The following is a 69,075-nucleotide window of genomic DNA, read 5'->3' as shown; positions in this document are numbered from 1 at the left end:
ATGTACAGGTGCAGTAATCTGTGAGCTGCTCTGACAGCTGGTGCTTAAAGCTAGTGAGGGAGATAAGTGTTTCCAGCTTCAGAGACTTTTGCCGTTCGTTCCAGTCATTGGCAGCAGAGAACTGGAAGGAAAGACGACCAAAGGAGTAATTGACTTTGGGGGTGACCAGTGAGATATACCTGCTGGAGCGCGTGCTACGAGTGGGTGCTGCTATGGTGACCAGTGAGCTGAGATAAGGCGGGGCTGTACCTAGCAGAGACTTGTAGATAACCTGTAGCCAGTGGGTTTGGCGACGAGTATGAAGCGAGGGCCAACCAATGAGAGCGTACAGGTCGCAATGGTGGGTAGTGTATGGGGCTTTGGTGACAAAACGGATGGCACTGTGATAGACTGCATCCAGTTTGTTGAGTAGAGTGTTGGAGGCTATTTTATAGATGACATCACCGAAGTCGAAGAGCGGTAGGATGGTCAGTTTTACTAGGGTATGTTTGGCAGCATGAGTGAAGTATTCTTTGTTGCGATATAGGAAGCCGATTCTAGATTTCATTTTGGATTGGAGATGCTTAATGTGAGTCTGGAAGGAGAGTTTACAGAGTTTACGTTCTCATAATGATGTTCCTCTTATCCAGGTGGGAGAGGGCAGTGTGGAGTAAAATATAGATTGCGTCATCTGTAGATCTGTTAGGGCGATATGCAAATTGGAGAGGGTCCAGGGTGTCTGGGATGAGGGTGTTGATGTGAGCCATGACCAGCCTTTCAAAGCATTTCATGGCTACAGATGTGACTGCTACGGGGCGATAGTCATTTAGGCAGGTTACTTAGCGTTCTTGGGCACAGGGACGATTAGTGTCCCACTCCTTGAAAGCGGCAGCTATAGCCTTTAGCTCAGTATGGATGTTGCCTTTAATCCATGGCTTCTGGTTGGGATATGTATTTACGTCACAATGAGGAAGACATGATCGATGCACTTATCAAACCGCTTAAGGTTGATGTCCGCGCCTCCGCGGAAATCTATTTAGCATAACACAAAAATCCCCATAGAAATCTGTCAGTTTAAACTAGAGATATCTGATTTTGTTTTTGCATTGGATTCGTCTCAATCCACCGCATCCGTCTAAGTCACACTTTATCATCTGCGGTGAAAGGTGGCAGAACTACAGCGATGTTTGTCAGACCATGAGACATCCCGAAAATCGGTCTTCTCACAAAATTGTCTGTAGCGTCCAAATCGTTTTGGCTACACACTAATATAACCCCTCTGTACAAAGGTGAGACTCTCACGAACATGTACAAGACTTGAAGGTCCCCTGGTACCAGTTGAAAAAAATAGTGGAAGTATATATGGAGACTGTTGAATGGCAAAAATATGGGGTTAAATACAGAATTAATAACACGTTTCCTGATCTTTCTTAAATCTCTCAGATATACTGTAGCAGAGACACTTCAGAATCAACTTCTTTTTTATATTTTTGGTGACTATCTGCTGAGCTACAGAGAACAATACTAGACCCAAATCAAAGGGTTTTAAAATTCAAGATCAAATAGCTAAGTGATTCTTGGTATGATCTTCTTAAAACAATTCCCTATAGCTTAGTAGCAGGTTTCAGGAGGATACGCTCCTCTTTCAGCCCAGCTGCCAAACTAACCCTTATTCGGATGACCATCCTACCCATGCTAGATTACGAAGACATCATTTATAGATCAGCAGGTAGGGTGCTCTCGAGCAGCTAGATGTTCTTTACCATTCGGTCATCAGATTTGCCACACATCACTGCACTCTATACTCGTCTGTAAACTGGTCATCCCTGTTCACCCGTTGCAAAACCCACTGGCTGATGCTTATATATAAAACCCTCTTAGGCCTCACTCCCCCCTATCTGAGATATCTGCCGCAGCCCTTATCCTCCACATACAACACCCGTTCTGCCAGTCACATTCTGTTAAAGGTTACCAGAGCACACTCATCACTGGGTCGCTTGTCTTTTCAGTTTGCTGCAGCTAGCGACTAGAACGAGCTACAACAAACACTCAAACTGGACAGTTTTATCTCAATCTCTTCATTCAAAGACTCAATCATGGACACTCTTACTGACAGTTCTGGCTGCTTTGCGCAATGTATTGTTGTCTCTACCTTCTTTATCTTTGTGCTGTTGTCTGTGCCCAATAATGTTTGTACCATGTTTTGTGCTGCTACCATGTTGTGTTGCTACCATGTTGTGTTGCTACCATGTTGTGTTGCTACCATGTTGTGCTGCTACCATGCTGTGCTGCTACCATGTTGTTGTCATGTTGTGTTGCTACCATGCTGTTGTCATGTGCTGCTGCCATGCTATGATGTTGTCTTAGGTCTCTCTTTATGTAGTGTTGTGTTGTCTCTCTTGTCGTGATGTGTGTTTTGTCCTATATTTTAATGACCTTTTTAATTTTAATCCCAGCCCCCGTCCCCACAGGAGGCCTTTTGGTAGGCCGTCATTGTAAAAAAGAATTTGTTCTTAACTGACTTGTCTAGTTAAATAAAGGTTAAATAAAAAAATTAAACAGAGTTATGGTTTTCCTGCGTTAAAATCCCCTGCCACTAGGAGCATCGCCTCTGGATGTGCGTTTTCTTGTTTGCTTATGTCCCACAGTACAGTACACTCCACAGAATAACAGTAATCCTACTTACCATGACTTTACAACTTTCATTTAAATGTATTGCAGTTAGACTTTCACAGTCATTTAGTTATGTTACCTATGTCTATGTGAGGTTTTATTCCAAAACGCTATTTATCAATTTTCAGAATTGTTGGTAAATTTGCTTTTATTGTTGAAAGAAATGTAGAACGAGATAGTGAAGAAAACCACAATCTAATCATGGCATGGGGTTGTTCATTGATAGATTTTAAACAAATATATCTATCACTAAATGGTTTCATTTCAGCGAGACAAAACATCTGCCTCACTCAGAGAAATAAGTAATACTGCTTGGTTTTACACAGTCAAATGTAACAAAGAACTACATTTGACATTTTAGTCATTTAGCTGATGCTCCTATCCAGAGAGAATTAGTTAGTGCATTCATCTTAAGACAGCTAGGTGAGACAACCACATATCACAGTCAAATATACAGGAAACAAACATTCCATTCCAACTAAACAATGGATATTTAGCATTATATACTATTTAGACAACAGATATGATTTCATTCAGACTCTAAAGAGATAGTGCCGCCACATACTGTAAATCCTGCAATTCAATATCAGTGATTCCAAACAATTTAGGTGAGGCCGAAACCAAGGTCCGCTCTTGATTTAAGTTTTTCTTTGGTCCAGGGGGTTGCTGTACTCTGAGTAAAAAATACATGTGTATGGGCCATCAGAGAGCTGGGGAGGTGAATTGTTAACAGTAAAGCTGAGCTCCACTGTAGCTCAGTAAGTAGGATGAGAGAGAGAGAGAGCAGACAGAGAGAGAGACACACACACACACACACACACACACACACACACACACACACACACACACACACACACACACACACACACACAGAGAGACAGACAGACACAGATAGAGAGAACAGACACAGAGAGAAAGACAGACAGACACAAAGAGAGAGAGAGACACAAAGAGAGAGAGAGACATACACAAAGAGAGAGAGAGACACAAAGAGAGAGAGAACAGACACAGAGAGACAGACAGAGAGAGAAAGATCGGTAAACCACTTCTCCAATCTTAACAAAGAACAAAAACATATACAGGATCAAATACAAATCTTAGAATCAACTATTAAAGACTACCAGAACCCACTGGATTCTCCAATTACCTTGAATGAGCTACAGGACAAAATAAAAACCCTCCAACTCAAAAGGGCATGTGGTGTTGATGGTATCCTTAATGAAATGATCAAATATACAGACAACAAATTCCAATTGGCTATACTAAAACTCTTTAATATCATCCTTAGCTCTGGCATCTTCCCCAATATTTGGAACCAAGGACTGATCACCCCAATCCACAAAAGTGGAGACAAATTTGACCCCAATAACTACTGTGGGATATGCGTCAACAGCAACCTTGGGAAAATCCTCTGCAATATCATTAACAGCAGACTCGTACATTTCCTCAATGAAAACAATGTACTTAGCAAATGTCAAATTGGCTTATTACCAAATTACCGTACAACATACCATGTATTCACCCTGCACAGCCTAATTGACAACCAAACAAACCAAAACAAAGGCATAGTCTTCTCATGCTTTGTTGATTTCAAAAAAGCCTTCGACTCAATTTGGCATGAGGGTCTGCTATACAAATTGATGGAAAGTGGTGTTGGGGGTAAAACATACAACATTATAAAATCCATGTACACAAAAAACACACATTTCTTCCCACAGGGCCGTGGGGTGAGACAGGGATGCAGCTTAAGCCCCACCCTCTTCAACATATATATCAACGAATTGGCGCGGGCACTAGAAAAGTCTGCAGCACCCAGCCTCACCCTACTAGAATCTGAAGTCAAATGTCTACTGTTTGCTGATGATCTGGTGCTTCTGTCACCAACCAAGGAGGGCCTACAGCAGCACCTAGATATTCTGCACAGATTCTGCCAGACCTGGGCCCTGACAGTAAATCTCAGTAAGACCAAAATAAGGGTGTTCCAAAAAAGGTCCCATCGCCAGGACCACAAATACAAATTCCATCTAGACACCATTGCCCTAGAGCACAAAAAAAAACGATACATACTTTGGCCTAAACATCAGCACACCAGGTAACTTCCACAAAGATGTGAACGATCTGAGAGGCAAGAAGGGCATTCTATGCCATCAAAAGGAACATAAAATTCAACATACCAATTAGGATCTGGCTAAAAATACTTGAATCAGTCATAGAACCCATTTCCCTTTATGGTTGTGAGGTCTGGGGTCCGCTCAACAACCAAGATTTCACAAAATGGGACAAACACCAAATTGAGACTCTGCATGCAGAATTCTGCAAAAATATTCTCCGTGTACAACGTAGAACACCAAATAATGCATGCAGAGCAGAATTAGGCCGATAAACACAAATTATCAAAATCCGGAAAAGAGCCGTTAAATTCTACAACCACCTAAAAGGAAGCGATTCCCAACCCTTCCATAACAAAGCCATCACCTACAGAAAGATGACCTGGAGAAGAGTCCCCTAAGCAAGCTGGTCCTGGGGCTCTGTTCATAAACACAAACACACCCCACAGAGCCCCAGGACAGCAGCACAATTAGACCCAAGCAAATCATGAGAAAAAGATAACTACTTGACAAATTGGAAAGAATTAACAAAAAAACAGAGCAAACTAGAATGCTATTTGGCCCTAAACAGAGAGTACATACACAGTGGCAGAATACCTGACCACTGTGACTGACCCAAACTTAAGGAAAGCTTTGACTATGTACAGACTCAGTGAGCATAGCCTTGCTATTGAGAAAAGCCACCTATGTGCACACTGCCCACAAAATGAGGTGGAAACTGAGCTGCACTTCCTAACCTCCTCCCCAATGTATGACCATATTAGAGACACATATTTCCCTCAGATTACACAGATCCACAAAGAATTCGAAAACAAACCCAATTTTGATAAACTCCCATATCTACTGGGTGAAATTCCACAGTGTGCCATCACAGCAGCAAGATTTGTGACCTGTTGCCAAAAGAAAAGGGCAACCAGTGAAGAACAAACACCATTGTAAATACAACCCATATTTATGCTTATTTATTTTCCCTTCTGTACTTTAGCCATTTGTACATTGTTACAACACTGTATATATACATAATGACATTTGTAATGTCTTTATTGTTTTGAAACTTCTGTATGTGTAATGTTTACTGTTCATTTTTATTGTTTATTTCACTTTTGTATATTATCTACCTCACTTGCTTTGGCAATGTTAACACATGTTTCCCATGCCAATAAAGCCCGTTGAATTGAATTGAAAGAGACAGAGAGAGAGAGAGACAGAGAGAGACATACATACACAAAGAGAGAGAGACAGACATAGAGAGAGAGAAACAGACACACACACACAGAGAGAGGAGATCAGACGCACAGAGAGAGAGAACAGACAGAGAGCAGACACAGAGAGAGAGAGCAGACACAGAGAGAGAGAGAGAGAGCAGACACAGAGAGAGAGAGCAGACACAGAGAGAGAGAGAGAGAGAGCAGACACAGAGAGAGAGAGAACAGACACAGAGAGAGAGAGAGAGAGCAGACACAGAGAGAGAGAGAACAGACACAGAGAGATAGAGAACAGAGAGAGAGAGAACAGAGAGAGAGAGAGAGAGAGAGAACAGACACAGAGAGATAGAGAACAGACAGAGAGAGAGAGTCCATAAACACAAACAAATTCTAGGAAAATTGAAAAAAAATAATAATCTAAACAAGAGGAATTAGCGATACAAAATGGTGACATATGGACAACACATTTTAAAACACTCTACAACACCGTTCAAATTGACACAAACGCAAAACAACGCCAAATTCATGAGAAGTTGAAATGATTAGAAAAAGCTATAGGACAATCAAAATCCATTGGACTCCCCAATTACATTTACATCATTTAGCAGACGCTCTTATCCAGAGCGACTTACAAATTGGAAAGTTCATACATATTCATCCTGGTCCCCCCGTGGGAATTGAACCCTGGTCCCCCCGTGGGAATTGAACCCACAACCCTGGCGTTGCAAGCGCCATGCTCTACCAACTGAGCCACACGGGACCATATTACTGACCAGGAGCTCTATAAGAAACTTCAGGCCCTCAAATTTAAAAAAGCATGCAGACCTGATGGCATCCTAAATGAGATGCTCAAACTCACTAGTGCAAAATTTCAATTGGCTATATTAAAACTGTTTAATTTGATCCTGAGTGTAGGTTATTTCCCTGACATCTGGAATCAAGGACTCATAACCCCAATCTTTAAGAATGGAGACAAATTTTACCCTAACAATTACAGAGGCATTTGTGTGAACAGTAACCTGGGGAAGGTTTTCTGTAGTATTATAAATGTAAGAGTTCTAAACTTCCTTAATTAATAAGCACAATGTCTTGAGTAAAAGCCAAATTGGATTTATACCAAAACATCACACAACTGATCATATTTACACCCTACACACCCTGATGGATAAACATGTCCACCAAAATAATACCAAAATATACGCTTGCTTAATCGATTTCCAAAAAGAATTTGATTCTATTTGGCATACAGGACTGTTCTACGAAGTTATTGAAATTGGTGTAGGAGGTAAAACATATGACATAATTAAATCAATGCATACTGGAAATACGTGCAGCATTAAAATTTGCAAGAAAATAAAAGAATTCTTTAACCAGGGGCGGGGCCTTCGTCAGGGTTGCAATCTGAGCCCTGCACTCTTCAATATTTACATCAACGAATTGGCTACTATTCTAGAAAAATCACCAGCCCTTGGTGTTAGTCTCCACAATTCAGAAGTTAAATGCCTACTCTTCGCAGATGACCTATGCCTGCTGTCACCCACAGCACTTGGCCTACAGCAGAGCCTGGACCTGCTAGAGCAGTACTGCCAGACCTGGGCCCTGGCAGTAAACCCCAAAAAGGCAAAAATAATGATTTTCCAGAGAAGATCCAGATCTCAGGGAATTAGACCAAAGTTCTCAATTGGTACAAAATATATAGAGTATTGCACACACTACAATTACTTAAGTTTAAAAATAAGCTCAACTGGACACTTTAATGAGGCAGTGAATGAACTGAGAGAGAAAGCACACAGGGCATTCTACACCATTAAAAAGCAAATTCAGATTGAAATACCTATTGAAATTTGTCTAAAACTAATTGAATATGTCATTGAACCAATTGCACTTAATGGTAGCGAGGTGTGGGGTCCACTTAAAAAACAAGATTTCATCAAATGGGACAAACAACCCATTGAAACCCTGCATGCAGAGTTCTGTAAGATTCTCCTACATGTCCAGAGGAAAGCTACAAACAATGCATGCAGGGCAGAATTAGGCCAATATCCACTAATAATAAAAACTCAAAAAAGAGCAATTAAGTTTTGGAAACATCTAAAATACAGTGACCCCCTCTCATATCATTACCAAGCCCTGCAATGCCAAGAGTTGAGCAAAGAAAAGAGTCCCCTCATCCAGCTGGTCCTGGGGCTGAGTTCACAAACTTGTTCTACTAACTCACTGAAGCCTCAGGACCAGAACATCCAATCAATCAGAATAAACCAAATTACAACACAGTCAAAACAAAGCTACATTGCTTATTGGGAAACACAAGCACAAAGCAAAATGCAGTGCTATCTGGCCCTAAATCGACAGTACACTGTGGCTAAATATTTGACCATGGTTACTGATCAAAACCTTGGAAAAACCTTGACAATGTACAGGCTCAGTGAGCACAGCCTTGCCATTGAGAAGGGTAGACACAGGAAAACCTGGCTCCCTGTAGAGGAAAGGCTGTTCAACCACTGCACAACAGCAAAACCTGAGACGGAGCTGCATTTCCTGACAAAATGTAAAAAATATAAAACAATTAGAGTGTCATTTCCCCAAATTTGAAACCCTTTTTCTGTTTCAAAGACCTCTCTGATGAGAGTAGGCTACCAGTCCTGTTGGGGGAGGACGCAGAGAGCTGTGGGTTTCAAAGACCTCTCTGATGAGAGTAGGCTACCCGTCCTGTTGGGGGAGGACGCAGAGAGCTGTGGGTTTCAAAGACCTCTCTGATGAGAGTAGGCTACCAGTCCTGTTGGGGGAGGACGCAGAGAGCTGTGGGTTTCAAAGACCTCTCTGATGAGAGTAGGCTACCCGTCCTGTTGGGGGAGGACGCAGAGAGCTGTGGGTTGGCAGCGCACTACATTGCTGCTTGCCATAAGTTGAAGGACAGTGTCTGACAGACCAATCAACCTGCACATGTACTCTACTGTATGCTTATTGTTATTGTTGGATGTATGGTTATTTTGACCCTTGGTTATTGTTTTTACAATTGTCCCGTTGACAATTTTGATTCTCATTTTTTTAAACAAATTAAAAAATATACATATATACACTGCTCAAAAAAATAAAGGGAACACTTAAACAACACAATGTAACTCCAAGTCAATCACACTTCTGTGAAATCAAACTGTCCACTTAGGAAGCAACACTGATTGACAATAAATTTCACATGCTGTTGTGCAAATGGAATAGACAAAAGGTGGAAATTATAGGCAATTAGCAAGACACCCCCCAAAACAGGAGTGATTCTGCAGGTGGTGACCACAGACCACTTCTCAGTTCCTATGCTTCCTGGCTGATGTTTTGGTCAGTTTTGAATGCTGGCGGTGCTCTCACTCTAGTGGTAGCATGAGACGGAGTCTACAACCCACACAAGTGGCTCAGGTAGTGCAGTTCATCCAGGATGGCACATCAATGCGAACTGTGTCAAAAAGGTTTGCTGTGTCTGTCAGCGTAGTGTCCAGAGCATGCAGGCGCTACCAGGAGACAGGCCAATACATCAGGAGACGTGGAGGAGGCCGTACGAGGGCAACAACCCAGCAGCAGGACCGCTACCTCCGCCTTTGTGCAAGGAGGTGCACTGCCAGAGCCCTGCAAAATGACCTCCAGCAGGCCACAAATGTGCATGTGTCTGCTCAAACGGTCAGAAACAGACTCCATGAGGGTGGTATGAGGGCCCAACGTCCACAGGTGGGGGTTGTGCTTACAGCCCAACACCGTGCAGGACGTTTGGCATTTGCCAGAGAACACCAAGATTGGCAAATTCGCCACTGGCGCCCTGTGCTCTTCACAGATGAAAGCAGGTTCACACTGAGCACATGAGCACATGTGACAGACGTGACAGAGTCTGGAGACGCCGTGGAGAACGTTCTGCTGCCTGCAACATCCTCCAGCATGACCGGTTTGGCGATGGGTCAGTCATGGTGTGGGGTGGCATTTCTTTGTGGGGCCGCACAGCCCTCCATGTGCTCGCCAGAGGTAGCCTGACTGCCATTAGGTACCGAGATGAGATCCTCAGACCCCTTGTGAGACTATATGCTGACACATGCACATTTGTGGCCTGCTGGAGGTCATTTTGCAGGGCGCTGGCAGTGCACCTCCTTGCACAAAGGCGGAGGTAGCGGTCCTGCTGCTGGGTTGTTGCCCTCCTACGGCCTCCTCCACGTCTCCTGATGTACTGGCCTGTCTCCTGGTAGCGCCTGCATGCTCTGGACACTACGCTGACAGACACAGCAAACCTTTTTGCCACAGTTCGCATTGATGTGCCATCCTGGATGAACTGCACGACCTGAGCCACTTGTGTGGGTTGTAGACTGTGTCTCATGCTACCACTAGAGTGAGAGCACCGCCAGCATTCAAAAGTGACCAAAACATCAGCCAGGAAGCATAGGAACTGAGAAGTGGTCTGTGGACACCACCTGCAGAATCACTCCTGTTTTGGGGGGTGTCTTGCTAATTGCCTATAATTTCCACCTTTTGTCTATTCCATTTGCACAACAGCATGTGAAATTTATTGTCAATCAGTGTTGCTTCCTAAGTGGACAGTTTGATTTCACAGAAGTGTGATTGACTTGGAGTTACATTGTGTTCCCTTTATTTTTTTGAGCAGTGTATATATTTTTACATTTAAATATCCAAAATAAGCGTTGGCAATATGTACATTGTTACGTCATGCCAATAAAGCAAATTGAATTGAAAATTGAGAGAGAGAACAGACACCCAGAGAGAGAGAGAGCAGACACAGAGAGAGAGAACAGACACAGAGAGAGAGAGAGAGAGAGAGAGAGAGAGAGAGAGAGAGAGAGAGAGAGAGAGAGAGAACAGACACAGAGAGAGCGAGAGAGAGAGAGAACAGACACAGAGAGCGAGAGAGAGAGAGAGCAGACACCCAGAGAGAGAGAGAGAGCAGACACCCAGAGAGAGAGAGAGAACAGACACAGAGACACAGAGAGAGAGAGAGAGAACAGACACAGAGAGAGAGAGAGAGAGAACAGACAGAGAGAGAGAGAGAGAGAGAGAGAGAGAGAGAGAGAGAGAGAGAGAGAGAGAGAGAGAGAGAAAGCGAGAGAACAGACACAGAGAGAGAAAGCGAGAGAACAGACACAGAGAGAGAAAGCGAGAGAACAGACACAGAGAGAGAAAGCGAGAGAACAGACACAGAGAGAGAACAGACACACAGAGCGCAAACAGACACACAGAGAGCGAACAGACACACAGAGAGAGTGGACAGACACAAAAAGAAAGCAGCCAGACACACAAAGAGAGCGGCCAGACACACAGAGAGAGCGGTGCCCTGAGGTTTTGTCTGAACTTGGAGCTCATGCCCAGCTAGATGAAGGGGTTGTAGAAGCTGGCTGACTTAGCAAACAGTCTGGCCAGGATGTTGTGGAGAGGAGGCCACATTGAGATGAACTTGTAGGGAGACCAGACCATCAGGAAGGCTGAACACAGGATCAGACACCTAGGGGAGGAGTTGGTATAATACACACTACACATGAATAGCCACAAACACTGACCTAACCAATACCTTCTGAAGATGAGAAGATATAACTCTGCATTGGACTAAAAATGTAAATGAAATCAAAGCAGTGTATAGCTAAAAGAGCAGGCCATCAGTAGACCCAAATTGGCTTAGTACTTTGAATCCAACAGCATTTACCAGTGTGTAGTATGTACCCAATCCTGCAACTATCCTGATTTCACAAAAAACAATGACTACAACTGAGATCATAATCTGATTCTCTCTAATAAAATAGTCCCATTTGATCTGTGCCACCAAGCCAACCTGCCCACCGGCAGTCCGGGATCACTGAACAGCTTAAGGCTTTGACCTGGAGCAGCAGATAATGGGGTTTAGAGTGGCTGACATTGCCCCAAGGTGCACTGCCATGAGAACCTGGACCACACCCCCTTGGCCTGCAACCCTGGCAGGGTCACAGCATAGACCACATACCATGGCTAGGCTGGCATCCCTTGTTGTAACGAATGACACTGATAGCTGTCAGTGTGTTGATGCTTATGAGCCCAAAGAGCAGGATTGGGAAGCCGTCCACCTGGCAGACACGCAGACTGGCACGCACACACCTACACCTACATCCACACACTTTTACATTAGGATGAAGTGCCTGCAACTCTGCCAGCCTGTGGAGGGAGGAATCCTTCCAAGCCGTGTTTTGTCATCACCCACTAACCAGACTCTCACGGTACAAGCCAGGTAGACGGATTACTGCAGGATAAAAACACACTCTTCTCTGCTGGAATGTCATGTTTTTCTGTCGTTTATTCCAGTCGTCTGTCAAGTGGAATGCTGGGAGTCCTGGATAGACACGGTAACAGTAGTCTACTGAGGGATTGATTTAATAATATGTGGAGCTAGAACATAGTTTTGTTTTCATATTCACAGATGAACTCCTTGATAAGATCTGGGTTCCTCGTCAATCTATGAAGTGATCTTGAACCTCATTTAAGATCTCATTCAAGATCAACTACTCAGAGTTTGGTTCAATTACAATTACATTTAGTTTGGTCTGTTTGAACTGGAACTAAATTGGAATTGAACATTTCACAGTTGATGGAATTAATCCACTTCTAAAAAATTGACTACAGGATTTGTTTTAAATCATTTCTACCTGTATTCTACATTTCCAGTATAGCTAGTTTGTCTGAACAGTGACATCAGCCTGAAGGAATTTCATTTTAATTTATGGAATTGTTGGGTTGGGATAATATTGAATTGGGAATTTAATTATTGGTTGAGGGCGGTGCAGTTGCCGTACCAGGCGGTGACACAGCCCCATAAGATGCTCTCAATTGTGCATCTGTAAAAGTTTGTGAGTGTTATAGGTGACAAGCCAAATTTCTTCAGCCTCCTGAAGTTGAAGAGGCGCTGTTGCGCCTTCTTCACCCCACTGTCTGTGTGGGCGGACCATTTCAGTTTGTCTGTAATGTGTACGCCGAGAAACTTAAAACTTTGCGCCTTCTCCACTACTGTCCCGTCGATGTGGATAGGGGGGGGGGGGGTGCTCCCTCTGCTGTTTCCTGAAATCCACGATCATCTCCTTTGTTTTGTTGACGTTGAGTGAGAGGTTATTTTCCTGACGCCACACTCTGAGGGCCCTCACCTCCTCTCTGTAGGCCTGGGGGCGGCCCGTCAGAAAGTCCAGGATCCAGTTGCACAGGGCGGGATCGAGACTCAGGTTCTCAAGCTTAATGACGAGTTTGGAGGGAACTACGGTGTTGAATGCTGAGCTGTAGTCAATGAACAGCATTCTTACATTGGTATTCCTCTTGTCCAGATGGGTTAGGGCAGTGTGATGGGGATTGCATTGTCAGTGGACCGGTAAGCAAATTGGAGTGGGTCTAGGGTCTCAGGTAGGGTGGAGGTGATATGCTCCTTGACTAGTGTTTCAAAGCACTTCATGATGACAGAAGTGCTAGGGGGCGATAGTCATTTAGTTCAGTTACCTTAGCTTTCTTGGGAACAGGAACAATGGTGGCCATCTTGAAGCATGTGGGGACAGCAGACTGGGATAGGGAGAGATTGAATATGTCCATAAACACACCAGCTAGCTGGTCTGCGCATGCTCTGAGGACGCGGCTTGGGATGCCATCTTGGCTGGCAGCCCTGCGAGTGTTAACACGTTTAAATGTTTTACTCACGTTGGCCACAGAGGAGAGGCCACATGCTTTGGTAGCGGGCCGTTTCAGTGGCACTGTATTGTCCTCAAAGCGAGACACTTTAATAACAAATCACCACTCCATTACCTAGCCAGGAGAGCCACCCTGGAAATGTAAATAAAATACATCCCAATTAAACCATATCCATGAAGACAACTCATAACAATGCCATCAGAATACAAGTACACTCAAGATTTACCATGTATTTATTTTGTGAAAGTTGTCTATTCTATAATTATCAACAGTGTAGCTTTATAGCAGTTTAACAAGGTAAACATTAGAATAATTACCTAGTATCAACAAGTAAACACCAATGGCAGTCTCCTCCTTGGCTGATACCCTGTAGTTACATTAGGACGGGATATAATGGTGTCCTCCATCAGCACCCTTGTCTTCTGAGTGCCACTAAGCCAAGATCCAAACTTTCACAACAGTCTCATTTCAACCACACACACGTCTGAAGAGCCCAGTGTCGTTCTGATTTATAGACAGGTGAAGTGAGTGGTGTCCCAGAGACCGCTCTGGTGGATGGTCGCATTCTCTTGTCTTTATTCCAAGTGAGAGCGTGACAGAGTTGAGAATCACCCTCTCAGTCTCTCCACAGGATCACCATGTCCATGTGGCCAGCCAGCCAGCAGCAGGCAGGTGTACAGCAATAGACTGAGGCTGAGAGAACAGACATGGCTATGTCTTTCATACATTATTAGCCTAATCCCTTGATCCTGTTAATGAGAGTGTCTGATGCAATGCTAGCCACTGAAGTCAGGTCAGCTAATAATACACTTATCTAAATGCTCCGATTGGTGACACACTAAACGATGGTTAAGGAAGTGGGTTACGGTGTGTTAGTGGGTTACGGTGTGTTAGTGGGTTACAGTGGGTTACGGTGTGTTAGTGGGTTACGGTGTGTTAGTGGGTTACGGTGTGTTAGTGGGTTACGGTGTGTTAGTGGGTTACGGTGTGTTAGTGGGTTACGGTGTGTTAGTGGGTTACGGTGTGTTAGTGGGTTACGGTGTGTTAGTGGGTTACGGTGTGTTAGTGGGTTACGGTGTGTTAGTGGGTTACGGTGTGTTAGTGGGTTACGGTGGGTTACGGTGTGTTAGTGGGTTACAGTGGGTTACGGTGTGTTAGTGGGTTACGGTGTGTTAGTGGGTTACGGTGTGTTAGTGGGTTACGGTGTGTTAGTGGGTTACGGTGTGTTAGTGGGTTACGGTGTGTTAGTGGGTTACGGTGTGTTAGTGGGTTACGGTGTGTTAGTGGGTTACAGTGGGTTACGGTGTGTTAGTGGGTTACGGTGTGTTAGTGGGTTACGGTGTGTTAGTGGGTTACGGTGTGTTAGTGGGTTACGGTGTGTTAGTGGGTTACGGTGTGTTAGTGGGTTACGGTGTGTTAGTGGGTTACGGTGTGTTAGTGGGTTACGGTGTGTTAGTGGGTTACGGTGTGTTAGTGGGTTACGGTGTGTTAGTGGGTTACGGTGTGTTAGTGGGTTACGGTGTGTTAGTGGGTTACGGTGTGTTAGTGGGTTACGGTGTGTTAGTGGGTTACGGTGTGTTAGTGGGTTACGGTGTGTTAGTGGGTTACGGTGTGTTAGTGGGTTATGGTGTGAAGCAATAGAGAGATGAAGCAGCAGCACCTTCTATAGTAAATTGTGAGTTCTCCATGCTAGAACTCTGGGTCAACAAAACTGACAACTGCCTGCTTGGTTGATGAGTTCAGCTCCAAAATGGCCTAAGGGGAACGGAAACAGACAAACAGGGCTATATGTAGACTTTAAAAATAAAAAAATGAATCCTGAAGTCTCTGCTAAAACACCCTGTTCTGATCTAGAATAAGATGAAACAAAGGACAAGTTGGAAAACCCTGGTACAAACACTTGACATCACGGCAGTGCTGAGTAAGACTTAATCTTTATTTGTTGAGAGTGTAAAGATAATTAGGTAAACAAACAACGTAAGTACAGTACACATTATAAAATACATGGAATATCAGAGAGAGAACCTAGAGGTATGATTCTACAGTTTGATTCAGGAGGTCTTGAGTATTTAGGAGAAATGGAATCGAAGAAAATAAAATGTTCATATATTTTCTTGTTTTTACTTTTGGTCGAGAGAGGACAGCTGTGGAGATAAGCATGGAGAAATAACCAAAACAAGAAATCTAAGATCAATTAAGCAGAGTAGGTCATTTAACACAAACACACAATATGTGTCATAATTTCATATTATGTTTAGGGCTGGTTAATGATTACTGTTGGTAAATATCATGATATTATCAAATGATAATGATCAATTATATATAATTAGCAATATTAATATTGAATTTTATTAAAGGCTGTTGGTCCTCCTACCTGCTTGATGAACTGTCCTGCATTGAAGAGCTCACTGCATCCGTACAGTACCCTCTTCCCTGGCTTTGCCTTAAAAAGGGTACCACAAAATACACATGGTTCAATAAAACTCAACTGGATATATAAAGAGGTTCTCGAAAAACAAACCGATTTAGAGTAATAAGAAGCTACCTTTGTGTAGTCCACCAGGTTTTGATATTCTACGTAGTTCCCTCCTCCCACCATGAAGACGATAGCCTAAAATAGAAGGAGAGAAAGTCTAATTTTAAAACCGTAATGCTACATCAGGCTGCTAGATTCAGGTCCAGTACACACAGATTACATTAGTGCTCTCCCCGTCACACAGTCAGGCCAGGCTAAGCGCCAGGACCGTCCGGGTACTCAGGGCTACAGCAGTTACTGGACTTGATGGAGGTCCTATTTGTGTGTCTCTTTCTGCCGACCATGGCAGGACTCACCTCTTGAAACGGATTCTTGTTCCTTGGGATGGAGCTGGTTGGAAGGCAGGAGTGTTAGAAACATCTTGCAGACATAGAAAATGCACACAACTATTTATAGGCCTTAAGTAACTGCTATCTTTAAACCTCTTTATGGAGTCTTACCTCTCACTGCCACGCAGCATCTTGGGGTCAAAGTATCTGTAGTTATCTGTCTCCTGCAGATCAGAAATCATCAGTACACCACACTCAATTCTAGAAACCCTCAAATCCTTACATTGCTTAGAGGTCACCCAATTTCTCTTAGTAACCACAGCTCCAGTACAAGCAGGATGGATCCTGTAAGACACATTTAACTCATTCAGATCAGACAATACCCCTCTCTCCCTCCCCCATTTTGCAAAGTAGCTTATCTAAAAAAGTAATTCTTCACAAATAGTGATGAATAGTTTTTCCACATATTCAGTCAGAAGTGATCTGAACAGAATAGAGGCATGATTGGAGAGATCTCAGACTGCATACATGAGACTCCAATCAGGTTGTCCATCTTTTTGCTACTGTATCATGAGCATGCTTCCCTCCTGAATGTGACGGTGCAACACAAATACATAGAGGAATGTCCACAATAGAGAGGGAACAGAGGAGGAGGGAAAAAAAGAGGAGGAGACTCACCGGGTTGGACTTCATCTCCATCAGGTTGTCCAGGATACGTGTGACGGGCAAGTTCTGAAAGAGAATCTCGTTCAAACTCTGTTCTGCTCACCGGATGATATCATTCATTACAGACCGACTCTAAAATAGCAGCTAAGTGAGAATTAGCATACATGTCTCCAGGAAAAACATTCCCATCAAAGCCAATTGACATCTGGACACTTTAAAAACACACACATACAGACAGTATCATAATGAGACTGCTCCTCAGCCAGCCGGCCAGCCTCTCCCCCAGCCAGCTAGGCCGACAGCCACTCAGCCTGAGCGGCCGACAGCCACTCAGCCTGAGCGGCCGACAGCCACTCAGCCTGAGCGGCCGACAGCCACTCAGCCTGAGCGGCCGACAGCCACTCAGCCTGAGCGGCCGACAGCCACTCAGCCTGAGCGGCCGACAGCCACTCAGCCTGAGCGGCCGACAGCCACTCAGCCTGAGCGGCCGACAGCCACTCAGCCTGAGCGGCCGACAGCCACTCAGCCTGAGCGGCCGACAGCCACTCAGCCTGAGCGGCCGACAGCCACTCAGCCTGAGCGGCCGACAGCCACTCAGCCTGAGCGGCCGACAGCCACTCAGCCTGAGCGGCCGACAGCCACTCAGCCTGAGCGGCCGACAGCCACTCAGCCTGAGCGGCCGACAGCCAGCCTCACAGCCAGCCACTCAGCCAGCCAGCCAGGCTGACAGCCAGACAGCCAGCCAGGCTGACAGCCAGCCAGCCTCTCAGCCAGCCAGCCAGCCAGCCTCTCAGCCAGCCAGCCGGTCTCTCAGCCAGCCAGCCGGTCTTTTAGCCAGCCGGTCTTTTAGCCAGCCAGTCTCTCAGCCTGTCTCACAGGCAGCCAGCCAGCCAGTCTCTCAGCCAGTCTCACAACAAGCCAGTCTCACAACAAGCCAGCCTCACAACAAGCCAGCCTCACAGCCAGCCAGCCTCACAGCCAGCCAGCCTCACAGCCAGCCAGCCTCACAGCCAGCCAGCCTCACAGCCAGCCAGCCTCACAGCCAGCCAGCCTCACAGCCAGCCAGCCTCACAGCCAGCCAGCCTCACAGCCAGCCAGCCTCACAGCCAGCCAGCCTCACAGCCAGCCAGCCTCACAGCCAGCCAGCCTCACAGCCAGCCAGCCTCACAGCCAGCCAGCCTCACAGCCAGCCAGCCTCACAGCCAGCCAGCCTCACAGCCAGCCAGCCTCACAGCCAGCCAGCCTCACAGCCAGCCAGCCTCACAGCCAGCCAGCCTCACAGCCAGCCAGCCTCACAGCCAGCCAGCCTCACAGCCAGCCAGCCTCACAGCCAGCCTCAGGAGATTAGGAGACATTCAGTATCTTCCTACTCATCCTGTGTGTTTCTGTGCATGTGTATATTTCTGTGTGTGTGTGTCTCTCTCTCTGTGTAGAGCTACTTACATGCTGTTTGAGCACCAGGTGCTTCACCCCCTCCATGACAAACTGGGAGCCAGAGTTCATCACCCTAGAGAAGAGGCTGTGAGACAGAGACAGGAAGACAGTGTCAACACGGGGGTTAGGAGAGTGTCAACACGGGGGTTAGGAATATGGGACTAGCATGGATTATGTTATTGTAAAAGAAAAATGTGTTCTCAATAACTTACCTGGTTAAATAATGATTAAAACTGTGGTCTATGGAAAGGGACACGCTCTCTCTTACCCCATAGGTTTTACACCGCTGTTCCCATAGTTAGATGGTGTGGCAGAAATCTTAGTAAAAGCCCTGAAAAAAAGACAATATATAAGTAGCTTGTTGTCTAAAACAAAATGTGGTTAACTGTTATGTTTTGTTCTGTATGTATGATACATCATTTGATGGAACAACTTACTTCCACTGCTTGATGTAGTTGACAGGGGACAGGTCACAGCCTGTGTCTAGCAGAGCCTTCTTGTATTGGTCCAGGTCAGTCTACATCACAGAACATAAAGAATGGCTGTTTTCACCAAGGTAAAAACATACAAGTGATCGAGCAGGCATTCAAGGTCTAGTACCCCGAAGGGATCGACACCCAATCTTCATAAACAGAGTGAGGCCAAGTGTGATGTGTGTGGTGGCATCATCTTTATAGTATGGAATGACGGTAGAGACTGTTTAATATACCATGTTACACCGCATCGGCCAGGGAAAACAAATAACCTAAAGAGCAGGAGTGGACGGATGGACCGGAGAGGGTAATCCCATGGTGATAATCTGCCCAGGGAGGGTTCAGGTTCATGGGGACAGAGACGAAAGGAGAAATACCATAGACATTAGTGGTAGAAAACGATTTCCTGCTTGACTTCAGCTGTCAGGCCAGGGAACAGCATGGTGTCTCAGAGGAGAAGGACTGTTAGGAAGACCATTGATCAACATGATGCTCCAGGACAGCCTGATCCTAACACTGATACCAGCCTGCAGCCGCAGCCAGAAACCTGGGCCCGTATTAACAAAGCGCCTCAGAGTAGAAGTGCTGTTCTGGAATCAGTTGTGTCTTTTAGATGATAATGAATAAGGTTATACGGACAAGAGTGGGCAACTGATCCTAGGTCAGCCCTAATCTCACTGAAGAGAACAGGCGGGACGTAGAACCCCCCAGTCATTGTGGAGAGCCGGAAGGTCTCCTATACAGAGGGCCTTGAGATGCTCAGAACAGAACAGGCTAGCATTATTGGATTTCTGGAGTAATGATGTTTGGCCGCGGCTTCAAAGGGTTTCAATGTTCCTAGAATCGGCCTCTACATGCGTCATATCGAACAATAAAGATTTTGAACGTTGTCAGAAGAAAAGCATATGAAAAATGAAAATGTTGGGAATTGGTGTTTTGCTTAATGGTGTTCTACATAATTAAATCCAAGCCCAAGGTTTTTCAAATTGTGTTTTGTGTTTTTGTTAAGACTTCTACAGTGAAACCACAAAGTGTCGCCATTCAGGTTGCTATTGTGTTGTTTTTGGTCTATTGGACATTATGCTGATCCACTGCAGTCATATCAGTATCGAGTTCCCTAACAGAGGGGCCTGCATCCTGTGCGTCCTCCCCTGACCTGTGATAGAGTCTAGTTTGGCATGCATTTGATGGGGAGAGAACGTGTGATGGGAGTCTAGTATGTTAGGAGGGATAAGGTTAAGGGTAGGGATAGAAGGGGCCCAGGCCTCACCTCTGAAGTGGGCTGCAGGGCTGTGATGTAGAAAATCAGAAAGAGTCTCATCTTGTCCTCTGGTGTTCCCGCTGTTACAAAGAGAAAAACTGTTGTTTGACAAACCTTCAAAACAGGTATCTCAGGTACTTCCAACCCTTGACAAAGTAGCACACATGCATGATTTATGTCATTTCTGGCCAAGATAAGCACAGTGGCACATCTACCGTCTGGGTCACCGATGATGTCCAGTAAAGACTTATCCAGGGTGGATTTGCTCATCAGCTTCTCCTCGTACTCAAAGTACACGTCTAGTTTACGGCTCTGTGGATACATCCCATAAGGTGTAGATTAGTTCAAGATGATTTTTAGGCAGTCCTTTGACAGATTTAGTAACTTTATATGAGATGGTAGAACTGTAATTGCACAGCACAACAGTCTTCCATATGTGTTCAATATCTGAGAACAGTGTTAATGGGATGATGTGCACTGTGGACAGAGAGAACCCTCTCTCTCTAGACAGAGAACACCCTGTCTGGCCAAGACAGTGCTAAACACTGACCTTAATGTGATCCAGAACGGCAGTGGCTACATTAGTGTGGAGGTCAATCAGCCTCTTCTTCTCCAGAAGTTCTGGCAGAGAGCTGTTAGAGGAAACACAGTTTGGTACGGACTGAGAGAACTGTCAATAATGGCGCCGTAATGAATAAATAACAATAAGGATAAATACTGTATATTCTACATTGATGCTCACCTGACAGCTGAGGTAAGTTTTGCTGTGTTGTCTGACATACTAATACTACTAATGGCTCCCTCATCCTCACCCTCCAAACCCTGGAGAAGAAAATAAAAAAGTTATTTTAGTGGGGAATATGCAAGTGTGAGTGTCGTCTTATTGTTTTCAGTGAGACTACTTCATTGAACAGCTCTATAAAACCACCTGTGTGCCACGCTTACCATGACGCTCTTGAGGCGTTTCACCTCGTCCTCTTGGGCTCGGTATGTGTCTAACTCCTCCTGTACAGACTCAGCCACCTCTGGGAACGGGCTGGAAGAGTCAAAACGACCTCTCAGGCAAGAAGAACTTCACTATGGCAAAGCTCCAAATAGATTGATTCTACCGAGTTATAAAGCATCCCCTGCAGACTACCTTATAAATCAGTAGTTTAATCCAATTTAGCCAACAGAACTGCGTTTATTTAACCAGCAAAATTTGGAATATACTGTTGCTACCGATTTATAAAGCAACGGCCAAGAGCTACCTTCTAAATCAGTAATTGATCACAAGTGAGTTCCTAAGAAAGCTTCAAACTGAAACTAGTGCCTGCAACCTGGTTCAGGTTATCAATCAACCTACCAGGGTAGTTAAACAGCACAAGATTGAAATCATCAACATGTATTGATCACATCTTTACTAAAGCTGCAGAAATTTGTTTGAAAGCAGTATCTAAATCAATCGGATGTAGTGATCACAATATTGTAGCCATATCTAGAAAGCTGGGCTTAATATAGTGTATAAGAGGTCATACAATAAGTTTTGTACTGATTACTATGTTGTTGATGTAAAGAATATTTGTTGGTCCGTGGTGTGTAATGAGGAGCAACCAGACGCTGAACTTGGCACATTCATGAAATTGCTTTCCCAGTTACTAATAAGCATGTACCCATTAAGAAAATGACTGTAATAACTTAAATCCCCATAGATTGATGAGGAATTGAAAAATGTTATGGTTGAGAAGGATTAGGCAAAATAAGTCTGGCTGTACAAGTAATTGGCAAATGTACTGTAAATTGAGAAATCATGTGACTAAACTGAATAAAACAAACTACACTATGAAACAAAGAATGATACTAAAAAAGCATTGGAGCATCTTAAATTAAATTTTGGGCAAAAAGGCAAACTTCGCTCCATCATTCATTGAATCAGATAGCTCATTCATCACTAAACCCACTGATATTGCCAACTACTTTAATGATTTTTTCATTACCAAGATTAACAAATTTAGGCATGACATCCCCGCAACAAACGCTGACACGACACATCCAAGTATATCTGACGAAATTATGAAAGACAAGCATTGTAATTTTGAATTCCGTAAAGTAAGTGTGGAAGAGGTGAAAAAATTGTCTATCAACAATAACAAACCATCTGGGTCTGACAACTTGGATGGAAAATTACTGACGATAATAGCGGATGATATTGCCACTCCTATTTGCCATATCTTCAATTTAAACCTACTAGAAAGTGTGAGCACTCAGGCCGGGAAGGAAGCAAAAGTTATTCCCTTACCTAAGCATAGTAAAGCCCCCTTCACTGGCTCAAATAGCCAACCAATCAGCCTTTTACCAACGCTTAGTAAACTTTTGGGAGAAAAGAAATTGTGTTTGACCAGATACAATACAAATTGAAAACAAACTTTCAGCATGCTTTTATAGAAGGAAAAAAGTAAGGTGCCTAGACAGCTGCTCTGGGGAATTCCTGATTCTACCTGGATTATGTTGGAGAGGCGTCTATTAGAAAACACCCTCTGTGTTCTGTTAGACAGTTAACTCTTTATCCACAATATAGCAGGGGGTGTAAAGCCATACAAGTTTCCCCAGCAACAGACTATGATTGATAATGCCAAAAGCTGCTCTGAAGTCAAGCACAGCACTTACACAAATGACTGATGATTGGCTGAGAGAAATTGATGATAAAAAGGTTGTGGGGGCTGTTAGGTTAGACTTCAGAGCAGCTTTTGGCATTATCAATCATAGTCTGTTGCTGGGGAAACTTGTATGGCTTTACACCCCCTGCTATATTGTGGATAAAGAGTTAACTGTCTAACAGAACACAGAGGGTGTTTTCTAATAGACGCCTCTCCAACATAATCCAGGTAGAATCAGGAATTCCCCAGAGCAGCTGTCTAGGCACCTTACTTTTTTCCATCTTTACTAACGACATGCCACTGGCTTTGAGTAAAGTGTGTCTATCTATGTGGATGACTCAACACTATACACATCAGAAACTGTAATGACTGCAACACTTAGCAAAGAGCTGCAGTTAGTTCCAGAATGGAATGGCAATGAGAGCCTCAAGGGCTATGCCGCGATGAGTAGGAGGGCCGCCGCGGTGAGCACGGAAGCCTAGGGCGCGGGCCCGGGTGGAGCCGCCGCGGGTGCAGATCTTGGTGGTAGTAGCAAATATTAAATTAAATCTTGGTGGTAGTGGCAAGGAATAAATTAGTCCTAAATATTTCAAAAAGCATAGTATTTGGGACAAACTAAATCTTATAATGAATGTGGAAATTGAGCAAGTTGAGGACACTAAACTGCTTGGAGTAACCCTGGATTGTAAACTGTCATGGTCAAAACATATTGACAACAGTAGCTAGGATGGGGAGAAGTCTGTCCATAATAAAGGGCTACTCTGCATTCTTAACAGCACTTTCAACAAGGAAGGTCCTACAGGCCTTAGTTTTGTCGCACCTGGACTTCTGTTCAGTCGTGTGGTCAGGTACCACAAAGAGGGAAAATTGCAATTGGCTCAGAACAGGGCAGCACAGAGAGCTAATATTAATATGTCAATCTCTCCTGGCTCAAAGTGGAGGAGAGATTGACTTCATCACTACTTGTATTTGTGAGAGGTATTGACATGTTGAATGTATCGAGCTGTCGGTTTGAACTACTGGCACACAGCTCGGACACCCATGCATACCCCACAAGACCAGAGGTCTCTTCAGTCCCCAAATCCAGAACAGACTAGGGGTAGGCGCACAGTACTGCATAGAGCCATGACTACACGGAACTCTATTCCACATCAAGAAACTCATGCAAGCAGTAAAAATCTAGAAAAAAATATTAACTGATAACACACCTTATGGAACAGCGGGGACTGTGATGCAACACAAACATAGGCACAGACATGCATACAAACACACAATAACATACACACATGAACACATGGATTTTGTGTTGTAGATATGTGGTAGTAGAGAAAGGGCCTGAGGGCACACACTTAATATGTTGTGACATCTGTTGTGAATGCATTGTAATGTTTTCAAAAATGTGTAACTGCTTTAATTTTGCTGGAAAAATGTTGCATAGCAAATACAAACCTGCCCTTGTGTTTCTGCCAGAACATGTCAGCTGATGTGAGGTCATAACTCTTCTTGTTCTTCTTCTTGGGTCTGGCTCCGGCAGGAGAGGATTCTGACTCCACAGACTCATCCATACTAACCCTGTTCAGGTGGAAGTCCTGGGGGACACACAAATAAACAGACACCGGTACAGACACTAGTTACTCTGTTTGTTGGCTGGCAGAGATCCTATTGGATGTCAAGTCTGGTCATATTTCTACTGAAAACATTAGAAAACATACTGATCCATAGAACCCTCTGGGAATAAACATTGATATCTACTAACATCATCATAGCCTACCTTCAAAATAACAACCGTTGTCATACATATATCGAGGCTAAAACAAAGGACCTGGAATGCTGAAAACCAATGGTAGGATAGGAGACTGGTTGGTCCACTCTACACCACAAATCATTTTAAGGCACGGATGGTGGAAAATGGTTCCTCACTAAAATGTATGACCTCTGACACATGTCAACGCACTGAGAACATACCATAAGATTTACCCTCCTCTTCATCTTACACACAAAGTAATTACAGTATCTCAGAAATAACATTCCAAGTTAAATCTGTTTGCTACCTTGAAAAACCACACACACACCTTGGTTTACTGTATATACCCTATTCACACTACTGAGCAGACCAGTTCAGACTCAGTGTAAAATACCATACACCCAACACAATTCACCAGGAATGAGTTCAGACTGTAGAGTGGACGTTTTTCATTAGTAAGCCCTTAGTTTTTGTCAAAGTGTATGATGTGTCTGTTAAGTCCATCATAACACTGTGGCGGGAGAACGACAGACAGGTCTGCTCCACTCTTTCTCTCTCCCTGTATCCTGTCAGTCTTACCAGCACGTCGTGGATGAGGGCCTGGTAGGTCCATGTGTGGTGGAGGGGGGTGGCAAGATCCAGGTTGCGGTCAGCAAGTACTAATAAGGGTCTCTGGAAGCTGAGAGAGAGAGACAGACAGAGATGAAACGAGAGGATGACATATGTACCCAGAGTTCCCCACTGACTAGGCTCCACCACAAAAGACTTGAAATGGATCCAGCTTAGATTTTCCCAGAGGAGGCATGACTGTTTTATCTTCATCCACCACTTAGTGAAGGCCTAGCTAACTGTTCAGTGGGTCTGGAGGAGAAAAGCAGGAGAGCACATTTCCACCTCAGAGTTAAACAAAGACAAGGTGAAACAGTGTGTGTGGGAAGCCATTGTATGCGTTTGTCATATGGAATGGAGTAGGCTTTCCATGGTAAAGTACACAATGGGATGAATGTCTTCATCTAGTCTGCTGTCTTTATGGTTCATACCCAGTTTACTAGTCTACAGCACCCTGAACCACCTGAACTGGCTGACCCCCATGTTGTCTCCAGTGAACAGGCTGTTTCTGGCGTCTCGCAGGTTCTCCCGAAGCTTCTTGTCAAGTTTCTGCAACAGAGAAACTGGGTTAAGATGTTTTAGTCTCTTAACTAGCGAGGCAAGAGGCCTTATATCTTCTGAACCAAATAAAGACTAAGCACACAGTCCTGCATTGAGACCACCACCACCACACAGCAGTACATGGAACAAAGAGCAGTGGTGTGACTAGAGGAGAATCACTCTACCCATCCATTAAGGCCCCTGGAGGATCAGCTTCTACACAGACTGCATCAACATTCCACCTGCAAATACAGTCTGCAAATGCTGAGATTCTGGGGGTGGTTGGATTTGGGGTGGTCCTCAAATGACTAATTTCCCCTTTCACTGTGCCCACGGGGGATGGGTACTACTCTCCCAGGCCTCTCTGCACTGCCAAGACATAATACAAAGAGTGTTCAGACAGACTGGGCCCCTGACAGCGGCTGAGGCGAGGAAACTTCAGATGGTTTTAAATGAGGGAGGATAATACTTACCACCGCGACCATCTCCGCAGCATTCCCTCTTGGACAGCGGATTATGGGGACAGTACCTAAGAAAACAAAACATCTGTTAACTGCCAATAGAGAGCATTGAAGAGTTTAGCAGAGCTTCTCTATAGAGATGTGCTGGAGTCTAGTGGCGGCTGAATCACATTAGGATAAAACTGAGAATCTTTTAGACTGCAAGGTGGGTTTGTTTTGTCAAAGTGTCATCTATATGGTCACACTTTCAGACAAAACCCTTTACTTTCAAACAGTTTTCCTCTCCCAGAATAACTATCATCTTGGTACTGCTTCGATTCATGTGAGTAATAAATGGTAGTAATGCTGCCATCTAGCAGGTAGAAATGGTATAACCACCTGAGTAAATGCATCTCACAGTATATTTTGAAATACCAAAGCAATGTTCTCTCAGGAGTCTCAATAGTATTGAGACACTGATAACGTTGTGTTGAAGGACCCACCCAGAGTGACCAAAAAGCAGAAGAGACTGTCTACTATCGTATCCATGATGGCCTCCATCTCTGTGTCCATGATGTCCGGTTTGTTAATTGCTAATCAAAAGGGAATAGGAAAACAGGAAGTCAAATACAATCATGCCAGCTAATCAAGAAGACGATCTGAAGGTAATATGTGAATAAAAACAGTTATCTTTAGTTTCCTTTTGACAATATCAAATCTTGCCCCGTTTCTGAATCCAATGAACTTATTACCATGGTAGGAGATGAACTCTTTATTTTGATTGCTGAGGATGAACATATCATCTTCAAGTGTGATGAAGTTCAAATACTGATCGAACACCTACAAAAGCAAAAAAAAACCTTACTCTTACAAGACTGTCAAATACCCTGTGATGTGATTTATAGAAAATGACTGGGCCTGAGTCTCAAATTGCACACTATCCCCCTTTATAGTACACTGCTTTTCACCAGAGCCCTACAGGCACAAAGTAGTGCAGCGTATAGGGAATAGGGTACCATTTGAGATGCAGACTGGCAGAGTGGTAAACTAGTGTGTTGTAGACTCACCTTGGTAACCTGTGTGATAGCGTTGGCTGAGAGAGCTGCACTGGCAATATCCTCTAGTTTACTTCTGGATATGGCTGAGATGAAGTTAAAATAGTAAGACTCATACAGCTGGCTACGAAGGTCCTGAGAAAGAGAGACAAAACAATGGCGTGGAACAATATACCGACTAGTAGGATGTTAGATGTCTGGGATGTTACGTTTGGACAACAAATCATTTTATCTGGGCAAAGCCACCAAATTCATAGACTCGGTGGCCAAAGACATTTATCCTTATCATCTGGCCTATCCAGCTTTTAAAAATATCTGACGAAGTCATGTTGAAGTTCTGAGTGAGGGATGTTTACTTGGCATATCCGGTCAATGTTCTCCTCTGTCGGCATTACAAAATAGATGGCTGGCACATCCGGGATGGGATCTCTGTCTGAATGAAGCAACCTATAGAGAAAGATAAAATACATTGAAGAGCTTTCTAGATGACTGTATCCTCTATTGATTGACACCAAGTCAACACTGTGCGTGTGTGGACTTATTTGCAATTGCTCAATTCCGTATTGACTCAAATTCCTTTTCTCAAAACTGTTGTTGTCCTTTGAAATATACTACACAGGTAGCTCCTTCATTATCAAAAGACTCATCAGTTGATGGGTTGTTACACAAAAAGGTTCAATGTCTTTACAGCCTTACCAATTATTTGTCTGACGCATCATGATTTTAGCTTTTTCTAAATGTACTTTTTGTGAAGGAGACTAATAGATTATTAACTGATGTCAAATTGTGAGTTAGGCCTACTCACAAGTGCAACGTGATCCCAATGTCCCGTAGCTCCTTGACTGCCAGTAGAGGGGAGATGATGTCCTGGCCACACCTGTCGTAGATCAGCACCTTCCATACCGGCTCAGCAGCAGTGTTTTTCAACAGAGGAGTGTTGAAATTCAGCATGCGCTTCAAGGCAGCTGGGGACACGGAAGAACCCATGGGACGTTTACATTTTATTTAACCTTTATTTAACTAGGCAAGTCAGTTAAGAACAAATTCTTATTTACAATGACAGCCTAGGAACAGTGAGTTAACTGCCTTGTTCAGGGGCAGAACGACAGATTTTTACCTTGTCAGCTCGGGGATTCGACCAAGAAACCTTTCAGTCACTGGCCTAACACTAACCACTAGACTACCTGCCGCCCCAGCCACCACTTTTGCCCCAACACTTTTTACTACAGCCACCACTTTTGCCCCACTAAACATTGCACAGGACTGGGGCTGGGACTGGGACTTTACTATACCATTTCTGCCACTCAATGTTGAGTGAAATTATGAAATCGTTAGATGAGTGAAATAGTTAACTAGCTACTGTTAGATACCCATTCACATGTTAATGAGGGGAAATGGAACATATAAGTTAAGTCTGTCTAGTTCAGTGTGTCCGGCGACAACACATTCACTGCGTTGCATTCATGTTTCTTGACATGACAACCACATCAGTGTCTAGTGAATTCAAGAGTAGAGGTACGTTTAGGCTAGCCATCCAACTTCTTGCTGTTTTATAATACTATTGTAAAGTTAATTAGCCAGATAGTAAGTTAGCTTAGCATTGCTTTTCTCGTGAACTGGTTGGTCGTCGTGGCAGATCGTTTTTTTCAATAGGTAGCTAGCTAGGGTAAAATAGTCGATTTTGTTCGACAGCCTATGCTGATTAAGAATGAATAAAGTAAACCATTGACAGACCTGCCTGCTTTTCCCGGACGGAGGCGGCCATCTTTTCTGTTTATGCAGTCACACGGGGCATAGGATGACGGGTCAGGCAAGTCTCGTTCGATGTCTGCTATATCGCTCATTACCGCGATCTCACGTGGTGCTTTCAATGCCATGTTCAAAACAACTGAGAACTCGAGAATCTCCTACTTCCGAGCGTTCAACATAAATGTGAACTCGGGAAAAAACGAGCTCCGACTGGGAAAACACCTAACTCGGAATTCCAACTCGGTAACTCGGGCCTTGACCTAGTATTTTTCCGTGTTCCCAGTTGTTTTGAACGCGGCAGAAGACATCTGGGAACTCGGTAAAATACGAGGGCAAATCATAACGTCAGTGATCTTCAGTTCGGAAAGTCGGAGCTCTAGCTTGCAACAATTTCAAAGATTTTGCTGAGTTACAGTTCATATAAGGAAATCAGTCAATTAAAATTAATTAATTAGGCCCCAATCTATGGATTTCACATGACTGGTTAGGGGCGCAGCCATGGATGGCCCAGCCAATCAGATTAGTTTTTCCCCACAAAATGGCTTTATTAGACAGAAATCCTCCTCAACTCACTAACAGGTTTTGAAACACATTTGTGCACAACATTTAATCCAGAAATAAGCTTTTTGTGCATATTGAACCTTTTTTTTTCAGCTCATGAAACATGGGACCAGCACTTTACATGTTGCATTTATAGTTTTGTTCAGTGTATATTTCCCAATCGGAGCTTTGTTTCTTTTCCCCCAGTTCCCAGTTGTCTTGGGAAGTCAGAGATTTCCGAGCTCAGAGTTGTTTTGAATGGCATCATGTACATGAGGGTGTACCTGGACTTTACTATCACACATTTTGATGGAGTAGCCCCTACTTTACTCTTAGATCCTTGTAAATAGGAAATCAAATCTACATCAATGGTCTGCTTGATTCAATTAGGATTCCCAGATCCTCACTAGGATAGATGATGGCAAAGTGATAGGTTCTACTGAAATGCACTCATCTCATGCATTTTGAATACTGATGGTGGTGGTGGTGGTGGGGAAATCGACCAACGCAAGAATATTTCAGAGAGTAAATGCAAATGTTTAATTTGGCATGAGTAAAATGCTTGAGAATGAAGTTAGTAAACATAGAAAATACATACAAAGCCAAAACAAATAAGACATGCAACCTGAACAGTACATAACAAACAACAGAACAATCACAAAAGTAGAAAATGTAGCATATAATTGACAGAACTTTACAGAAAACATTGATACACACACTTCAGTATGTACAACATAAAATATAACAAAGAGAATCCCAAAAGAGAAAGAAACATATTACTATTCAAACAAAGAAATGACCATTCAAACAATTGTAGCACCTAAAGTAATGCTCCTTCTAACAATTTAATTAGTGTAAAATAGTTTATAAAAGTCAACAGATAAAGCCTATAATACAAAAAGCATTATCTCTGTCGTGGTAGAAATACCCTACCCAAACCTGAAACTCTATGAGGTGAGTAAATATCAACTGAAGTACAGAATCCAAATGAAATGTGTCCTACAAGTTCATTGACAGTCTATTAAAGTTGTGCTTATATAGATCAATACTGTCTGTGTGTCTGTGATCAAATGCTCTGCAAGACTGTGAGTTGGCACACTGCATACTCCATGTGCTTCTTGAAGGCCTGGTAGGAAGGTACCACCGGCAGCAGGAGGCGGTTGGAGCTGGGCTGGCTCACAGGGAAGGCCCCGGCCGGGTCCAGTGGATGGAGGAAGGATAAGGTAGGGCTGGGGCTGAACCCTACAGCTGGTACCACATCAGCTGAGGTGGCAAAGATGAGCACGTCCTCTAGCGATGTTGCACATCTGCCAACTGAAACCAGAGAACAGAGAGACTGGTGATGAGGGGTAATATATGGAGACAGACGGGGACATTCATGTGATTGTGTTAGTTTTACTGAATATCATTGTAATAGTAGTGTACACTGTCTGAACGGCCTTCAAGTGTCTGTACTGCTTGTTCTTCTTGGCTTGATATGTACACTACCGTTCAAAAAATGTGGGGTCACTTAGAAATGTCTTTGTTGTTGAAATAAAATAAAAAAATGTTGTACATTAAAATGACATCAAATTGATCAGAAATACAGTGTAGACATTGTTAATGTTGTAAATGACGATAATAGCTGGAAACGGCAGATTTTTTTATGGAATATCTACATCGGCATACAGAGGCCCATTATCAGCAACCATCACTCCTGTGTTCCAATGGCACGTTGTGTTAGCTAATCCAAGTTTATCATTTTAAAAGGCTAATTGATCATTAGAAAAACATTTTGCAATTATGTTACCAACAGCTGAAAACTGTTGTTCTGCTTACAGAAACAATACAACTGTCCTTATTTAGACTAGTTGAGTATCTGGAGCATCAGCATTTATTTGTGGGTTCGATTACAGGCTCAAAATGGCCAGAAACAAAGTCCTTTCTTCTGAAACTTGTCAGTCTATTATTGTTCTGAGAAATGAAGGCTATTCCATGCGAGAAATTGGCAAGAAACTGAAGATCTCATACAACGCTGTGTACTACTCCCTTCACAGAACAGCGCCAACGGGCTCTAACCAGAATAGAAAGAGGAGTGGGAGGCCCCGGTGCACAACTGAGCAAGAGCACAAGTACATTAGTGTCTAGTTTGAGAAACAGACGCCTCACAAGTCCTCAACTGGCAGTTTCATTAAATAGTACACTTAAAACACCAGTCTCAACGTCAACAGTGAAGAGGCGACTCCGTGATGCTGGCCTTCTAGGCAGAGTTCCTCTGTCCAATGTCTGTGTTCTTTTCCCCGTCTTAATCTTTTCTTTTAATTGGCCAGTCTGAGATATGGCTTTTTCTTTGCAACTCTGCCTAGAAGGCCAGCATCATTGAGACTGGTGTTTTGCGGGTACTATTTAATGAAGCTGCTAGTTGAGGACTTGTGAGGCGTCTGTTTCTCAAACAGACACTCTAATGTACTTGTCCTCTTGCTCAGTTGTGCACCAGGGCCTCCCACTCCTCTTTCTATTCTGGTTAGAGCCAGTTGGCGCTGTTCTGTGAAGGGAGTAGTACACAGCGTTGTATGAGATCTTCAGTTTCTTGCCAATTTCTCGCATGGAATAGCCTTCATTTCTCAGAACAAGAATAGACTGACGAGTTTCAGAAGAAAGCACTTTGTTTCTGGCCATTTTGAGCCTGTAATCGAACCCACAAATGCTGATGCTCCAGATACTCAAGTAGTCTAAAGTAGGCCAGTTGTATTGCTTCTTTAATCAGCACAACAGTTTTCAGCTGTGCTAACATAATTACACAAGGGTTTTCTAATGATCAATTAACCTTTTAAATGATAAACTTGGATTAGCTAACAAAACGTGCCATTGGAACACAGGAGTGATGGTTGCTGATAATGGGCGGCTGTACGCCTATGTAGATATTCAATAAAAAATCAGCCGTTTCCAGCTACAATAGTAATTTCCAACATTAACAATGTCTACACTGTATTTCTGATAAATTTGATGTTATTTTAATGGACACAATTTTTTGCTTTTCTTTATAAAACAAGGACATTTCTAAGTAACCCCAAACTTTTGAACGGTAGTGTATATCTTCAATTATCAAATAAATATTTCAATCATTGAGTCATTAGAGGTCAAATACCCTCACACTCCAATAGGTAGTGTCTCCAGAAGGTGACCACAGCGGTCTCCTTCCCTGCGGTCTCTTCCTGGTCTGAGAACTGAACAGTGAAGAGAGCTGCCATGGTGTCAGCGGTCAGCTTGTCATGAGAGGAACAGAACAGACCAACAAAGGCTCCTGGAAACATCTGGACCTGGTCAAACACACCAAGGGTTTTCAGACCCTCACAGAACCTACAAACACAAAGTTAAACAACATATATTTAACAGAAACCAGGCTTACAATGTCTCAAACATAGTTACAGTAGAATACTAGTGCCAGTTTAAAATATGTTTGAGCAATGATAGAAAATGTTGAATGTGAAACAGAGTCCAAAAGGTACTCGTTTTCTAAAGGAAATACCCATAGACATACAAACCTTTGGACGGGTAACTGCATTCTTGTTATTAGGTGGAAGCTTACAATGTCTTTAACGAGTGTATCTTTGTCTGAAAGGCTCTCAACTGGTCTAGTGCACCCAGCCACTTCCAGGTATTCTGAAGCTGACTCCATTGCCTCTCTCAATTCCTCCAAGGACTTGGATTCCTGAATCTGAACCAAGAGATGGCGAATTAGTTAAAGGATTGGTTAACAATTTTTGAACCAAATCTTTCGTTTTTTATGTAAATGGCATGCTATAGGGTCCAGACACTTTTTTAGCAATTTCACTTGGTTTTGAGAAACTATCCACACTTGTAAAAAACTTCCTCATTGCCCCTTCTGCATTATGGGGTTACGGAAAAACATGAACAAGCCTCCAAAAACACCCAAATATGTTCTTTAGTAACGACAAAGCTCTCACTATAGTGATACGGGTCTTTAGATGTTGTACACATGAAATTGGGTAATTCAGAATTTATTAGCAACGTTATGTTCCATTTTGTTTGACTCGAGCATTCTCCCCTTACTAGCTGTTCTGCGCGGGCTACACAGAGAACAACCTTTCCAAAAGGAAGTATTTGGGTGTTTTTGGAACCCTTGTTCATTTTTTCCCATAGACCCCATATTGCAGAACGAGCAATGAGGAAGTATATTGCACGTGGGGGCAGTTTCTCAAAAACAAGTGAAATCGCAAAAAAGTGTCAGGACTCTTCAACAACACGCCATTTCCATAAAAAATAGAGATTTGGTTCATAAATTGTGAACCAATCATTTAAAGCCTTTGTAACATTAGAAGGTCCAACTAAATCAATCTATTCAGCATCTAAGAGAGTAAAGAGACATGTTAAAATGTGTACCTTCTTGACTTTGTCTGTGAACCCAGTGCTGCCCATGTCTTCCACAGTGAGAGGTGTATCCCTGGGGAAGTTGAACAGACACAGGTAGAGAGCCCTGGAGAAGAAGCCCAGAGGAGGTCCCCCGTGGACCAGACTCAGGGACAGAAGACACCCCACGTCAAAGTAGACATCCTCCCTCAGAGCTAGGGAAACATGACATAGAAATGAGACAACATAGAGAAGCCAGCGCTTGACTTGGGCAAGAGCTCCCCAGAGCTGAGTACCGGCACCTCAAATGTTCTACTGCTTGAGCTCCTGTTTCTCTTAAAGAATATTAGCTTAAAGTATTGTGGAGCTCCTGCACCTAAATATATACAGCACCCAAAATGAGTACCGGCACCTATTTCAGTCCAAGTCAAGCACTGAGAGAAGCTGAGAACAGATCAAAACCACATCCCCAGTATTTGATAACAATATACAGTTGAAGTCGTAAGTTTACATACACTTAGGTTGGAGTCATTAAAACTCGTTTTTCAACCACTCCACAAATTTCTTGATAACAAACTATATTTTTGGCAAGTCGGTTAGGACATCTACTTTGTGCATGACACAAGTCATTTTCCCAACAATTGTTTACAGACAGATTATTTCACTTATAATTCACTGTATCACAATTCCAGTGGGTCAGAAGTTTACATACACTAAGTTGACTGTGCCTTTAAACAGCTTGGAAAATTCCAGAAAATGATGTCATGGCTTTAGAAGCTTCTGATAGGCTAATTGACATCATTTGAGACAATTGGAGGTGTACCTGTGGATATATTTCAAGGCCTACCTTCAAACTCAGTGCCTCTTTGCTTGACATCATGGGAAAATCAAAACAAATCAGCCATCATGTTGTGGGGGTGCTTTGCTGCAGGAGGGACTGGTGCACTTCACAAAATAGATGGAATCATGAGGGAGGGAAATGATGTGGATATATTGAAGCAACATCTCAAGACATCAGTCAGGACGTTAAAGCTTGGTCGCAAATGAGTCTTCCAAATGGACATTGACCCCCAAGCATACTTCCAAAGTTGTGGCAAAATGGCTTAAGGACAACAAAGTCAAGGTATTGGAGTGGCCATCACAAAGCCCTGACCTCAATCCTATAGAAAATTTCTTCGCAGAACTGAAAAAGCGCAAGCGAGCAAGGAGGCTTACAAACCTGACTCAGTTACACCAGCTCTGTCAGAAGGAATGGGCCAAAATTCACCCAACTTATTGTGGGAAGCTTGTGGAAGGCTACCCGAAACGTTTGACCCAAGTTAAACAATTTATAGGCAATGCTACCAAATACTAATTGAGTGTATGTAAACTTCTGACCCACTGGGAATGTGATGAAATAAATAAAAGCTGAAATAAATCATTCTCTCTACTACTATTCTGACATTTCACATTCTTAAAATAAAGTGGTGATCCTAACTGACATAAGACAGGGAATTTTTACTAGGATTAAATGTCAGGAATTGTAAAAAAAAAACGGAATTAAATGTATTTGGCTAAGGTGTATGTAAACTTCCGACTTCAACTGTAACTCCCAAATGTAACTATGAATGTGAGTTTATGACCCAACAATTCTAGCAACAAGCAAGTGATTTGCGCTAGAGTGAGTTTATGATCCAGAGCTGGAGAGCGTTTTGTACGGAGGGGGGGGGGTGGTATTGACCTACCTCGTGCATCGAGGGTCAGGGTCTTGGCACCATCCGGACCTTCAAAGACAGTGTTCTGGAGCTGCTGCACCAGGAGCCTGAGGAAGTGCCGGGTGTTGCCAGGGCAGGTGTCTGGGCTGGAACTGTGCTTGCTGCTTGTGAACCTCACCGCAAGGGCATGGGACGGGTTGAAGTCACTCCTCTTCACTAGCTCCATGGCAGCCTCCAGGACCTTGTTTCCATTCACCAACACTGGCATGGATAGTTGGTGCTGTGATGTCTGACTGGCAAGCTCCTGTAGGATCTCTCTAGCAGAGCCTCCCAACAAAAATGGCCTGCCAATCATTAAATAATCTATGTTTATCTCCAATGTGTTCTTAGCACAACATAAAAGGTAAGACCAAAAAACAATTCCCCTAGAAAACATTTGGACTTGGTCTATGACGGCAAGTACAAAAAATAAGAAGTATTTTTTATTTTTTTTATTTTAAATGTATTTGATAGTTTTTATTGATCGATACAGTGGATAAGTTATTGAGATGGAGATGGGGAGAGAGGGGACTTGGAATGGAAAGCGGCGCAGTCAGGGTTTGAAGCCGTGCCAGTCAGGGCTTGAAGCCGTGCCAGTCAGGGCGTGAAGCCGTGCCAGTCAGGTTTTGAAGCCGTGCCAGTCAGGGTTTGAAGCCGTGCCAGTCAGGGTTTGAAGCCGTGCCAGTCAGGGCTTGAAGCCGTGCCAGTCAGGGCTTGAAGCCGTGCCAGTCAGGGTTTGAAGCCGTGCCAGTCAGGGCTTGAAGCCGTGCCAGTCAGGTTTTGAAGCCGTGCCAGTCAGGGTTTGAAGCCGTGCCAGTCAGGGCTTGAAGCCGTGCCAGTCAGGGTTTGAAGCCGTGCCAGTCAGGGCTTGAAGCCGTGCCAGTCAGAGCTTGAAGCCGTGCCAGTCAGGTTTTGAAGCCGTGCCAGTCAGGGCTTGAAGCCGTGCCAGTCAGGTTTTGAAGCCGTGCCAGTCAGGTTTTGAAGCCGTGCCAGTCAGGGCTTGAAGCCGTGCCAGTCAGGGCTTGAAGCCGTGCCAGTCAGGTTTTGAAGCCGTGCCAGTCAGGTTTTGAAGCCGTGCCAGTCAGGGTTTGAAGCCGTGCCAGTCAGGGCTTGAAGCCGTGCCAGTCAGGGTTTGAAGCCGTGCCAGTCAGGTTTTGAAGCCGTGCCAGTCAGGGTTCGAAGCCGTGCCTCCAGGTGCAATGTGTGGTCACTATAAATAGACCGGCTGAAAGGCGCCAATGATTTTTGTGTGAAAAAAATGCTAAACAATAATGTATTGTACCTTTTACAGACTATAGGTGATTGGCGAGGGGTCAGTGTGAGAGTCCTTTTAGAAGACCTGCTTCTTCTCGGCCCACCGGGCTGTGGAGAGTCAGTGTGTCTGGGGAGGGAAGCTAAACAAGAAATAACAATGATTATCAGAGAGCGAATAGACTTCATAAAGACAATAAAAGCAGTTCTTCATTCCAATCATAACTGGTCTGGTCATAACTTCACTGCCCAGTTAGACCAAAACAGACACAGTACGGCAAATAGCCTACCTGTCCCATCCACAGCTCCTGCACAGTCCTCACAAGCCCAGTTAGTCTCGTCAAGTTTGAGGGAACCACATTTTCGATGGGTGCCACTAGAGCCACAGAGGGCACAGCGCAGTATTTGAAACCATCTGAAAACCAAAAAGACATATGAGTGAAACTCAAATTCATTTTAGCGATAAACACATTTTGGTTTGTCAACCATTTCAGCCACACACACACACACACACACACACACACACACACACACACACACACACACACACACACACACACACACACACACACACACACACACACACACACACACACACACACACACACACACACACACACACACACACACACACACACACTACATTAGAGCTTACCCAGTGCGTGAAGAATACGTCCGACCATTGTGGGAGAGACATTTGTTGGCATCACAGTGCTGGTACACCTGCAGTAACTCTCCAAAGGCATTTTCTTCCAGCTCCCAGGCTGCATCTCTATGGCACACACATACAGAATACATTAGATAAAACTCATAACGCCACAACACAAATGCAACAGTACTTTATTTGTCCAACTGTTACATAAGAAATGTGTCTTCTGGTGTGCTGTGACTGCTGTCAACCACGTCCCACAGAACACACAGAGACACTGGACCATACATACAGTAGACCATACATACAGTAGAGCCTGGACCATACATACAGTACAAAGAGCCTGGACCATACATACCGTACAGTAGAGCCTGGACCATACATACAGTACAAAGAGCCTGGACCACACAGTATAGTAGAACCTGAACCATACATACATACAGTACAGCCTGGACCCTACATATAGTACAGTAGAGTCTGGACCATACATATAGTACAGTAGAACCTGGACCATACATATAGTACAGTAGAACCTGGACCAAACATACAGTAGAGAATGGACCATATAGTACAGTAGAGCCTGGATCATACATACAGTAGAGCCTGGATCATACATACAGTAGAGCCTGGACCATACAGTAGAGCCTGGACCATACAGTACAGTAGAACCTGGACCATACATACAGTAGAGCCTGGACCATACACACAGTAGAGCCTGGACCATACATACAGTAGAGCCTGGACCATACACAGAGTACAGTAGAGCCTGGATCATACATACAGTAGAGCCTGGACCATACAGTACAGTAGAGCCTGGATCATACACACAGTAGAGCCTGGACCATACACACAGTAGAGCCTGTACCATACATACAGTACAGTAGAGCCTGGACCATACATACAGTCGAGCCTGGACCATAAATACAATACATTAGAGCCTGGACCATACATACAGTAGAGCCTGGACCATAAATACAGTACAGTAGTGCCTGGACCATACATACAGTAGAGCCTGGACCATACACAGAGTACAGTAGAGCCTGGATCATACATACAGTAGAGCCTGGACCATACACAGAGTACAGTAGATCCTGGATCATACACACAGTAGAGCCTGGACCATACACACAGTAGAGCCTGTACCATACATACAGTACAGTAGAGCCTGGACCATCAATACAGTCAAACCTGGACAATAAATACAATACATTAGAGCCTGGACCATACATACAGTAGAGCCTGGACCATAAATACAGTACAGTGCAGCCTGGACCACACAGTACAATAGATCATGGACCATAAAGTACAGTAGAACCTGGACCATACAGTACAGTAGAACCTGGACCATACATACATACAGTAGAGCCTGGATCATACATACAGTACAGTAGAGCCTAGACCATACATACAGTAGAGCCTGGACCAAACATACAGTAGAGCCTGGACCATACATACAGTAGAGCCTGGACCATACAGTAGAGCCTGGACCATACATATAGTACAGTAGAGCCTGGACCATACATACAGTAGAGCCTGGACCATACATACAGTAGAGCCTGGACCATACATACAGTAGAGCCTGGACCATACAGTAGAGCCTGGACCATACATATAGTACAGTAGAGCCTGGACCATACATACAGTAGAGCCTGGACCATACATACAGTAGAGCCTGGACCATACATACAGTAGAGCCTGGACCATACAGTAGAGCCTGGACCATACATATAGTACAGTAGAACCTGGACCATACATACAGTAGAGCCTGGACCAAACATACAGTAGAACCTGGACCATACATACAGTAGAGCCTGGACCAAACATACAGTAGAGCCTGGACCATACATACAGTAGAGCCTGGACCAAACATACAGTAGAGCCTGGACCAAACATACAGTAGAGCCTGGACCATACATACAGTAAAGCCTGGACCATACATACAGTAGAGAATGGACCATACAGTAGAGCCTGGACCATACATACAGTAGAGCCTGGACCATACATACAGTAGAGCCTGGACCATACATACAGTAGAGCCTGGACCATACATACAGTAGAGAATGGACCATACATACAGTAGACAATGAAAATAATAATACCTCTCAGGTATGTGGACTCCCATCCGGAACATCTCCTGCTGGAACATGTCCTTGTTGTTGCACAGAGTGCATCTGAAGAAGAACATGCCAGCACTATGAGCCTGGTTCTGGAGGAATACATAGGAAATAAATAAGAGAATGCATGTAGTCACTTACAAGCCTTCATAAACTCTTTATACAACCATCATAGATGCTTCACAAAGCCCATATATGCAAATGTAATGCCATATAGAGGGTGAAATAAGGGTTATGCACATTGCAGCACATTGCAAGGAACTGTTACAACAACTTTTATATAGGATGAAAAATAATTTATTCCCACATTCACCCAAGAGGGCCATTGCTAGTCTGGGATGTAGCTACCTGCACACAGTCTCTGTGAAACCAGCTGCCATGGCAGGCAGGACACTTGAGAACGGAGTAGGAGAGGACAGGTTCTATGGGGTCCAGACACACTGAGCAGGACATAGGCTCACTGACACAAGCCGACACTGGCCAGGACTGGGTGGGACTGTGATCCTTACAGTAGGACCTGGGGGAATACAATCAGAGACGCACCACGGTATAAAGCATGGCTTGTTGTTAATGTTTCTGAGAGATAAGAGTACTTCAACCAACTAAAAGTAGAGGCGTAGCCAAAGACTCAATCGTGGACACTCTTAATGACAGATGTGGCTGCTTCGCATGATGTATTGTTGTCTCTATCTTCTTGCCCTTTGTGCTGTTGTCTGTGCCCAATAATGTGTGTACCATGTTTTGTGCTGCTACCATGTTGTGCTGCTGCCATGCTGTGTTGCTACCATGTTGTTGTCAAGTTGTGTTGCTACCATGCTTTGTTGTCATGTGTTGCTGCCATGCTATGTTGTTGTCTTAGGTCTCTCTTTATGCAGTGTCGTGGTGTATCTCTTGTCATGTGTTTTGTCCTATATTTTTATTAAATTCCCAGCACCCGTTGCCGCAGGAGGCCTTTTGTTAGACCGTCAATGTAAATAATATTTTTTTCTTAACTGACTTACCTAGTTAAAGATTAGATTAAAAACAAAATTAAAGTTCACAAGGAGAAAATAGGCACAGCTGTCATTTCATTCTGATGAAGGCCAATATGACTTTACTGTTTTTGAATGAATTATATATTTCTAATCTCTAAAACAAGAGCTGAGCCTAATTATCTCCTGTTACTACGTTTGCCATGGCTGCTGTCTATTATGTTTAGAATCTCTAGACACAACACATACTAGAGCTGGGCAATATGGATAAAAAGTAATATCGTAATAAATGTAACTATTTTACTAGATAACAATAACTTTCCATTAGTGGCAGGGCTCTAGATGTTTTTTTTTCAGTGCCAAGTTAGACACCTGAGATGGGAGCCTACTATTCAAACAGAACGCTATTTCATCTAACATACCCAGGGAATGCATGATTGATATTTTGATATGCAGCCTGTCAAAATAGGATCCAGAATTATCACATTTATGTTAGGCTCTTTAGAGAATTTGCCGATATCTTTGTGTATATTGGCCTATAGACTATATTATTCACCAACTGAGAAAATGGCAACTCAAGACAGCTAGATTGCTAACTCTAAATATGATATTGTTGCTAGATAGCCATGTAGGCTAATTGATTAATCTATCAGTAAATCAGTACTTTCCAGCACTATTCCTAGGCTATTGATGTAGGCCTATTCACTGCAAATGGCTCGCTCAGCTTTGCGGTCGCATCAAAACCATACTACGGCCTACTCTGGTTGTAAAGTGGTGTCGTCATGAACTCAATATTAAGAGCTGAGAATAGAGTATATAGTCACAGAAAGTTATGACTCTCCTCTCTGTTACTAGAACAACAGTAGTTGCTTTGAAAACGGCATTTCTCCCGCAATTCAATTTTAAGCAGGAGCGCACAGTGCGGAAAGGGAGTGAGAGTCAGCAGTCGACAGCGAAACCGGGATAGGTACACACTTTCATAGCAGGAATCAACATAATGCATAGGCTATTATTGTTGACCAAATAATGGTTTTAGAACAATCTACAATAATGTTGTGTAGCAAAATTACCGACATATGCAGAATTCTTCGGTAAGAGGAAGGCAATGTCGGTGTTGATCATTTTCGGATTAAGTCCTAGCTCTAATACATACTGGTGATATATAATCATCGTCACTTACGGAAATAAATCTGTGAATTGAAAGATGAATTGGTGTTGTTTGCCACATGGAAAATGGACCTTTTTCTGGCAGCTTTTGACGTAGCACCCAACTGAAGCACCATTCTTCTTGCAGACTGCACATTTCTAAACACAGGGTACACAGAAAGCAAAAAAGTACATTTAGGACATGATGTTTTTGAACAAGAATCCAAGCAACCAGAAACGTTTGAAGGCAACATCTAAAATATGTACTCTATACGTTTTGTGATAAAAGTGCTGCTTAGGCTTGGAGTGGACAAAGACTCTAGGATTAGGGTAATCCTAATACAACCATCATACATCATACTAAATAACTTGTATGGACGGCACTACTGTTGGTGCTGAGTGAGCCTATCAGCCTTAGTCTCTCAGCAGGTGAGAAAAGTTTCTGCTCGGTGAGTGATCAAGCTCCTGACCTCTACCTGGTGTGTCAAGCCACTCTGCATAAACTCTCCTCTGCCGAAACAGTTTAGGCCATGTTGGCCATGGCAAGCACAGAATTAAATAGAACATATTGTGCATGTTTTATACTATATCTCCACGGTGACAAGCATCAATCAAAGTGCCTGCTGAGCTGAAGAGGTTGAATGGTACCTAGACCAAGATGTACTCTTAAAGGAGCCTAACGTTACCGTACTACATATTACAAGGGCAACGCCGTAGATGGCAGGGGCTACAGTTCATTAAGGATTACAAAGACTTGGCCGTGGTCTGCCCAACGATGCCTCTCTACCACATGAACTCAATACATTTTATGCACACTTCGACAATAACAACATCGTGCTGGTTGTGAGGGCTGCAACCAACCCAGAGGATTGGGTGATCTCGCTCTCCGAGGCTGACGTGAGTAAGGTCTTTAACCAGGTCAACACCTGCTAGGCTGCGGGGCCCGACAGTATTCCAGGGCATGCGCAGAACAGCTGGCTTAATGCCACAATGACTACCGCCCTGTAGCGCTCACATCTGTAATCATGAAGTGCTTTGAGAGGCTGGTTATGGCACACATCAACTCCATCATCCCAGACACCTTAGACCCACTCCAATTTGTATACCGCCCCAACAGATCCACAGACGACACAATCTCAATTGCTCCCCCACTGCCCTCACCCACCTACATAAGAGGAATACCTATGTGAGAATGCTGTTAATGGACTACACCATAGCGTTCAACACCATTGTCCCCTCCAAACTCATCACCCACAGGGGTGTATGCTTAGTTCCCTCTTGTACTCCCTGTTCACCAACAACTGCGTGTCCACACATGACTCCAACACCATCATTAAGTTTGCTGACAACACGACAGTGGTAGACCAGTGACCTGTCAGTGTGGCACCAGAACAACAGCCTCTCCCTTAATGTCAGTAAGACCAGGGAGCTTATCGTGGACTACATTGATGGGGCTGCAGTGGAGCAGGTCAAGAGCTTCAAGTTCCTCGTTGACCAAATTACTAAGGACTTAAAATGGTCCACACACAGTCATGAAGAAGGCATGACAACGCCTCTTCCCCCTCAGGTTTGGCATGGGCCCTCAAATCCTCAAAAAGTCGTACAGCTGACACCAACAGGCTCCTGAACAGCTTATATCACTGTCTCTACGCACTCAAAGGGCCATACACACTCAAGCACACTGACACTCCAAAACACACAAAGATTCACTCCATAATTTGCTCACAAACATAATATGCACATACATTTATACTACCTCTACCCTCACATACAATAATTATATACGCTGCTGCAACTTTGTTTATCATATACAGTGCCTTGTAAAAGTATTCACCCCCCTTGGCGTTTTTCCTATTTTGTTGTATTACAACCTGTAATTTAAATCGATTTTTATTTGGATTTCATGTAATGGACATACACAAACTAGTCCAAATTGGCAAAGTGAAATGAAAAAAATAACTTATTTAAAGAAATGTAAAACTGAAAAGTGCTACGTGCATATGTATTCCCCCCTTTGCTATGAAGTCCCTAAATAAGATCTGGTGCAACCAATTACCTTCAGAAGTCACATAATTAGTTAAATAAAGTCCACCTGTGTGCAATCTAAGTGTCACATGATCTGTCACATGATCTCAGAATATATACACCTGTTCTGAAAGGCCCCAGAGTCTGCAACACCACTAAGCAGGGGGCACCACCACCTTTTCATCGGCAGGGACTGGGAAACTGGTCAGAATTGACGGAATGATGGATGGCGCTAAATACAGGGAAATTCTTGAGGGAAACCCGTTTCAGTCTTCCAGAGATTTGAGACTGGGACGGAGGTTCACCTTCCAGCAGGACAATGACCCAAGCATACTGCTAAAGCAACACTCGAATGGTTTAAGGGGAAACATTCAAATGTCTTTGAATGGCTTAGTCAAAGCCCAGACCTCAATCCAATTGAGAATATGTGGTGTGACTTAAAGATTGCTGTACACCAGCAAAACCCATCTAAATCGAAGGAGCTGGAGCAGTTTTGCCTTGAAGAATGGGCAAAAATCCCAGTGGCTAAATGTACCAAGCTTATAGAGACATACCACAAGAGACTTGCAGCTGTAATTGCTGCAAAAGGTGGCTCTACAAAGTATTGACTATGGGAGGGAGTTATGCATGCTCAAGTTTTCAGTTTTTTTGTCTTATTTCTTGTTTGTTTCACAATAAAAACATTTTTGCATCTTCAAAGTGGTAGGCATGTTGTGTAAATCAAATGATACAAACCCCCCAAAAATCTATTTTACTTCCAGGTTGTAAGGCAACAAAATAGGAAAAATACCAAGGGGGTGAATACTTTCGCAAGCCACTGTATCCTGATGCCTAGTCACCTTACCCCTATGCATACATCATACAGTGCCTTCAGAAAGTATTCATACCCCTTGACTTTTTCCACAGAAATACCTTATTTACATAAGTATTCAGACCCTTTGCTATGCGACGCTAAATTGAGCTCAGGTGCATCATTGATCATCCTTGATGTTTATACAACTTGATATGAGTACACATGTGGTAAATTGAATTGATTTGACATCATTTGTAAAGGCACACACCTGTCTATATAAGGTCCCACAGTTGACAGTGCATGTCAGATCAAAAACCAAGCCATGAGGTCGAAGGAATAGTCCTTAGAGCTCAGAGACAGGATTGTGTCGAGACACAGATCTGGGGAAGGGTACAAAAAAATGTCTGCAGCAAGAAGTTTGGAGCCACCAAGACTCTTCCTAGAACTGGCCGCCCTGCCAAACAGATGGCCTTGGTCAGGAAGGTGACCAAGAACCCGATGGTCACTCTGACAGAGCTCCAGAGTTCCTCTGTGGAGATGGGAGAACCTTCCAGAAGGACAAATATCTCTGCAGCATTTCACCAAACAGGCCTTTATGGTAGAGTGGTTGGACGGAAGCCACTCTTCAGTAAAAGGCACATGACAGCCCGCTTGGAGTTTTCCAGAAGGCACCTAAAGACTCTCAGACCATGAGAAATAAGATTCTCTGGTCTGATGAAACCAAGATTGAAGTCTTTGGCCTCAATGCCAAACATCACGTCTGGAGGAAACCTTGCGCCATCCCTACGGTGAAGCATGGTGGTGGCAGCATCATACTGTGGGGATGTGTTCCAGCGGCAGGGACTGGGAGACTAGTCAGGATCAAGGCAAAGATGAACAGAGAAATGAACAGAGAAAAGTACAGAGAGATCCTTAATGAAACCCTGCTCCAGAGCGCTCACGACCTCAGACTGGGGCGAAGGTTCACCTTCCAACAGGACAACGACTCTAAGCACACAGCCAAGACAACAAAGGAGTGGCTTCGGGACAAGTCTCTGAATGTTCTTGATTGGCCCAGCCAGAGCCAGGACTGCAACCCAATGGAGCATCTCTGGAGAGACCTGGAAATAGCTGTGCAACAATGCTCCCCATCCAACCTGATAGAGCTTGAGAAGATCTGCAGAGAAAAATGGGAGAAACTCCCCAAATGCAGGTCTACCAAGCTCGTAGCATCATACCCAAGAAGACTCGAGGCTGTAATCGCTGCCAAAGGTGCTTCAACAAAGTACTGAATAAAGGGTCTGAACACTTATGCAAATGTGATATTTCAGTAAAAAAAAAAATGCTACAATTTCTAAAAACCTGTTTTTGCTTTGTCATTATCAGGTATTGTGTGTAGATTGATGAGTAAAACAACTATTTAATCAATTTTAGAAAAAGGCTGTAAGGTAACAAAATGTGGAAAAAGTCAAGGGGTATGAATACTTTCCGAAGGCACACCTTCAAATTAGTGGATTCGGTTATTTCAACCACACCCGTTGCTGGCAGGTGTATAAAACCGAGCACACAGTCATGCAATCTCTATAGACGAACATTGACAGTAGAAGGACCTTACTGAAGATTTCAGTGACTTTCAATGTGCCACCGTCATAGGATGCCACCTTTCCAAAAGGTCAGTTCGTCAAATTTCTGCCCTGCTAGAGCTGCCCCAGTCAACTGTAAGTGCTGTTATTGTGAAGTTGAAACATCTAAGACAAAAAACAACTTAACCGCAAAGTCATAGGCCACACAAGCACACAGAACGGGACTCGTGAGTGCTGAAGCGCGTAAAAATTGTCTGTCCTCGGTTGCAACACTCACTACCGAGTTCCAAACTGCCTCTGGAAGCAAAGTCAGCACATAAACTGTTAGTCGGGAGCTTTATGAAATGGGTTTCCATGGCCAAGCAGCCGCACATGCCAAGATAACGCTACCTGCCCGAATGCATAGTGCTAACTGTAAAGTTTGGTGGAGACGGAAAAATGGTCTGGGGCCGTTTTTCATGGTTCGGGCTAGGCCCCTTAGTTCAGTGAAGGGAAATCTTAACACTACAGCATACAGTCCAATGACATTCTAGACGATTCTGTGCTTCCAACTTTGTGGCAACAGTTTGGGGAAGGCCCTTTCCTGTTTCAGCATGACAATGCCCCAGTGCACAAATCGAGGTCCATAAAGGAATGGATTTGGTCAAGATCGGTGTGGAAGAACTTGACTGGGCTGCACAGAGCCCTGACCTCAACTCCATCAAACAGCTTTTGGATGAACTAGAACGCCGACTGTGAGCCAGGCCTAATCGCCCAACATCAGTGCCATACCTCACAAACGTCACCCCGCTCCTCCGCTCTCTCCACTGGCTTCCAGTTGAAGCTCGCATCCGCTACAAGACCATGGTGCTTGCCTACGGAGCTGTGAGGGGAACGGCACCTCCGTACCTTCAGGCTATGATCAGGCCCTAAACCCAAACAAGGGCACTGCGTTCATCCACCTCTGGCCTGCTCGCCTCCCTACCTCTGCGGAAGTACAGTTCCCGCTCAGCCCAGTCAAAACTGTTCGCTTCTCTGGCACCCCAATGGTGGAACAAACTCCCTCACGACGCCAGGTCAGCGGAGTCAATCACCACCTTCCGGAGACACCTGAAACCCCACCTCTTTAAGGAATACCTAGGATAGGATAAAGTAATCCTTCTAACCCCCCCCCCCCCCCCCCTAAAAGATTTAGATGCACTATTGTAAAGTGGTTGTTCCACTGGATATCATAAGGTGAATGCACCAATTTGTAAGTCGCTCTAAATGACTTAAATGTAATGTAAATGTAAATGCTCTTGTGGCTAAATGGAAGCAAGTCCCCGCAGCAATGTTCCAACATCTAGTGGAAAGCCTTCACAGAAGAGTGTAGGCTGTTACAGCAGAAAATGGGGGACCATCTCCAAATCAATGCCTATGATTTTGGAATGAGATGTGTCCACATACTTTTGGTCATGTAGCATATCTACATCAGGGATCATAAATAACTATCATCAATAACCATCATAACTATGAAATAACACATATGGAATCATGTAGTAATCAAAAAAGTGTTAAACAAAACAAAATATATTTTATATTCTTTAAAGTAGCCACCCTTTGATTTTATGACAGCTTTGTACACGCTTGGCATTCTCTCAACCAGCTTCACCAGCATTTCCAACAGTCTTGAAGGAGTTCCCACATATGCTGAGTACTAAGTCGCTCTGGATAAGAGCGTCTGCTAAATGACTTAAATGTAAATGTACTTGTTGGCTGCTTTTCCTTCACTCTCCGGTCCAACTCATCCCAAGCCATCTCAATTGGATTGAGGTTGGGTGATTGTGGAGGCCAGGCCATCTGATGCAGCACTCCATCACTCTCCTTCTTGGTCAAATAGGCCTTACACAACCTGTAGGTGTGTTGGGTCATTGTCTTGTTAAAAAACAAATGATAGTCCCACCAAGCGCAAACCAGATGGGATGGCGTATCGCTGCAGAATACTGTGGTAGCCATGCTGGTTAAGTGTGCCTTGAATTCTAACTAAATCACTGACAATTTCACCAGCAAAGCACCCCCACACCATCACACCTCCATGCTTCACGGTGGGAAACACACATGCATTGATAAAAAAAGTAACCTTTATTTAACTAGGCAAGTCAGTTATGAACAAATTCTTATTTACAATGACGGCCTACCGCAGCCAAACCCGGACGACGCTGGGCCAATTATGCACCGCCCTATGGGACTGCCAATCACGGCCAGATGTGAAACAGCCTGGAATCAAACCAGGGACTGTAGTGACGCCTCTTGCATTGAGATGCAGTGCCTTAGACCGCTGCGCCACTCGGGATCATCCATTCACCTACTCTGCGTCTCACAAAGACACGGTGGTTGGAACCAAAAATCTCACATTTGGACTCATCAGACCAAAGGACAGATTTCCACCGGTCTAATGTCCATTGCTCGTATTATTTGGCCCAAACAAGTCACTTCTTCTTATTGGTGTCCTTTAGTAGTGGTTTCTTTGCAGTAATTCAACCATGAAAGCCTGATTCACAGTCTCCTCTGAACAGTTGATCTTGAGATGTGTCTGTTACTTGAACTCTGTGAAGCTTTTAATTCGGCTGCAATCTGAGGTGCAGTTAACTTTTATGAATGTATCCTCTGCAGCAGAGGTACCTCTGGGTCTTCCTTTCCTATGGCGGTCCTCATGAGATCCAGTTTCATCATAGCGCTTGATGGTTTTTGCCACTGCACTTCAAATCAAATTTTATTGGTCACATACACATGGTTAGCAGATGTTAATGCTAGTGTAGTGAAATGCTTGTGCTTCTAGTTCCGACAGTGCAGGAATATCTAACAAGTAATCTAACAATTCCCCAACAAGTACCTAACACACACAAATCTAAAGGAGTGAATGAGAATATGTACACATAAATATATGGATGAGCAATGGCCAAGCGGCATAGGCAAGGTGCAGTAGACGGTATAAAATATAGTATATACATATGATATGAGTAATGTAAGATATGTAAACAATATTAAAGTGGCATTGTTTAAAGTGACTAGTGATCAATTTATTAAAGTGTCCAGTGATTGGGTCTCAATGTAGGCAGCAGCCTCTCTGAGTTAGTGATTGCTGTTTAGCAGTCTGATGGCCTTGCGATAGAAGCTGTTTTTCAATCTCTCGGTCCCAGCTTTGATGCATCTGTACTGACCTCGTCTTCTGGATGATAGCGGGGTGAACAGGCAGTGGCTCGGGTGGTTGTTGTCCTTGAGGATCTTTTTGGCCTTCCTGTGACATCGGGTGCTGTAGGTGTCATGGAGGGCAGGTAGTTTGCCACCGGTGATGTGTTGTGCAGACCGCACCACCCTCTGGGGAGCCTTGCGGTTGAGGGCGGTGCAGTTGTCGTACCAGGCTGTGATACAGCCCAACGGAATGCTCTCGATTGTGCATCTGTAAATGTTTGTGAGTGTTATAGGTGACAAGTCAAATTTCTTCAGCCTCCTGAGGCTAAAATGGTAAAATGGCCAGCATTTCATTGTAAGGAGTTCTAGGTCGGGTGAGCAGGACTTGAGTTCCTGTATGTTGTTATGATTACACCATGCGTCGTTAATCATAAAGCATATACCCCCGTCCTTCCTCTTCCCAGAGAGGTGTTTATCTCTGTCGGCGCGATGCATGGAGAAGCCCGGTGGCTGAACCAATTCTGACAACATATCCCGAGAGAGCCATGTTTCTGTGAAACAGAGAATGTTATACTTGAAGAAACTTTCAAAGTTCTTGACTTTTTCCAGAATGGCTGACCTTCATGTCGTAAAGTAATGATGGGACTGTCATTTCTTTTTGCTTATTTGAGCTGTCCTTGCAATAATATGGACTCTGTCTTTTACGGGTTATCTTCTGTATACCACCCCTACCTTTGTTATTTAATAGTTTTGATGTTTTCACTATGATTCTACAACGTAGAAAATAGTACAAATAAAAATAAAAACCCTTGAATGAGTAGGTGTGTCCAAACTTTTGACTGGTGCTGTATATTTGCCTTGCTCAGAAAACTTGTGCCAAATAAAATCAAATGCGGGCCGCCAGTTGGGGAACCCTGATCTACAGCTATCACTCCAGTATCCCTGCACATTGTAGATATGGTATTGGAACTGACTGACCCTATTTATAGTATTCTGACTTACTTTCTCGTATTCTTCTTATTTCTAGTTCTTGTGTTTTTGATCTAACTTATATTATTTGTTGCATTACATTGTTATTGACTATTGCATTGTTGGGTTTTGAGCTCGCAAGAAAGGCATTTCACTGCACTTCTGCATGTGACATTAAAACTTGAAACTATGTGTTATTTTCAGAGGTAGACTCTTGAGTCATAATCAAGGGCTAAATGGTACCTTGCCTATGAAAGTAGGATAAATAAATACGCCCTCAATATGAATGAACACACTGACTTACTAGTCTGGAGGATCTGCGGACCTCCTGTTTAATATCATCCACCAAGAAGCCATAGATCCCTTCATTTTCCTCTCCACGCTGATACACGCCGCTTGACATCAGCTGGAATATAAAAACATCTGAATAGGATTGCAAAATTTCGGGAACTTTCAATAAATTCCCTGGTTTTCCGGAAATCCCGGTTGGAGGACTGCCGGAATCAGGAGGGAATAAGCAGAAAATCCGGAGTCCTCTAACCAACATTTCTTAAGTTGCCACCTTTCATCTGACATTGTAAACATTCTGTACATTTAAGGTGTCTTCAGTAAGCAACTGAATGATAAAACAAATAGATTATTACTGTTTGAGCAAATAGTATTCCGCAATGACAAGATATTTTGGTTTAAGCTAGGCCATAATTCATGAACAATGAGTAATTCTAACACACACACTCTCTCTCTCTCTTACCAGGCAAAAGTAGTGCACAGTGAGTTCCTGTGACTTAAGTGTGATCTTCTCGCCATATTTGTCTGGACAATTCTCACTGCATTTACAAAGTGCACAACCTTAAAATAGAGAGAAGACATTTCAAGTTCAATGTAAATAAACAAGTACCTTAACTTTCGAGTAGGGTGGTTTGATCATGTGTGTTCTCACCATTGTCATCAAAGTCAGTGTTGAAAAAAAGTGATAAAATGTTATACTACAACAACATAGTGGCCTTCATACTGATTACTCACAGTCTATTAAGTATTCCTGATCGGATCTCCGAATCCTCCTCTTCATTTTCAATAGTAAGAGGACCTTGATTCTTCACATGAAAATTGCCTGAAAAATAAATGTCATTGCTGTATCAGCAAACTTTCAAGATACCAGACGGTGTCTGATACATGTCAAATACTGGAGCTGTGCTTAACTTATGCTAGTTTGCCTTGTAGAATGGAACCAATGGAATAGTCCCAAAAGTGCAAACTCCAAGTTGAATTGAGCACACCTCAAATACCTTACTGTTGCATGGAATGTCATACCTTGGGCACTACAGATAATCATAGCTATTTGCATGTGAAACTGTCTGGGAATACATCGGCTCCATTGTTTACTTTATGCAGGTGGGCCAGGACCCACTCTCCAGGTATGTTAACTCTGGTCCATGCACATGTCGGATGAGCATGCAGCGAGAAGGGTGTAACTGCAACCCGCAATTTTGGACGACGGGGGTTGTCATGCAGAAACAAAAGGGACGTTCGAGGGGTGTGGTTCATGAAGGAACCAAAGGGAGGGGGGGGCGTTCCTGGAATGCCCATTTGTAGGAACGTCCCGAATTGCAGGCTGCAGTTGCGTACATACAGCCAAACATGGTTCATCAGCTGATAAAATGCCAAAGTCGTTTTAGAGGACAGAGAAAAGTTTTAAATTACTCTAGCAATATCTTCACGTTGGTGAGTTACGAAAGTATACAGAATACAATGACTAAACAACTGGGGAGAAACGTGCCAGAGCACATTGTTGTTGCGCGGTGAACCAGAGCTATGGGTATGCGTGCGCATTTAGAAATAGCTTCAGCTTAGATGCATATTTTTTCCAAAAGTCTTCCTCATAGTCGTTATCTGTATTATATAAGTAGCAACGAGATTTACGCATTCGTGTAATGACCCAATGATATTCTCGATATTTAGATTCTAGTGCTTTCCAAAAATACATGACTATGATATGTTAACACATTAGCTTGCTAAGTAGCTAGCTAATTAATAAGCTATGTTACAGAAGTGCATAGCTAAAATCTAGCTATATACTATACACATTGAATGCAAACGTGCATCTTACTTTTACTCGATTTATATGCGCTTAATCTAGTATGTTTGTTTTTCCATGATATAATTTCCCTCGTCGCCCTTCGTCTTTGGAGGGTAAATTTCAAACCGAACCAAAACATTCGGAAATGGGAAGAGTCACAACGTTGATTTCCGGTAGAATCGGCTAATTATTTTCAGAATAAAAGCCTATCTGAAAATGTAAATAAAAAACGAAATGAATGCATATAGTCCACTGATATTCATGTTTCTACAAGATCTGGGAGGGGAGCCATCAGATTTGATTTAATTATAGTAATGTTAAAATATAGACTAAGTAAGCAATACAGGGCCGGCCCTAGTCCTTGATCGTGACTCTCGGTTCCATTACACATAAGAGTCATTGGACGAAGGCGTCTTGTGTAAGGTGGAGTTTTGTTAAGAGCCCTGACGCTCGGTGTGAACTTGAACAAGCATTGCTTGCGGTACGGTTGTGGAAGCATAAGGACCTTATCTTCAGTGCTTGATTTGGGACTGAAATATGGTGCCAGTACTGTTAAAATTTAGGTGCAGAAGAGCTAGCTTCTGTTCTCTGGGTACATTGAATTCAATACAAAACCTAAGAGGCTCATGGTTGTCACACGTCCCATAGACTTACACAGTAATTATGACAACTTCCGGAGGATGCCCTCTCACCTATCAGAGCTCTTGCAGCATGAACTGAGATATCCACCCAATCAAAGGATCAGAGAATTAATCTAGTAGTGAAAGTACACACTACAGCTAGCAAGCACTGTAGTGCATAAAATGTGTTGAGTAGTTGACTCAAAGACAGTGAAAGATGACAATTTGAGAGTGGAACTCTTCAAGGTAAGCTTTTGGTTTGATTTATTTATTGCCACCGTGGCCTGCCGGTGTAGCTGCTCAACTGTTTTCTGACTACAAGGTACTGCATGATTGTAGGTGGTTACTAACACGATATGTCTAGTATGTTGACTATGACGTGACAACGATGTAGGCTGTGTGTAGTGGTTAGCGGTCATAATATGAAGGTTTGGCTTGGAATTTTGTATTTAAAAAAAAAATGCCTGGTCACAGACAGCTGATGTGTTGTGCACTGAAGTCCACAAGCGAAGGGAAAAGGTGAGAGGAGGAGAGTGTGTAGATAGTTGCGCTAAGGAATTTTATATATACACACAACAAGCAAAGTGATCGTACTGTTTTTATGTGGCTGCTATGAAAGTTAACTGTTTGCTTGTGATCAGGGGTGTATTCATTCCGCATATTCTGTTGAAAAATGTTTTTAAACGAAAGAAGGATACATCCCTGAATTTGCCCAATAGAAACTCTAATTTTCAACTGTTGGACTAATGATTACACCCTAGATCAGCTAGATGCAGACGAGAGTGTGCAAGGCAGTATTACATGTGTTACTGTCTGTCACCTTGACGTTGTAAACTTTCATTCTTAGGCTAGGTTGTAGCAACCTCATGATGGATACAGAGAAAATGTGAGTATCATGTAGTAGCCTAAACCTATCAATGTTACATTGAGCTGGGTGAATGGAATATAAAAATGACAGTTATACAATATGCTGTAATAGAAACAAGGCCATGCTCAAAATAAATAAATAATCCTCCCTCATCTTAAACAGCACCGAACACCACTGGTGTACAGTAAGTGTATATTTTGCATTTGTGACATTATTTTGATGTGATATGAAAGTAAAGGGCTTTACTTGAGAATTTATTCACGTTTAGATGGAGTTTTTGGCTGCCAGAGCCAGTCAACCTCTGAAAATAAGTTCCAAGGACATAACTAGTAATGGCAGGCTCCTTAACAGCACATCTTGGGCTAGGCCGGTTCTAGTCATTTGGGGCCATAAGCCAGATTTCGCAGGCAAAACATTTTAGTGCCCCCCATTTTGCCATGGGGTGGAGAAATTGTTTTTGTTTTAAAGTGAATTTCCTGCCATTCTAACATTTTGCCATGACTTATGCCATGTTAATGATATCTGAGTGAGAGTGACTAACATTCAATGCGGGTCCCATGGAGTTCAGGGCCCCTGGTCATGTGCCTGGTTGGTATTTGGCCATGATTTAGATTGGTAAGTTAGCTGGCTAGACTATCTAAAAATTGTTAGCTAACATGCCTAATTGAGTGACTGACATAACAGAAAAATTGCTGATGCACAACCAAATTTCAAACTTGCACCTTGTGTATTCTACTTTTACAACTCTCAGCAGTAAGTTGACACCCTGACTGAGTTCCTAAAAAAAATAGGGTCCCTAAGCTGGCCCTGAAGCAAAACAAACGGAGACAAAGGCCCTATGACTTTATATCTAGCATATACAATGTTCTAAGTATACTTGATTCACAGGCATACTCTGGTCTTTTTTATATAGGTTTATTCAGGTAAACATTTTTGTCTGAAATACCGGTACTGGGAACTCTTGTACTGTGGAAAAATATTGGTGTGGTGCACATGTCAAGGTAAATATTTAATTAAATTGGAGCATATGATTAAATAACAAAAATGTATCTGGGTGCATCAGGTTACATAAAACCCAAATTGTCTATGCTTTAAGAATACATTGCTTTATAGAGCTCCATAACTTCTTTATGATTAAATGAATTGTATGTACAGAAGGCTATGTTCTGCATCTGGTGGACAGAAATTATTAACTCTGTATAGCCAAAGGTTTTGGTCTCACTGCACCAATAGATGGCGCTAATAGACAATAAGTTCCTTTTGATAGTTACTTTTAGTTCAGGCTTTTGAAAGTGTCAAGGGCCTAAAAAAAACATTTTAAATATTTTTCTGATTTAGTTTTTTAAAGGACGTTTGACAAATGTTAAACTGGAATACGGTATCAGAATATCCTTTTTTCACAATTCTCTTTTTCACATTCTAAAATGGGGTGGGTTAAGTTTCTGAAAGTGTAATTTTTGTGTGTGCATAATCTGAGACATTTGATCAGAATTAACAAAATCATGGACCAAAAATTGATCTTTGGCAAGGTTGATCTTTTGCAAATTCATAAACATCCCTTGAACCATATGTAGCTGAGGAAAGTCAGAGCGATGTCCAAGTTTCCCTTTCATGTCCCATTCCCAGCTGGCCACCAGCAGTCTCGTACTGTGGGTACCCTGATAGGCGAAGACCTCCAGGATGACCACATGAAACGTGGGCAACATCTGCCGAGACACTGGTCTCAGAACAGAGGACCTACCAGCTGTCATGAACAACAGAGAGCTATGGCATGCCATCGTCTGGCACATTGCACCTCCATAAGTAAAGTATGTGGGTTCCATTCTAATATAAGATAATACTATAATGATCTCCCTGTCCCTCCTTCAGTTTTTCACCTGCATTGACCAGATGATGTACAGTAGCCAGTAACACAGTAACTAGAACCTGCCATGAATCCATGAGAATATTCTACAGGAGGACTATGCATAGGCTGATTAATTTAATTGGGAAGCGAGGCATGGTATATTGTAATGAGACTCAGTTTAGGCGTCTCAAACACTGAACTATATAGCCTCTCTCGCTCTGACGTGTAACATGAGCAATACTGTACGGCTAACTGAACTGATTTACCTTGTTTGTCAACACCACTGAGGACACACAAGTGTTCCTTTGCCCCGAGCCTCAAGATTACAGCCCATTACTCCCCTCCCCTGAAAAGTTTCCTAAGGGAGTCTAAACAACACCCTGGATTTCTAACATTGCACACACCTCCCCCTGAAGTCCACCACTATTCAGAGCTGGCATTATACAAGCTAATTTAGCCAATTATACACAGGTGTGATGCTAATTCCCCTCTCACATACTGTGCTCCTGGCAGTAAAAATAGTATAATTGCACATCTGTCCTCCGTTGGCTTCCTGTGATTTTTCACTAGCTTCTGTCTCTCAGCAAAACACCTTTATGTGACTAGACCATTTTGTTGAATTGGACTGACAAAATACAATGCTGCCTGCAGAGAGGAGGGGGTTGGTTGTGCACTGGAAATGTTCATGGTTTCTCTTTTGTTTGAAGGATTCAATAGATTTTCTATGATTAGACATATTTATTCACAAAAAAATGTTTACTTGGCGTGATCTTACCTGTCCAATCATGGTACGGTAACACTGTTCAGCATTTCGATATAATAACGGGGCTACATTGTTCACATGTGCATGCAACTAATGTGCAGAAGTGTCTATAAGACTTAAGCACAATGACTGTTTACATAATGATGGCCAAATAGTCAACACCACATCACACAGGTAACTGCCAAAATAAAGGAAACACTTGAGTAAATGAGGGATACAAAGTATATTGGAAGCAGGTGTGGTTCCTGAGTTGATTAAGCAGTTAACATCCCATCATGCTTAGGGTCATGTATGAAAATGCCCAGTTGCCCATTATTTTGGCTACCCTGGCTAGAAGGGAGGGACCTCAGTGACTTGAAAGAGGCATCTCAAAGGAGCATAGGGAGTTTAAAGGGTGTGTGTCAGTCACCAGATCTCAACCCAATTGAACACTTGTGGGAGATTCTGGAGTGTTAAATGTGTGTAATAAAAAGTAGTCTGACCCCTTGACTTTTTCCACATTTTGTTACGTTACAGCCTTATTCTAAAATTGATTAAATTGTTTTTTCCCCCTCATCAATCTACACACAATATCCCGTAATGACAAAGCAAAAACAGGTTTTTAGAAATATCACATTTACATAAGTATTCAGACCCTTTACTCAGTACTTTGTTGAAGCACCTTTTGGCAGTGATTACAGCATCGAGTCTTCTTGGAAATGCCGCTACAAGCTTGGCACACCTGCATTTGGGGAGTTTATCCCATTCTTCTCTGCAGATCCTCCCAAGCTCTGTCAGGTTGAATGGGGAGCGTTGCTGCACAGCTATTTCCAGGTCTCTCCAGAGATGTTTGATCGGGTTCAAGTCCGGGTTCTGGCTGAGCCACTCAAGGACATTCAGAGACTTGTCCCGAAGCCACTCCTGCCTTGTCTTGGCTGTGTGCTTGGGGTCGTTGTCCTGTTGGAAGGTGAACCTTCGCCCCAGTCTGAGGTCCTGAGTGCTCTGGAGCAGGTTTTCATCAAGGATCTCTGTACTTTGCTCCGTTCATCTTTCCCTAAATCCTGACTAGTCTCCCAGTCCCTGCCGCTGGAACACATCCCCACAGCATGGTGCTGCCACCACCATGCTTCACCGTAGGCATGGTGGCAGGTTTCCTCCAGTTGTGAGGCTTGGCATTCAAGCCTAAGAGTTCAATCTTGGTTTCATCAGACCAGATAATCTTGTTTCTCATGGTCTGAGAGTCTAGGTGCCTTTTGGAAAACTCCAAGCGTGCTGTCATGTGCTTTTTACTGAAGAGTGGCTTCCGTCTGGCCACTCTAGCATAAAGGCCTGTTTGGTGAAGTGCTGCAGAGATGGTTGTCCTTCTGGAAGGTTCTCTCTCATCTCCGCAGAGGAACTCTAGAGATCTGTGTTCTTGGAGACCTTCAATGCTGCAGAAATGTTTCCCAAATCTGTGCCTCGACACAATCCTATCCATTTTAGAATAAGCCACATTAGTTCCATTTTAGAATAAGGCTATAACGTAATAAAATGTGGAAAAAGTCAAGGGGTCTGAGTACTTAAAGAAGGCTCTGTATATTTCCTGAGCTTTCTTATCTCCTAGATATATACGACAGACACTTCAAATTAATAGATTGGGATACCTGTGCGTCCATAATCTATTCAAGTCTGTTTGCGAGTTTGCATGGACACAGGGTTCCACTCATACACATACAGTACAGTAGCCTATATAGGCATAGCTCACTGAAATGCACTTTTATGGGCCAAGTGGAAGGGCATACACAGGAGACGTCAAACCCTTCATTTACTTCAACCACGTTTGATGAGTGACACTGTCATATGCCCAACCGTAACCTGGGATCCAACTTGTCTGAAATAAAGCGAGGAGGAATCAGACATGATTATCATGCTATGTTAGAGCTGTGACCTCAACCAGACCCTGAAATTGAAGGCAATGCTGAGACTGAGGAACAGCCCTTCCCTTCGAAAGGAGTCAAATTAAATGATTTAGTCCCTAGTTACTTGGAGCTTTCAATATTGGGATTTCTGTGTAGAATATAAGCTTGACTTTGAACACTCGCATGGATTCCCTGTGCCATTTGTAACAACTTGTAATATCTCATGTGGCTTGAGGAGATTGCTGTCTATACAACCCAAATAATTCTGTCCCTTTGACCCAAAGTCTAATTATCAGTTCTCGGCTCACTAGGGTCACTATGTCATCCCTCCAGCCCTGCATGCCTCCTGACCCCCTCAACGAAAATTGAGTTGTCTTTGGAGTGATACAATTGACTGCTAATCAGACATTTGAAAAGGCTCTGATCCCTAATACACTAGGTCCCTTACTTCCTTGCAGTCTCTCTCGTTCCACTGAATAAATCCAAATCACACTAGGCTATAGGAAGTCACACTGTTTGACTCTCCTTTCAGAACTCTGCTCTTATTACAACCTGTCTATGGTTTCTGTCAAAAAGCATATGTGTCTATACCCGTGGTTAATCACAAGATGATGAGGTAGCATTGTTTGAATAACAGTAACACATTTTGATAATTGTTCCCAAAACTCTGCATTTGTGTTTCATATACATATTCTATATGTACCACTTCATGAGATATGAATTTATTGTCACAGTAGCCAAAAAGGAAAATATGAACACTGATCAAAAAAAGTGTTGGCTAAAAGGCTGTAAAATGTTTGGGGTAAAATCCTCTCCACAGATGTACAGTACCAGTCAAACGTTTGGACACACCTGCTCATTCATGGGTTTTTCTTTATTTTTACTATTTTCTACATTGTAGAGTAATAGTGAAGACATCAAAACTATGAAATAACACATGGAATCGTGTAGTAACCAAAAAAGTGTTAACCAAACCAAAATATTTTTTATATTTGAGATTCTTCAAACTAGGCACCCTTTGCCTTGATGACAGCTTTGCACACTCTTGGGATTCTTTCAACCAGCTTCATGAGGTAGTCACCTGGAATGCATTTCAATTAACAGGTGTGCCTTAAGTTCATTTGGGGAATTTATTTCCTCCTTAATGCTTTTGAGTCAATCAGTTGTGTTGTGACAAAGTAGGGGTGGTATACAGAAGATAGCCCTATTTGGTAAAATACCAAGTCCATATTATGGCAAGAACAGCTCAAATAAGTAAAGAGAAATGACTGTCCATGATTACTTTAAGACATGAAGGTCAGTAAATCTGGAACATTTCAAGAACTTTGAAAGTTTCAAGTACAGTCAAAACCATCAAGCGCTATGATGAAACTGGCTCTCATGAGGACCGCCGCAGGAAACGAAGACCCAGAGTTAACTGCACCTCAGATTGCTGCCCAAATAAACTGCAGCCCCCAGAGTTTAAGTGACAGACACATCTCAACATCAACTGTTCAGAGGAGACTGCGTGAATCAGGCTTCCCTGGTAGAATTTCTGCAACAAAAAAAAAACACTATAAAGTGCACCAATAAGAAGAAGAGACTTGCTTGGGCGAAGAAACACGAGCAATGGACATTAGACCGGTGGAAATCTGTCCTTTTGGTCTGATGAGTCCAAATTTGAGATCTTTGGTTCCAACCGCAATGTCTTTGTAAGACAGAGTAGGTGAACGGATGATCCGCATGTGTGGTTCCCACCGTGAAGCATGGAGGAGGAGGTGTGATGGTGAAACTCTGATTTATTTAGAATTCATGGCACACTTAACCAGTATGGCTACCACAGCATTCTGCAGCGATACGCCATCCCATCTGGTTTGCGCTTTATGGGACTATCCTTTGTTTTTCAACAGGACAATGACCAAAAACACACCTCCAGGTTGTGTAAGGGCTATTTGACCAAGAAGGAGAGTGATGGAGTGCTGCATCAGATGACCTGGCCTCCACAATTACCTGACCTCAACCCAATTGAGATGGTTTGGGATGAGTTGGACCGCAGAGAGAAGGACAAGCAGCCAACAAGTGCTCAGCATATGTGGGAACTCTTTCAAGACTGTTGGAAATGTATTCCAGGTGACTACCTCATGAAGCTGGTTGAGAGAATGCCAAGAGGGTGCAACGCTGTCATCAAGGCAGAGGGTGGCTACTTTGAAGAATATAAAATATATTTTGATTTGTTCAACACTTTTTTGTTATTGGTTACTACATGATTCCATATGTGTTATTTCATAGTTTTGATGTAATTAACAAGTAATTAGAGACACAACCAGTATTACGTAGATGACTATATTATGCAGGACTCTTATTTATTTGTAAAAAAATTTAAGAGGAGCACGTGTGCTTTGAAAAATGTAGGTGAGCACACATTTAGGAGCACAATTAAAAATATTTGATGTAATAACGCTCGAATCCTTAATTTTTCTAGGTGCACTGACTGATACTCCCAAATAAAATTCTAGGTCGCACAGCAAAATATTTAGGTACGTATGTGAGTAAAAGGGTTTCCCTGTTCTGATTGGACGTGAGGGAGTATGCTACACATATGCCGCATTAGGTAGATTACTGTCTTATGATTTGTATGTGAGGGAGTATTCTACATATCCAGTGTTCTGCTCATTACTGGGATGTTATGACTGTTCTGATTGGATGACAGGGTTGGGACTGGGGATGTCCTGATGGCAGTGAGGTTTCAGGGGAGTTGAGCTCTGCTTGCTCTCTCTCCCCTATCCCTCAACCCTAACCCTGCATGTCATCCTCAGGGCACTGAGTTCCAAAGAGGGTGGAGTCTATGTTTGGGCTCTCCAGTGTCTCTCCACGTGATGGCAGGGGTATCACTGACCACTGTTTCCCCACAAAGGAGTAACACCCTCTTTTTTTTTTAAACTGCCATATGAAAACAAACAGAGGGAGAGGAGCTACACAGACTGCTGAAAGCCCAGGAAACTGCACAGAGGTAATAACTTTACCTGAGCTTTAACTAACTACTTATTCATTTTGGGATTTTTTTCTTCAACATTTCAGCTATTTTTGATATCTTTTTTGATATTTTTTATCTGTTTTGAGAGAGTGTGAGTGGGATTTATTCAAGTATGTCATCTCAATTGAGAAGACTGGAGAAACACTTGGTTAGTTAATGGTTTGGCAATTAATCAGTTGGTGTCTTTTTCCCCCACACATTGAAGTATAGCAGTTGAATATGTTAGCAGTAGATTTGACTTTTTTTTTTAAATCGTTTACCCAGATATGTACTAGTTAATATCATTTTCAGTTCAGGTCCAAATCCCCAGAGTCATACCAGCTGTTTTGTGTATGACAGAAAACTTATAGAAGCCACCATTTACCTTTTCAACCTTTCAAATTTATAATAAAGAGGATATAGCTTTTCCCTCCTTTCGCCGAATTTGAATCGCTCTAGATTTAGTTGTCACTCTGCCCTCATGCCTCTTCTTTATAATAAATGAAAGAGGAACAACTTTGATAATGCGCCTTTGAATTTCACAGCACAGTGCTTCAGTGGAAATCTAATTTGAGAGAAAATGGCAACCCAGCTGTTCTTTTGATGGAGCACAACCAAAACATGGGTTCTTTCAGAGCAACACACACAGGCCATCTTCATCTGCACATCAATGGGCCTCTTGGTGCATCATGCAGGGTTGTAATTACAGTAGTGTGGCAGTGCTAGGGCTAATTCAGTCTCTATCTGGCGCGTCTATAACATCAGGTATTGGTGGGAATGATTGCAGAGAGAGGATGGAAATGGGGTGTGTGTTCCGCCTCTCTCACAATGCCGCTGCTTTGTGTTGTTCCTGCCAGCAGCGTGCGTGCAGATGAGCTCCCATTAAATATCTACATTTATTATGCAAACAAAAGGGGTTAATTGTCCACATATTTGCATGCAGCTTGGTAAATGAATTATGCAAGATTGTTTCATAGCAACTGCTCCGGGCCAGGCCGAGGGAGGAGTTGAGCTGGGATTGGTGGGTTTGGGGTTGACAGGTTCAGGCTTGGAGACAGCCAGGACTGTAATGCCCTTTCACCATACTGAGCCAAGCTGAAGAAAGCCAAGCTAAGCTGTACTGTGCTGGCCTAGTTGCGCATCCAGGATAGTTGCTGGAACTATGCTGGAAATGACAATGCAAAAAATAAAATACCTGAGCCAACACAGTACGGTTCTGGTTGGCACAATGGTGTGAAAATATTAATTGAAGTAACAATCACAAAGACTAGGTCCTCCTGGCAGTGAAGAATTATGATAACAGTTGCCCTTGTTATGGCAGATAGAATAACTTCTAAGTTGGTAAATATACATAAAATCTTATTTAGACTGAGTAGGTAAATAAATAGTTTTTAAATGCAGATAATTGTTGTGGCTCCATGCACATCCCATATGCAGCTCTGCGGGTATAGCAGAGTTATTAGAATAATGTATTAGGCTACTATTCATTTCTGCCAAGCCTTAATTGGTTCAGCTTGTCAATTAGCCATACATGTTAACACCTGTGCAATCCCCAAAGAGAAAGGAGTGAAACACTTTAAGGACTGTAAATTAATTATATTCTTACTATTTGACAATGATAAATTATGTCTTTGAATATTAATTTAACAGCATGCATGGTGAAAAAATAGATAAGCTCTTGTATGTAGGGCTGCATGATATCGGCAAAAAAATCTATGCCTTTATTTTTAACCAAATATGTTGCAATTGCGATTTGACTTGTGATTTAGATCAAAACACCTGGGTGAACTTTTGGAATCGTGGAAATATGTTTATTCTAATTATACATTTCTAATATAAATAATAGTGAGCTTTTTGTTGTTTCACATGCCAGGGAGAAGTTATTAGCTACAGGGTAGGAACCATAGTGTTGGTCAGTGTTTTCTATGGGACCAGATAATCTTTGGCTACATTACATTTTTCTTCATGGCTGCATTCCAAACACATAAAATACACCCTCAGCCCTCTAATTAAGTGGACACTTCTAATGATGTATTATAAGTTGACACTTGCATGGTGAGGGAAGAATTAATACATTTTGTCACTCGTTCATCCCATGGTTGGGTTTTCAGTTATCATGGAACCACCGGTAGCTGTTTTTTATGTGCGCTACAGTCAATTATGATTGCATTTCATATCTTGGCTAGAAGACAATGCATCCAAAGACGTCGAATTTTAGTCATCTGACAATATCAGGTATATCGAGTGTGATGTCAGGGAAAGTTGTACGCACTAGCTAACGTTTCCAAAAGCTAACCAAACAAAAACATCATTACTTTTACAATACGTGTTTGTGCCGTCATGTGTATTAGTAGCACAATTTCTAACTTATTTACATACATTTTTACTTACACTTGTATGTTTACTTCTCCATATTGATGTTGGTTTTAGGTTTTAGCAGACTTTTCTTAGCGGATGTACAATCATCCCAAATTGAATTATAGGGTGTTTCAGGCCCCGGAGTGAACAGAATTGTACACTCAAACTCGATCATAAATGAGGGCTGAGGGGCATACTTTGCCAACATCCCTTTCTTGGCTAATAGTGGCTGCAGCAAAGATGGCAACAGGGATTCCCCCAAGGGCATAAGGTGTGGGTAAGTTGAGGGTGTGTCTTTTATGTGTTTGAAAGGCAGCCAAAGTAGGCAACATATTCATGCTTCGCCTATTCCTCTTTGTTAGAAGATACTGTTACACAAGCAACATGCTGATTTAGGCCTACACCATCACTGGTATCGGGCTGTATTAGCTAGCTACATTTGATCTGACTCAGTACATGTATTAGCTAGCTAATTAACGGCTAACACGATTTAACTAAAACTTGTTAAGGAAATACAAATTAGCTGTTTGCAGATGTAAGAAACACAAACAAAGTGTAATTATAGAACACTTGTGGAATTATATTAGTAAAAGTGGTAGCTGCATCATTGTCATCAACATTGTTGCATATGCTGCATTGACCATGCAGACTGAACGCAAGTGTCTCGTGGTTGAGGAACAACAAATGCGCTCCTTGAGTTGTGGCTAGGTCTATGTTGAAAGCGGTGTGGAGAGGGATAACTCAAGTAGCAGTGTAAACTACCAACACGTACATTACACATGGCATATCACATTTAACATACCAAATATTCAAATACCGTTCTAGAAGTTAAAGTAAAAACCAGAACCGGTCCGTGCATCAATACCAGTATACCACCCAGCCCTACTCATACAATTTCACATTCTTCACATACGCTGCTTGAAAAATAGGGGTATGGTTGTAGAGAATCGAAGGACCATGAATGTAATAAGAAATCTTAAGTGCTGGCTTAAGACCGGTAGTAACCACTACAGAATGTCCGGTCAGAACAAGGATGAGGCGGATGTCCAGGTTAAGGGGAGTTACATTTACATTTACATTTAAGTCATTTAGCAGACGCTCTTATCCAGAGCGACTTACAAATTGGTGCATTCACCTAATGACATCCAGTGGAACAGCCACTTTACAATAGTGCATCTAAATCTTTTAAGGGGGGGGGCAGAAGGATTGCTTTATCCTATCCTAGGTATTCCTTGAAGAGGTGGGGTTTCAGGTGTCTCCGGAAGGTGGTGATTGACTCCGCTGTCCTGGCGTCGTGAGGGAGTTTGTTCCACCATTGGGGTGCCAGAGCAGCGAACAGTTTTGACTGGGCTGAGCGGGAACTGTACTTCCTCAGTGGTAGGGAGGCGAGCAGGCCAGAGGTGGATGAACGCAGTGCCCTTGTTTGGGTGTAGGGCCTGATCAGAGCCTGAAGGTACTGAGGTGCCGTTCCCCTCACAGCTCCGTAGGCAAGCACCATGGTCTTGTAGCGGATGCGAGCTTCAACTGGAAGCCAGTGGAGAGAGCGGAGGAGCGGGGTGACGTGAGAGAACTTGGGAAGGTTGAACACCAGACGGGCTGCGGCGTTCTGGATGAGTTGTAGGGGTTTGATGGCACAGGCAGGGAGCCCAGCCAACAGCGAGTTGCAGTAATCCAGACGGGAGATGACAAGTGCCTGGATTAGGACCTGCGCCGCTTAAAGTTAAATGGTTAAATGGAAGATGCTCACATCACACACAAATCTGACAGTTCATGGTTCAGATAACTGAGAATCATGTCAACATCGTTAATGCCAGTTCTCACTGGTCATTTAGATGCATGCCCAAATAAACATCAGACATACAGGGATTAAGTCCACAGGAGGAAAAGTTCAGTCGGAGGGAAAACTGTGGATGTGCTCATCAGGATGGGGAAAGCACGTTTCTGACCACACAGCGTGCTGGGGTCATAGACTAACTGAAACTAAAGTCCTGGGAATCAAGGCCACTGATAGGCTGAAAGAGATGTCATAAGTATTTGGTGTGACCTTGACCAATGAGACACTAACAAAAGTGGGGGTCCTCAGAATGGGAGACTAAGCTGCCCGACTAGAACTAACCAGAAGGGATTGCTAGAATCACCTGACTGAAGCTGGCCGTTTTAACTCTCCTGCTACTCTGTTTGTTTACCCTTATTACTTAGTCACTTTTACCCTTACCTACATGCACATATTATGTCAATTACCTCAACTACCTCATATCCCTGCACATTGACTCAGTACAGGTGCTCCTTGTATATATCCTCGTTATTTTATTGTTACAATTTTTTTGCAAAAAAATAAAGGAAATAGTATTAAGCATTTTATATGAATGTCTACACCTGTTGTATTCGGTGCATGTGATAAAATATATTTGATTTGAGATATTACATGTCGTTAATAATCTATCCGCATGCATGAGAGCTTATCATTCATCAAGTGACAGTCATCCACAGACGGACTACAATCGTCCAGTCGTATTTTTTCTCGTCATCAGTTGTATGGGTGATGTGGGTCGGGTCGCTTGGCTGACGTAGCATTAACCATTGGGTCTGCTTGTGCTAAGCAGACACCCTCTTTTGACAGCCTACACATTAATCATGACCTTGTGACCCCACTGTACTGCAGGCCCCCTGCTTAACCCAACTCTCTGCCATGTGCTCCTGGTTAAACCCCATTTGGTTCAGTGTAGTGACCCCTGTGAGCATTGAGCCCTTTAATCGAAATCCACAAGGAGATCAGCACATGGCCTGCACTTGAGCTGGCATGGCCAATCCCTATCCCTGTTGATTAAGCTTTATCGGGTTAATACGGTTAAAATCCTGCCTGCCTGCACCACAGCAAATCATGCAGCTAGACAGGACTATCTGGTGGTATAAATATTCTGCCCATTCTAATATCAGAAACAATGTTGATTTTCTGTTTTGAGGTAAATATTTGTATGTTTATACAACAAGCAAACTGTAGCCGAGATGTAAAAAATATAGTTATTGTAGCGCTTATTTTTTCTACCCCTTTTTCCCCCAATTTCGTGGTATCCAATTGGTAGTTACAGTCTTGTTCCATCACTGCAACTCCCGTACGGACTCGGGAGAGGCGAACGTTGAGAGTTGTGCGTCCTCCGAAACACGACCCAGCCAAGCCGCACTGCTTCTTGACGATGAATTGCACTGCTTCTTGACACAATGCCTGCTTAACCCGGAAGCCAGCCGCACCAATTTTGTCGGAGGAAACACCGTACACCTGGCCACCGTGTCAGCATGCATACGCCCGGCCTGCCACAGGAGTCGCTAGAGTGCGATGGGACAAGGACATTCCGGCCGGGTACAAACCCTCCACTAACCCGGAAGACGCTGGGCCAATTGTGCGCAGTCCCATGGGTCTCCCGAGCCTAGACATCAATGTTTGATGGAACCGTGGCACAGCCTTTGTTTCAGGAGTCCTCCCTTAGTATTTATCTTGGAGCACAGCGGAATATTTCTTCAAGAACATAGTTTCATATCAAACTGTGGGAAAAACAATGAATTGTCTGTGCCAGAAATAAAGCTGATCTCAAATCCCCGCTGTAGTTGTTAGGCTTATGTTATGTCATTATGACATAAGACTGTTAGAACTGTTGCACTCACTACAGTGCCTTTTTGTAGGGCGATTTTCAGCTTTTCAAATGTGTTTTCATTTTCCCACAGAGTGCAGTAGTAACCTTTAGATGTTAACAGACTTAGTATGTAGTATGAACAATGACATACAGTATTGATAAGTCATTTCTTGATATGGCAATTTCAACAACGTTGACAAATGGAGCTGTTACACTTACTACATTTATAACTGCTACACTTAGCAATGTTGTTACCGTATCAAGACAAAACAATACTTACTAATAGTTATAATCAATAATATTTATACTGTATAATCAATCCAAGAAAATTAGGCACATAGTAACTACCGTAATAATATGAATATAGTTTTTGAGAAAGAGGATGTTTATTTGTAGAGTATCAGTGGTACAGTTTGAAGTGCAGCACTATGTTGCCTAGAAACTAATGGAGGAATGAAAACCCAACTTGCCCCTGTTTGAACTGTTGGAGGTAACCATTGGCAACAGAAAAATATTTCCCAGCTATTGTGTTTGACTTTCTGGATGAGGGGTGCTGACAATAATATCGTACTTTTGTGATGAGCAGCATTGTATAAGCCACAATAAAAGCTATATTGTCCATTTTATTGAATGTATTGTTGTTGCCACAAGCTATTGCTATTATTCTCAATCCTACTAGTATAGAATGCATGTTCTTATTGTGTTCTTGCTCCTTTTCTCCCTAGGAGCAAGAATCAAGTTGGATAAACCAAGGAGAGGTACCTTGAACAAAAAAGAAAATAATTTAAGAAGAAAAACATCATGCCTTATTCCACATTGAATGTTTTGTCAAGTTATTGAAATTCAAGTCATTAACATGGGCATCATATTTGTCTTTCATTTCACTGTCATACTTCATCTATAGAATAAAAAGATTGATTGGTTGATTCTAGCAGTACTACTACTAGTTATTATTATAATGACAAATTTGCTAGTTCCTAGATTGAGGTCGTTCCAAGGTCATTGTTTGAGACAAGCATTTAGAGGAGCACCAATCAAAATCAGAATGTTATTCATTAACTACGCAGATAGCTACAACCCCTAATAGCCTAGCCTTCCATCCCTCAGCCATCTAATGAATAGGGCAAAGTAAAATGCGCCCCAGTCAGGGAAAATGGCCCTTCTCTATCTCTTGCTGCTTTCCAATCACATAAATGCTCTATAAATACAGTACCAACATAGCAATGCATAATTAACCAGGGCTCAGTCTTCCAAGCGTGCCTCCTTCTTCCACACAGCGGGGTAAAGCCAGGGGTGCTTAGTGCGGAGGTTAGGTTAAGTTCGCTCCACTTGGGCCTTCGAGTTGGCAGGAAATTCCCTGGATTATCTGGGCTTTTAGAATCAGGCATTATGTTCTTATTGACAACATTGGAAAACTAGCGACACCCACAGCTTAAGCTAGACGCCCGCCGGTTGGAAAACAATGCCACACAATGAAGTTCTGTAAATTGTTTGTTGCCATTGGGGTCATGCTCAACAGGAAGATTTGTACGGTGAGTTGATAATACCGTTATTCCTGTGTAATCTCATCCACTGGGATAGAATGGAATACCATGGGAAATCCATACTTGGGATACTGTTTCCAACACCAGTACCATTCCTTTTCAAATACTCTATCTACTAAAATAATGGGTCAAACTTACAGAATTCTGTTGATCTATATACTTTGTCATGTCATTTCTTTTGAAATAAATGTTTG

At 43.0% G+C, this 69,075-nt stretch overlaps 2 protein-coding genes across 3 annotated transcripts; both read right to left on the bottom strand.

Moving 5' to 3' along the window:
• Positions 1-15,560: 15,560 nt before the first annotated feature.
• LOC129813109 (sec1 family domain-containing protein 1-like) lies at positions 15,561-29,482 on the bottom strand. Its single transcript, XM_055865292.1, has 24 exons — positions 29,040-29,482; positions 28,111-28,270; positions 27,662-27,752; positions 27,318-27,440; positions 27,003-27,090; positions 26,754-26,843; positions 26,284-26,339; positions 25,734-25,819; positions 25,241-25,340; positions 24,367-24,506; positions 21,227-21,317; positions 21,024-21,103; positions 20,832-20,913; positions 20,497-20,593; positions 20,291-20,361; positions 18,985-19,064; positions 18,816-18,878; positions 18,557-18,632; positions 17,126-17,179; positions 16,619-16,671; positions 16,475-16,508; positions 16,188-16,253; positions 16,017-16,085; positions 15,561-15,786 (listed from the first exon to the last, which is right to left on the bottom strand). Exons 1-24 carry the CDS (start codon positions 29,068-29,070, stop codon positions 15,763-15,765), a joined length of 1,905 nt encoding a protein of 634 aa, XP_055721267.1. The 5' UTR covers positions 29,071-29,482; the 3' UTR covers positions 15,561-15,762.
• A 628-nt stretch (positions 29,483-30,110) lies between these two features.
• Positions 30,111-52,558, bottom strand: LOC129813107 (G2/M phase-specific E3 ubiquitin-protein ligase-like). 2 transcript variants are annotated; one of them, XM_055865290.1, is made up of 15 exons: positions 52,415-52,558; positions 51,331-51,418; positions 51,059-51,156; positions 50,612-50,713; positions 41,843-41,967; positions 40,040-40,208; positions 39,677-39,783; positions 37,584-37,700; positions 37,219-37,343; positions 36,960-37,071; positions 35,669-35,982; positions 33,978-34,159; positions 33,119-33,291; positions 32,722-32,933; positions 30,111-30,908 (listed from the first exon to the last, which is right to left on the bottom strand). In XM_055865290.1, the coding sequence occupies exons 2-15, from the start codon at positions 51,374-51,376 to the stop codon at positions 30,661-30,663; spliced, it is 2,130 nt and encodes a 709-aa protein (XP_055721265.1). In that variant the 5' UTR covers positions 51,377-51,418; positions 52,415-52,558; the 3' UTR covers positions 30,111-30,660. The 2 variants fall into 2 exon arrangements, with proteins under 2 accessions (XP_055721265.1, XP_055721266.1); XM_055865291.1 differs by having other exon boundaries at positions 32,728-32,933.
• Positions 52,559-69,075: the final 16,517 nt, after the last annotated feature.

This window comes from Salvelinus fontinalis, chromosome 16 (genome assembly GCF_029448725.1).
Source record: "Salvelinus fontinalis isolate EN_2023a chromosome 16, ASM2944872v1, whole genome shotgun sequence".
Lineage (NCBI taxonomy): Eukaryota > Metazoa > Chordata > Actinopteri > Salmoniformes > Salmonidae > Salvelinus > Salvelinus fontinalis.
The sequence above is the reverse complement of the archived record's forward strand: the minus strand, read 5'-3'. Positions and strand labels throughout refer to the sequence as shown.

Bases quoted from the DNA above. Each gene is read 5' to 3' on its own strand.
- LOC129813109 (XM_055865292.1), bottom strand. From the start codon at position 29,070: ATGGCCGCCTCCGTCCGGGAAAAGCAGGCAG. The intron at 21,318-24,366 runs GTTTGTATTTGC...TGACTCTTCCAG, and splicing joins TGGCAGAAACACAAGGGCAG to CCCGTTCCCAGAGGTGGCTG. The intron at 18,633-18,815 runs GTAAGAGAGAGC...TCTGTCTCACAG, and splicing joins AGCGGTGTAAAACCTATGGG to CCTCTTCTCTAGGGTGATGA.
- LOC129813107 (XM_055865290.1), bottom strand. From the start codon at position 51,376: ATGAAGAGGAGGATTCGGAGATCCGATCAGGAATACTTAATAGACT. The intron at 40,209-41,842 runs GTAAGTGACGAT...GTATTCCCCCAG, and splicing joins CAATTCACAGATTTATTTCC to GTCCTACTGTAAGGATCACA. The intron at 30,909-32,721 runs GTATTTGACCTC...CTCTGGTTTCAG, and splicing joins CTACCTATTGGAGTGTGAGG to TTGGCAGATGTGCAACATCG.